The sequence below is a fragment of the Leptodactylus fuscus genome, chromosome 3 (assembly GCF_031893055.1).
Source record: "Leptodactylus fuscus isolate aLepFus1 chromosome 3, aLepFus1.hap2, whole genome shotgun sequence".
Classification (NCBI taxonomy): domain Eukaryota; kingdom Metazoa; phylum Chordata; class Amphibia; order Anura; family Leptodactylidae; genus Leptodactylus; species Leptodactylus fuscus.
In genome coordinates, this window is record NC_134267.1 from 238,803,599 (window position 1) to 238,874,886 (window position 71,288).

General features: G+C 43.6%; 7 protein-coding genes across 7 annotated transcripts; all 7 read left to right on the forward strand.

The window, feature by feature from the left end:
* The first annotated feature begins 8,073 nt into the window (after positions 1-8,073).
* Positions 8,074-9,003, forward strand: LOC142198636 (olfactory receptor 2B6-like). The gene has a single exon (XM_075269664.1). It carries the CDS (start codon positions 8,074-8,076, stop codon positions 9,001-9,003), a length of 930 nt encoding a protein of 309 aa, XP_075125765.1.
* A 4,782-nt stretch (positions 9,004-13,785) lies between these two features.
* Positions 13,786-21,729, forward strand: LOC142198637 (olfactory receptor 2F1-like). Its single transcript, XM_075269665.1, has 5 exons — positions 13,786-13,849; positions 18,708-18,780; positions 20,793-20,983; positions 21,044-21,158; positions 21,291-21,729. The coding sequence occupies exons 1-5, from the start codon at positions 13,786-13,788 to the stop codon at positions 21,727-21,729; spliced, it is 882 nt and encodes a 293-aa protein (XP_075125766.1).
* Positions 21,730-27,228: 5,499 nt separating this feature from the next.
* LOC142198638 (olfactory receptor 5AR1-like) lies at positions 27,229-32,568 on the forward strand. The gene is made up of 7 exons (XM_075269667.1): positions 27,229-27,381; positions 27,469-27,593; positions 27,860-28,804; positions 28,964-29,003; positions 30,904-31,042; positions 31,689-31,786; positions 32,554-32,568. Exons 1-7 carry the CDS (start codon positions 27,229-27,231, stop codon positions 32,566-32,568), a joined length of 1,515 nt encoding a protein of 504 aa, XP_075125768.1.
* Positions 32,569-38,465: 5,897 nt separating this feature from the next.
* LOC142198639 (olfactory receptor 5AR1-like) lies at positions 38,466-39,389 on the forward strand. Its single transcript, XM_075269668.1, has one exon. It carries the CDS (start codon positions 38,466-38,468, stop codon positions 39,387-39,389), a length of 924 nt encoding a protein of 307 aa, XP_075125769.1.
* A 7,395-nt stretch (positions 39,390-46,784) lies between these two features.
* LOC142198640 (putative olfactory receptor 2W6) lies at positions 46,785-47,711 on the forward strand. Its single transcript, XM_075269669.1, has one exon. The coding sequence runs from the start codon at positions 46,785-46,787 to the stop codon at positions 47,709-47,711; it is 927 nt and encodes a 308-aa protein (XP_075125770.1).
* Positions 47,712-52,148: 4,437 nt separating this feature from the next.
* LOC142198641 (olfactory receptor 8U9-like) lies at positions 52,149-53,078 on the forward strand. Its single transcript, XM_075269670.1, has one exon. It carries the CDS (start codon positions 52,149-52,151, stop codon positions 53,076-53,078), a length of 930 nt encoding a protein of 309 aa, XP_075125771.1.
* An 11,471-nt stretch (positions 53,079-64,549) lies between these two features.
* Positions 64,550-65,485, forward strand: LOC142198642 (putative olfactory receptor 13C6). The gene is made up of 3 exons (XM_075269671.1): positions 64,550-64,728; positions 64,777-64,967; positions 65,349-65,485. Exons 1-3 carry the CDS (start codon positions 64,550-64,552, stop codon positions 65,483-65,485), a joined length of 507 nt encoding a protein of 168 aa, XP_075125772.1.
* Positions 65,486-71,288: the final 5,803 nt, after the last annotated feature.

A 71,288-nucleotide genomic window follows, 5' to 3' on the forward strand; every position in this document is an offset into this window, starting at 1 on the left:
GCTAGACATCTGATCATTGTGCTAATGGTTCGGGACTTACAGATTGAACCACCACTAAAGCAAAACTAAAGGCTTGGATAGACATTCAATATTTTAGAGAAGAATCCCTTTAATTAGGTCCTTATATTATGTCATCAATCCCACCTCTTCAACAAAATTTTATGTCACCGCCATTTTCTGTTTTTTTTTTCCTTATGTTACACGGGAATTGGCGCACTGACAATGGTGCATTGACAATTTTGTCTCCTTCATAAAATATAAAATTAACAGTTTCACATTAATTTGCATAAAGAACATTCCAGTTATATAATCTAGGACACAGTTTTTCCCTTTAAAAAGCTTAATGTTTAGAAAAGTCCCATAGACCAAACTGAAACGTCGCACTGATGAGTCAATAAAAAAGAGTTCCCTTTGTTATGTCTTTATGAAGATCTGCAATTGGTTATTTCATTTACTTTAGATGAAGTCCTTTTCTGGTACTTGTTATAGTATGGCCCATCAGAGTATCAGAGGATTGGGCTCAGCCCCTTACACAATGATGGTCCAGTAGAAGACACCAAATTCTTAGAGGGATCCTATCATTGGATACCCTTTTTTCTAACACGTAGGAATAGCCTTAAGAAAGGCTCCGACTTTTAGAAGTCTTATCTGCACCGCCACTCAGTACAAATCCTGCGAGATAGCTCATTTGCATACCAAAGAAAACCAGGATTTCTACTGAATGGTGGTGCGAATAAGACTTCTAAAGGTAGGAGAAGAATAGCCTTTCTTAAGGCTATTCCTACGTGTTAGTCAGAAAAAAGGGTATCCAATGATAGGATCCCTTTAAGGGTACTATGATGTAATTTTCTCTAGGGATATTAGAGGGTAGACTCCCGAAACTGGTGTAGAGGACGGCCCCTTTTCACTGTCACTGGTCTGAAGGTAGAGGATTTCCCCTTGCCACTGTCACCGGCCTGGTTGAAATGTTTGAAGTTCAAAGTTCAATTCGAGTAGCCACTCAATACTTGACTGTTCGATCGAACATCGAACCTCATTATAGTCTATGGGGAATAATTACTCGTTTAGGGGGAAACCACTATTTGACTCAGCAGGGTCACCATGTCTACTATGACACCTCAGGAAATGATGCCAACACCCTGGAACTAGGACAGCAGGGGAAGCATGTCTGGGGGCATCTAACAAGCCCAAGTCACTGTATTACACCACTATCTCGTCGGGATCCCTGTCAGCTTGTGATATGCGGGAGCTGACTTTTTCCCATAGGAATGCATTGACCAGCGTTGATTGGCCAAATGCCGTACAGAGTACAGCATTTGGGCCAATCAACGCTGGTTCTGCCGGAGGCTCGTCTGTGAGAATGGCTGATTTTCTGACCTTAGAAAGTTTCTGCATTGGCGGTCGTATCCATGGCAACCGATCAAGACAACAGACTGTCACCACTAAGAAAGTTAGAGAAAATCTTTAAAACTCTGCAGAATTTTTAATTACTTACATTAGCAAAAATGTTTAACTTTCAATCATCTACAAATTAAAAAATAATTATGTAGATGGGAATACCCCTTTAATTTTTTTTTTTTCCCACTTATTTTTTGCGGGCACACACCCTCCCTGGCACCTGATGGCAGGGGACAGTGAGACTTTATTGCAGATTTACGCCTCCTGCTTCTGCCTTGAGGCGGCGTTGCCCTTGGCAACAGGTCAGTGGAGTAATTTTGAGACCTAGGTACTGGCAGAGTCTTAGTAGTATTTATAGCAAAGATCTCTGCAGACTGAGGCGGTAAGCCCTCCTGTTTTGAAGGCCTCAGTGGAGGGACGGCAGGTCATATAGCCTCCATACACCTGCCCTTGCACTCAGGACTCCACTTATTAATCTCCCCTTGCCTACAGTCTATGACTGGTGAGTGCCGGCGTAACCATGGGAGACCTAACAATACTGCATCAGTTAAGCCCTCCAAGATTTGGAAAGAGAGCTTCTCTGTACGCAGTGTTCCACTCTGCAGAAGCAACGGTGGCATCTCAAATCGGGTCTGCGGCCGAATCTGAGACCCATCAACCACTGTAATGTTAATGAGGGTCTTAAGAGCTCTCATGGGCACACCATTCTGCTGGGCGAATTTGGCTGACATGAAATTCCCCATGGCCCCAGAGTCTATCATTGCCCTAGAATTAACCCAAACGTTACCCTGTTTAAGAGCTACTGGAAAATGGACACGATTATGGGACTTTTGTGTATCAAGCAACCCACCCCCGATGGACACTTGGCTAGCCTTCTTTTCCAGTGGGGTCGAGCATTGAGGAGCAATATGCCCTGGCCTGTTGCAACGGTAACAAATTACCCTCCCCCCCCCCCCCGATTTTCCTACTCCTGCTGCCACCACGGGAAGTGTCCATATGTTCCATGGACTCCTCAACAGGCGAGGTAGATTTTATGACCCCCTCTGTGACATGAGGTTACGCTCGAGCCCCCACTCCACTCTCCTATCAGACAACTGTGTATCCACACGAGTACCTGAATTTATTAGGGCAGAGAGGGAGGTAGAAGGCTCTCGACCTGCTAGTTCGTCCTTTATATTTGAGGATAAACCTTCCCAAAAGATTGCCACCAGTACCTTGTCTGGCCAATCCAGCTCGGATGCCAAGGTTCGAAACTCGATAGAAAAGTCCGCTACCGAGCTCTGGCCTTGCTTTAAATGTAAGAGCTGCGAGGCAAAGGTAGACTGGGGCACTGGGCCATGAAACACCAGGCGTAGTGCTTCACACAGCGAGGCTAGTGTAGCCAAGTCCGCTGCTGTGTTCTTTTAACGGGGTGACCCAGGCCAAGGCTCTCCCAGTAAGCAAGGAAACCACAAAGGCTACTTTAGATTTCTCATCTGGGAAGAGACTGGGACAGGCTTCAATGTATGTTTTACACTGGTGTATGAATCCCGACATCCCTGCGGCACACCCGCATACCGCTCCGGAGGCAGGAGCGGACACAGTGACGCTGCAGGGGTCGGCAGACTACCAACCAACTGAGCCATAGCCTGAACTAACCTTTGAGATAGGTCAGAAAAATTAATTGGGGCAGCTAGTGGAGATTGCTGCAAGTGTTGCTCCACCGCGCCCAGGCGTGTATTCAGGCTCTCAACAAGACTCACTAAATGTGTTTTTGAAGTCATTTTGCGGCGGGGCTCTGGCTCTAAGATACTGTTATGGTCAGCAGGATTTATTAAAAAAAAAAAAAACTAAACCCTACGGAGCCCTCTGGGCTACTGACTGCTAACACCTAAGTGTGAATACTGTCTGACAGTTGAAGTCACTGCCAGCTAAATTAATCAGCAGGTGTACTCTGTTACCATTCACAGAGCCCTGTGCAGTCAGAGCAGCTGCCTCAAATAAACACTGGCTAGCCAGCACTCCTGGACTAGCCAGAGACCAACAAACCCTGTGTGCTTCTAGTTCCACCCAACTCCCCAAAGCAACTACAGCCAGCAACCTGTCAGTGTGAATACTGACTGACACAGCAAAGGCCTAATGAGCTTTCACACAACTCACACACACACGGCAGCATGCTGCCCAACTACCAATGGCATTGCTGTCTCTGGGGAATTTACTAACTAGGGCCACTAAATATTTTACAGGCTGGAACCCAAGCACCACACACACACCCTTATATAGGCAAGGGGCGGTCACCAGCAAATAGCCCAGCTTCCCAATCCGAGCATCCATTGGTCGACACACCAGTCCATCAAAGACTCGACCACAACCGGCTGTTGCAAGGCAGGTTAACTCCTGCAACCCTGGACTGTACAGAAGAACAGGCAGCAATGCCCATCTCATGGCCGCAGCTTCTGCACAAACCTAACAATAACTAGGTACCATACTGCTCTAGGACCTTCCCATACAGACTTCTTTTAGGTGCAAGTCATCCAGCTGTTACCTAAAGAATTGCTCTGATGACTCTGCAATAGTAGGCCTCATCGCAGACGGAGATAACAGGGATTGGGATTTTGTGGAATGGTGTCAGTGGAACCAGCTCAGGATTAATGCTGGGAAGACTATGGTGGTGGACTTTATTAAATGGAGAATCCTAGTGGACATCCAGGGAATGGGGATTGAGGTAGTTGAGACCTATAAGTACCTGCGTGTGCTCCTCAATAATAAGATGGACTAGGCTGATTGGGGGAGTAGCATACCAGCCAGGGACAGAAATAGATTTGACAGGCTGGTTAGAAGGGACAGCTCTGTCCTGTGGACCCCCCTGGACCCAGTACTGGTGGTGGGTGACAGAAGGATACTGTCTGTGGTGAGCTCCATGCAGGAGAATAAAGCCCACCCCACGTATGAGACAGTTACAGCACTGGGTAGTACTGCCAGTGACCGACTGCTTCACCCCAAGTGAGAGAAGGAGGTCTATTGGAGATCCTTCCTCCCAACTGTTGTCAGGCTATATAATCAACATCAGGCTAAGTGAAGTGTAGTCAGCACAGAGAACTAAATGATCCTGAAGTCTTTCTTTTCTTCTTAGTTGTTATGACTCCTGGTATCTTTTCTATCTGCTATGAGCTTGTATGTGTCTTTCTTGTAATATATTACTGTATTATCCATGCTGCTGTAACACACTGAATTTCCCTACATTACTTATTGTATATGAAAAGCTGCTCATCTCATGACATACGTATCTGACCATGTCCAGCCTACAAGAAATATCAGGTATCCATGTCCAACCTGAACCAGCGCTCAGGAATACTCCACCAATATATATTTTAGTCCTTTGTGTTTTACAATTCCCTAGGCCTATATCATGAATTGATGAATTTCCCAGGACGCGGCTCATTGGGTTGTAGAATAATTAATCTCAGGAGTTCACCCGCAGGTAATATGTCCTTATAAAACCTCATATATCCTGAGCTGCGGATCAGCCGAGTCCTCACGAGCCTGTGATTTTTCTGTGTTCTTATTGTTTGATCTTGTTTTTATTCTGCCTTTACTTGTTATTTTATTTCCCATATAAGTGACTGTATCCTGTACAGTTTCCATTATATACAGGGGCACATTTTTGTCTTTATTCTGCTGGAGTCATTGATAATATTTGATGCAGAGTCTAAGTTCTGTTGGTTGACCCTGATATGTCCATCTCCTCGTATACATGATTTAGCCTATCCACTGAGCTCTGACATCCCATAATTCTGGTTTTCACATAGAGCGGTCTCGAAATCAATCTCCAGTAAGTGAAGCATTGACTTAAACATTTTATTTAGAATTTTTGCAATTCTGTTTTTTTTGTCACTGATACCCAAATGTACAATTCCCTGTAACATGGACTTACTACGGGCTGACGTGATCGATGTGTGTGGACAGGGGATGGAAAAAAGGGAGCGTGTGAGAAGGAGAAAGTTGAATAAGCAATAGCAAGAGACAGAGAAAAAAGAAGAAAGCAAAGAGACTGTGAGGAACCAACAAGACTTCCTGTGATGTGAAGGAGTCTTATGACTAGTAAGATCACTTATATCTTGTTCAAGGTCACCACTGGCTATTATTTACTATTCCATCTATATGTTCCGAGAAGATGAGAAGATGGATTGTGTGTGTTTATCCCGTCAGATCTCCTTTCATTATGGAATGTGGGCGTAAAGCATTTGTTGCAATTTTAGGGTTCTATCATCTACTCAACAACCAGTCAACCTCATAATGAATATTAGATAAGACTAACTGAGATGTTCTTCTGGTCATTGTCTTATCTTACTAGGCAAAATGTAATCCTACATGCTGAATGTATAGAAGTTTTTGGGCTCAGTCGACCTTTCTCCTGAGCCCCTGGATGAAAACAATGGTGTGTACCCGGATCACCTTGGGAACTGCTGTCTGATCGATGGGGAGGATTGGTGGATTGACATCAATATATCGAATCGATTGTCTCGGTCTATTATTATCAGTGATGGAGAACTGTGAGTATTACATTATTACTCGGCTATTTTGTGTCTAGTAGCGGGAAACAAAGGACATCTCAAGGTTCTACAAATCCAAACTCAGTCTATAGTGTTCTACAGTCATGACACAGTCCATCGTATTTAATATCTATGGTTTTCATTGCCAGAACATAATAAAAATTGGCCGATCCTTAGAAGGTCTTAAAATTTGATATTCACCGTGTCATTACTCCTGTAACAAATGGAGCCAAAAAGCCAAAGTTCCCCCCATAAATCAATACCTTTTGCAGCAATAACTTGAAAACTAGTTCTCTGGATGATTTTCAATCTCTTACATTGTTCTGGAGGAATTTTGGTCCAGTATTCTTTGTGGTTTAGGATGTTCACTCTTTTAAGGTCCTCCAACAGCATTTCTATTGGGTTGAGGTCTAGACATTGACTTGTCCAATATGACACCTTCACTCTTTTCTTTTTCAGCCATTCTGTTGTAGATTTGCTGCTGTGCTTAGGATAAATTGTCCTGTTGCATGACCAGTTTTGGCCAAGTTTCAGGTGTTGGGTAGATGCCCTCACATCTGAATCTTGAGTTCATGATTGACAATGGCTGGAATGTGTCCAGGTCCTATGACTGCAAATCAGTCCCAGCTCATCACCGCTATGTACTTGACAGGCAGTATGGGTCACATGTGCTGTACTGTGTTTGGTGATTTTTCAGACATGGCGCTGCACATTCTGACCAAACATCTCCACTCTGATCTTGTCTGTCAAAGAGGCATTGTTCTAGAAACCTTATAACTAGATTAGATGTAACTTTGCAAACTTAAGTAATTCTATTGTGTAGGGTTGAGCTGATCTTGAGATCTCAAGTTCAATTTTAAAATCCGATTTCCGATCATTTTCCAGCCGATCCTGATCGTGAAACTTGCTCGATCGCTGATTGGAATCCGATCTTTTCCAATCCTGATTGCTCAACCCTGGTTATTGCTTCTCTATGGGAAAAGTCACTTTTAGGGACTCAACCTCGATCCAGCTGGAAAAGATCGGTTTCAGAATTCCGTTTTCTTTGGCATGCTAATGAGCTTTCTCGCAGCATTGGGGGCAGCGCGGACAAGACTTTTAACGCTAGGAGAATAATAGCCTTTCTTAAGGCTATTCCTATTAGAGATGAGTGAGTAGTTAAATACTCGATATTCATTTCGAGTAGCCCCTCAATATTCGACTACTCGAATCGAATATTGAATCCTATTATACTCTATGGGGAAAAATGCTCGTTTCAGGGGTAGGCAACGTTCGATCAAACTGAACTTACCAAGTCCACGAATGAGGGTCGGGCTGGATTCTCCCAGAAGTCTTCTCTGCGCAGCTTCCCCGCGTCGTCATCCGGCAATGAATTCACTCTGCTAGGCATCGGACCTGGGCATAGACGACTGCGCATGCCCGCACTACAAGAAAATGGCCGCTTACAGTCAAAGCGGTCATTTTCTTGGATCGCGGGCATGCACAGTAGGCTTTGCCCAGGCCCGATGCCTGGCAGAGTGAATTCAGAGCTGGAAGACGCTGCTGGGATGCAGCAAGGAGAAGAGAAGTGTTGATTGGCCGACTGTATAGCATTCAGCCAATCAACGCTGGTTCTGCATCAAATTTTTCCATTCGAATAGTGAGTGGTACTCGATCGAGTACGAGTATTTCGAATACTGTAGTATTCGATTGAATACCTACTCGATCAAATACTATTCACTCATCTCTAATTCCTATGTGTTAGGGAGAAAAAAATCCATTTTAATGATTGAATCCCTTTAATTTATTAATTAGCAGTAATTGGCTTCTACCTACCTTCTTAATTCCTTAATTTTTAACACACTACTTAACGTTGTACTTACCTAATTTTAAGAACAATGTGTTTTGTTTTCTTATCTTCTGATGCATAAACTATAGAATACAAATAGTGTGGACTTTGTTTTGCTCATGGCCGTAAATTTGGTTCAGTCAATGTAGATGCTATGACTATAATAATAAATGAACTACAATGTGGCCACCTTATTGTCATCTTCAAGATACCTTACACTAATAAGATGAAAGTAAATAAAAATTGTTCTTTGTTCCTCCAGAAATCTCTCTAGAAACTATTATTGCTACCATTTAAGTTGAAGCACTTCGCAAGATGGAGGCCAAGAACCAAACCATCATCACAGAATTTATTCTAATAGGATTTACTACCAATCCGAAGATAAACATTGTGCTTTTTGTCTTATTTTTGGCCATCTACGTGGTGACCACTGTTGGAAACAGCCTTATCATCCTTATGGTCATCAGCAACCCCAAGTTGCACAAACCCATGTACTTTTTCCTTTGTATGTTATCCATACTTGACCTGTTTTATTCGTCCACTGTTTTGCCAAAGTTATTAATAGATCTCTTCTCTACGGAGAGGACAATCCCAGTGGCTGCTTGTGTTATACAAATGTACATCATCCTCTTGGTAGAAGGATCAGAGTGCCAGCTCCTTGCCGTCATGGCTTATGACCGATACATCGCCATATGCCGCCCGCTCCACTACTCTATCCTCATGCGATGGAGCATTTGTTACAGACTGGTTACATTAGTGTTTATCTCAAGTTTTATGCTTTGCATTTTCCCATCCATTTTCTCACCACTTACCATATGCTACAACCAGATCAACCATTTCATGTGCGAGATGTTGGCCTTCATGAAACTCGCATGTGAGAACATTGCATCTAATGAACTTCAGGTGTTTTCCATCAGTTTTATCACTCTCCTCCTTCCTCTTCTGCTCATCTTACTATCTTATGCTGCTATTATATCTTCCGTCCTAAAGATTCGCTCTGCAGGAAGGTCTAAGGCTTTTTACACCTGTACGTCCCATCTCGCGGTGGTGGCTTTGTACTTCGGGACAGTCATGTTGATGTATTTTGGCCCCTCATCCATGTACTCTACAGACCAGGAGAAATATAGCTCCATATTTTATGTTATTGTATCCCCAATGTTGAATCCTCTCATCTACAGTCTGAATAACAGGGAGGTTAAAGAATCATTCAAGACATTTCTCACCAACTTCACACAAAGGTGCTAATGCTGGAAAAGAGACTTAATAGAAATCTAAGAAATGAGGGAGATGCCTAACCTTCAGAGAAAAGGAAACCATTGGAGGTGTAACATGAAGGTCCATGCCAAAGTGATGAACAATATCGCTCTCACCTTGTTGCGTTTTGCTAATCCCATAACAACTTCACTGGCATTGTATGTGAATCTTTAGATCCACCGCGACAACCTGCTTTGCCGGCCCTCAGGTTTGTTAAATAGAGTTGTGCAAATTGTGGCCAAGTGTGGTTCTGTGTATATATATATATATATATATATATATATATATATATATATATATATAAGAACTACAGAACCTCTAGTCTGTAGATCACTACAGCGAGGTCCACAGGCCCAATGGTGGGCGGCTGTATGTCTGAACTCAATGTGAACTACTGCAAGACACTGCAGCATGAACTCAATGTGAACAGTGTGTACTGTGTGACACTCTATGTGACCAAGGTGCAACTACAAACCTGCCAGTTTAGCTCACTGGCCAGGTGCGCCAGTACAAGTGAAACACACATGGCTGCCAAGGGTTAACACCCCAGGCCAGCAAACACATACACTTACCCCTGAGACAGCTAGGGGCCACCACGGAAGATTAGAACATTCTCCTGCACACAGCTTGGAGTTACCAGGGGAGTTTGCATGCTCCTGCACACAGCTTGGAGCCATCAAACACCCATGCTCCCGCACACAGCTAGGAGCCATACATGAAGTCAGACAGTACACATAGGCTATCTCAGAGACCATACCTGCCGCAGCTCCACAAGCTGGAATGGCGTCTACCGCTCCTAGCCCTGGTGTAGAGCTGACAGTTCAGGGCTTACAGGTCCTAACTAACAGCACCAAGGAGAAGCAGAGAAACCCCACACAGAGGCCTAGTCTAACAACCTGCCTGAATACTGGAGCCTATCCCTGACTACTGTCATTCACTCCGTGGACTTTGAGGAAATTGTAGTCAAAGTGTGAGCACCCGGTGAGCGTTGGCTCACACTATTTAAAGGGAAGTCCCCGCCCAATAGGGGCGGTGGCCATGACCTCACCGCTCATGCTCAGTAGGGGAGAAATGGCACTTAGCTTATGAGCAGCTCCAATACGTCTGAGCATGCTCAATAAGGTGAAAGCTGGATGGTTAGATTGACCCGCAGGTGGTGCTGTGCGCTATGGTAGCAACCTATGGGACCCAATCCTAACACCAAGCTACATCAATTTACACCAATTCCTTCAGTCAATAAAAAGATGTCAATTGTTTCACAATTTACAATCACGAAGAAAAGAAATGACATTGTGAAGGAACTTTGGTCAAAAAATGTGATGGGAAGAACCATTACCAACCTTTAACACTGTGCCAGTCCAAGTGTTCCTCCCTCTTACTTCCCCATTGCTATTGGTTTGAGAAACCCAGGCTTTGCTCAGGAGTGCCCTGTACAGAAGCCTCCCTTAAACTTAAGGAGTCTCCCCTTAGGTCTTAGCAGCAAGGACTTGGAAGAAGCACTTGTTGTAGATAGCCACAAGAAAACTTGGAAGATATGAGGTCCATGAGTAGGCAGATCAAGAAAGGTCACATTACGCAATCAGTCTGTAGTCTGAAAGTTGGGCTCGGACTGTTGGTGTGAGGGTCCCAGTGGAAGGTTTGGAAGATGTGTTGTTAAGGTAAAAATTGGGCTTTTGTGAACCAGAGAAGAATGGAGTCAGAGTGACATAAAAAGTGCAAAATATGAGTCAAAAGACACTGGATTAGAGTCTACATTCCAAGTTTGTTGTCTTCACTGGGGAGGTGTATACCCTTCCAAGAAGAGCAGGAAGGAGGATCAGGTATATTACCTACATCTTTCTTCCAGTGTTCAAGTGGAGGAATGTTAAGCCATGTCACTGAGGTTGCCCCAGGGTGAAAATGAATAAGAAATGGAAGAAGGAGCCATAACACATTATGTTATAACTGGTGAAAGATAGGGTTGAGCATTCAGGATCGGATCCTAATCAGCAATTGAGCAACCTTCACGATCGCAATCGGCTGGAAAGTGATCGGAAATCAGATTTTGAAATCTCAAGATCGGCTCATCCCTAAAAGTGACTTTTCCCATAGAGAAGCATTGACTAGGGTTGAGCGATGGGGATCGGGAAAGATCGGATCCCAATCGGCGATCGAGCAAATTTCACGATCGGGATCAGCAGGAAAATGATCGGAAATCGGATTTTACAATCTCGAAATCTCAAGATCGGCTCAAACCTAGTGAAAGAGTAAATAAGGTGAACGCTATACTCTGTATTTTGTAGAACATTGGCTGCAGTTGTATTAGTTGTCTAAGACTTATTCGTTGTCTAAGAGACTGATCAATGGTTTATTGTGTTCACCTTCTCCATATGTACACTTATGAATGTATATATTTCAACTATTGTATATTGTCTTTATACCATGGTTCTACAGATAAAAGTGGGTCACTGCTGTATGTCCTGCTCTGTGACCATAGCAAACTACTCTTTCTGGGTACAAAAATGATTGTCTTTTTGGCTGTTGGGGCAGACAAGTAGTGGATAACGTCTAGGATGAGTATGGTTATGATAGGAGATGAGTATGACATTATATGGTGACATATGGGGGTAGAAGCAGTGAGAGGCAGACAATAAAGGACATTTGCTATTGACCTATATAGGGCCCCATTCAGTCCTGGAGGGTTGTTATATGCTGGGGTTGGGGTAGACTTTGACATTGGGATTACACCTACAGGAGCTTTTATGAAAGAAGCCCATTCTAAATCCATATGTTGCTCCACCATTCATTCTTCCACTTTTTCTGGAACGTTTTAAATAATATTTTAGAAGTGTCTGTGGGATTTTTTTCCGTTTCATCCAGATGAGAATTTCTGAGGCCAGACCTTGATTTTGGAGTACTGACTCACCATCTCCTTTCTAGTTAATTTAGAAGTGTTGGATGGGGTCAAGTTCAGGGCTCTATGTAGAAAGTCAAGTTCTTCAATACCAAACTCTGCCAGCCATGTTTTTATGGACCAGACGCAACAAGGAACCCTTCCCCAATATATTTTGCAACATATACTCAGACCTAAGAGTCGTCGCCAGTGGACGCTGCCCATTGTACTTGGTTAATATTCTTCTTTTGCGCCCTACCCGCCGCAACAAGAGCTTGACTTGAATTGGAATTTCCTGAAGTTCTAAGGTCTCCTAATAAGCGCGGCCATACTTGTTCAATTGCTTTATAGGACTACATCTGATTAAGGAAATCTGCAAAAACCTGACGGATACCTATCGGATCCCTTTATATTCTATGGAGTCCACTGATGTCTGTGGGTAACTACTGTTTCAGTGGAGAGACCAACACTAATTTACCCAGAGGTAACCTACTGTATGTAGCCTCTGTTGTCTCTAGGTCACGTTGAGAAAATGAAAGGAGGTGGAATTTGATAAATGGTCATGATCAAATGGTTTAAGTAATAGTCCTAGGTACTGTCTTGGCCTCCAAATTTCACAAATTACCTTTAGGAGGTTTTGTGAAGTCCATGTCTCAAGAGGACAAGCTGCTTGGACAGCATGAGAGGAATCTTCACAGTATTAGGGAAGTTATGTTTTCATTATAGATGGCCGAACCTCGTGAGATTCATTTCACATATAGCTGTGAGGTTCGTCCACTTGTTACATTTCCGAAATTGAAGGTGTTATTAGTATACTTATACCCAAGAGTATAATAACTGGTGGGTCAGGAGAGGTGTGTAAGCATAAAAAGCACTTAGGATGCTTTCACACTACCAAGGATTAGAGATGAGCGAGCAGTATTCGATCGAGTAGGTATTCGATCGAATACTACGGTATTCGAAATACTCGTACTTGATCGAATACTACTCGCTATTCGAATGGAAAAATTTGATGCAGAACCAGCATTGATTGGCCGAATGCTATACAGTCGGCCAATCAACGCTGGTTCTTCTCCTACCTTTAGAAGTCTTCTCCTCGCTGCGTCCCCGTGGTGTCTTCCGGCTCTGAATTCACTCTGCCAGGCATCGGGCATGGGCAGAGCCGACTGCGCATGCCCGCGCTACAAGAAAATGCCCGCTTTGACTGTAAGAGTGCCTGGCAGAGTGAATTCAGAGCCGGAAGATGCCGTGGGGACACTGCGCAGAGAAGACTTCACGGAGAATCCAGCCTGACCCTCACTCATGGACTTGGTAAGTTCTATTTGATCGAATGTTGCCTACCCCTGAAACGAGCATTTTTCCCCCATAGAGTATAATAGGATTCAATATTCGATTTGAATATTGAGGGACTACTCAAAACGAATATTGAATATCGAGTATTTAACTACTCACTCATCTCTACCAAGGATCGGACTTGAGACTTGGTCCATATACGTACCATATTTACCAGCCTGTATATTATGTTGGGAGAAGGTCTCCTAGCATTATAGTTATATGTTACTCGGAGTCCCTGCCCCCCAGCGGCATACTCTTCCATAGTAATTAGTATGTAGATGGAAGGCAAGGACTCCTACTAACATACATAACTATAATGCTAGAACTCCTTTTCCTGATGGAATCTAGCTTTCACATGGACCCTCTTGTGTGACACTTGATAGTATGAACGTACCTTAGACTTACCTTCATTCACCTCTCTTGGGCAATTTCACTTCATCCAGCCCCCTCTCTGAGTCCTATATGATCATTTTCCGGCCTCCTGGATTATGTCAGGGGACCTCTGAAGCCCAATAACAGGTCTTAGAGGTCTACAGGGGTGGAACCATTGCCCAAGAGGCTGAAAAATGACCAACAAGGACCCTGAGGAAGTCCGGATGCCGCAAAGGAGCCCAAAAAAGGTAAGGAAAGGTGAGTATTGGCATTTCTAATGTTCATACACCTCCCCTGGGCCTCTCCTTATTATACTCTCAGGCCAGAAGAGACCCCAGAGTGTAGTAGTGATTTGTGGGTGCCAAACCCCAAAATACTTGAGTTGAATCTTGTTTGTTTCTTGTTATTTTGCTCACCTCTAGTTTTAATGTTATGGCTGCTCGATGTCTATAAATATATTATTTTGTTTATACGGTTTCAGTAATTCCCAGGACTTGGCTCATTTGCTTTGCAGGATGATTAATCTCTAGAGTTCACACTCGTAAATACGTCCTTATAAGAACCCCATATAATCTATGTATCCGAGACCTCGGGGGTCGCTATGTTCTATGTTCACGTCGCTCGATGCTGACTCACAGCTTCACTGGATCTCACAATGACATGTAAGTGAATGTATTGAATGTGTCTGATACATCTGTATTTGCAGGGTCACAGACTTTACAGTTTCATTCCGGTTTCATGAATTCTGCAATAGAAGGTTACATGGCTTCTACTTTCTGTTAGCTTCTCCTGAAATCTCAATCTCCTCTCAGACAAGTAACCCGTCACATTGGTTTTATGCCATAGTGCAATGATCTTCCGTTAAAATAAAATACATTGAAAAAACTAATTTTGTCTATTTTTGGAGCTGGAAATCAGGATCCGATCAATGACAAGTGGCTCAAGTGTTTCTGTCCGTTCCGGCAGTTCAGTTTTGTACATAGTTCTGCAGTTCACCTCCTACTCTATGGTAACATGGAATTTCTATAGGCAGAGTTTATATATTGCTCTGCTCACAAGAGCTTACAATCTAGGAGGGAAGAGGGGGATGCAGGAGTAGTGAAGGCCCTGACCATAGAGTAGACACAATAGGAGTGTGGGCCTGGACACAAGAGCTTATAATCTATCAAGAGATACAGTCCTATGAAAAAGTTTGGGCACCCCTATTAATCTTAATCATTTTTAGTTCTAAATATTTTGGTGTTTGCAGCAGCCATTTCAGGATTGAAATGAGGTTTATTGTACTAACAGAAAATGTGCAATATGCATTAAACCAAAATTTGACCGGTGCAAAAATATGGGCACCTCAACAGAAAAGTGACATTAATATTTAGTAGATCCTCCTTTTGCAAAGATAACAGCCTCTAGTCGCTTCCTGTAGCTTTTAATCAGTTCCTGGATCCTGGATGAAGGTATTTTGGACCATTTCTTTCTACAAAACAATTCAAGTTCAGTTAAGTTTGATGGTCGCCGAGCATGGACAGCCCGCTCTCAAATGATCTGAAAACAAAGATTGTTCAACATAGTTGTTCAGGGGAAGGATACAAAACGTTGTCTCAGAGATTTAACCTGTCAGTTTCCACTGTGAGGAACATAGTAAGGAGATGGAAGACCACAGGGACAGTTCTTGTTAAGCCCAGAAGTGGCAGGCCAAGAAAAATATCAGAAAGGCAGAGAAGAAGAATGGTGAGAAGAGTCAAGGACAATCCACAGACCACCTCCAAAGAGCTGCAGCATCATCTTGCTGCAGATGGTGTCACTGTGCATCGGTAACAATACAGCGCACTTTGCACAAATAGAAGCTGTATGGGAGAGTGATGAGAAAGAAGCCGTTTCTGCACGTACGCCACAAATAGAGTTGCCTGAGGTATGAAAAAGCACATTTGGACAAGGCAGCTTCATTTTGGAAACAAAAATTGAGTTGTTTGGTTATAAAAAAAGGCGTTATGCATGGCGTCCAAAAAGAAACAGCATTCCAAGAAAAACACTTGCTACCCACTGTAAAATTTGGTGGAGGTTCCATCATGCTTTGGGGCTGTGTGGCCAATGCCGGCATTGGGAATCTTGTTAAAGTTGAGGGTCGCATGGATTCCACTCAGTATCAGCAGATTCTTGAGAATAATGTTCAAGAATCAGTGACGAAGTTTAAGTTACGCTGGGGATGGATATTTCAGCAAGACAATGATCCAAAACACCGCTCCAAATCCTCAGGCATTCATGCAGAGGAACAATTACAATGTTCTGGAATGGCCATCCCAGTCCCCAGACCTGAATATCATTGAACATCTGTGGGATGATTTGAAGCGGGCTGTCCATGCTCGGCCACCATCTAACTTAACTGAACTTGAATTGTTTGTCCAAAATACCTTTATCCAGGATCCAGGAACTGATTAAAAGCTACAGGAAGCGACTAGAGGCTGTTATCTTTGCAAAAGGAGGATCTACTAAATATTAATGTCACTTTTCTGTTGAGGTGCCCATACTTTTGCACCGGTCAAATTTTGGTTTAATGCATATTGCACATTTTCTGTTAGTACAATAAACCTCATTTCAATCCTGAAATATTACTGTGTCCATCAGTTATTAGATATATCAAACTGAAATGGCTGCTGCAAACACCAAAATATTTAGAACTAAAAATGATTAAGATTAATAGGGGTGCCCAAACTTTTTCATAGGACTGTAGAAGGATGCAAGCGTAGTGAAGGCCCTGACCACAAGAGCTTACAATCTATGAGGTGATAGAGGAGACCCAAGAGGAGTGAGGTGCCTAATAACAAGAGCTTGCAATCTAGGAGAACCTAAGGAGACACAAGAGGAGTGAGGGCCCCACTGACAGGAGTGTAGAACCCATGAGAAGATAAGGGGACACAAGAGGAGTCAGGGCCCTGAACACAAGAGCTTACAATCTATGAGGACATAAGAGGAGTCAGGGCCCTGACCACAAGAGCTTACAATCTATGAGGACATAAGAAGAGTGAGGCCCTGACCACAAGAGCTTACAATCTATGAGGACATAAGAGGAGTCAGGGCCCTGACCACAAGAGCTTACAATCTATGAGGACATACAAGGAGTCAGGGCCCTGACCACAAGAGCTTACAATCTATGAGGACATAAGAGGAGTCAGGGCCCTGACCACAAGAGCTTACAATCTATGAGGACATGAGAGGAGTCAGGGCCCTGACCACAAGAGCTTACAATCTATGAGGACATGAGAGGAGTCAGGGCCCTGACCACAAAAGCTTACAATCTATGAAGAAAAAGGAGGACACAAGTTGTTCAGTATCCACAGCTTAAAATATGAAAGACTGATTGATTTTATATAACATAGAAAAGAAAGAACAAGAAACAGAAAAGAGAGATAGAAAAAGAGAAAAGCGAATGAGAGAAGAGTGAGAAGAGAGATAGAGTAGAACGAGAGAAAAAGAGAGACGGAAGAATGGAAGATCCTCCTCTGGTTGTCTCTTATCTTGTATCCAATGTCCCAGATCTTGTGTTATTTTTGGAAATAGACAGTAAACTGCGACAGACGTTCTTAAAGTGTATCATAATACAAAGGCAGATACTGATGATGAATCCAGTTCCTCATTGTCCACAAATGCCAACAAATTTCAAAATCTGTTTCTCTAAATTCATCTAATCTCTGACAATTGTTTTTGGTTCCAGAATTGTGAATTTCAGATTAACAAACAGGTAAGCAAACGTTGTCCATAGTCACATTCTAGTCTATAAAAAGGAAAATATTCAGAATGTTGGACAAAGTGAACAAAAAATGTGTCGGAACTTTGAATTGCCAAAATTTTGGTATAAGGCCATGAAAGTGATATCCTTAACTTAGTAAACACAGGCCACTGTATTTTACCCTGCCTAATAATAAGTATAGTTCATATCATGTGGTTAGGTTGGGCCGACCTCTGTTGATGGATTGTGTTGTAGTCTTAGCTAGGGTTGAGCGATCGGGATCAGAAAAGATCGGATTCCGATCGGCGATTGAGCAAGTTTCACGATCGCGATAGGGATCGGTTGGAAAATAATCAGAAATCGGATTTTAAAATCGATCCTGAAATCTCAAGATCGGCTCAACCCTAGTCGTAACCTCACTATGTCAAAGGGCCTCCAGTTAAATCCTGATGAAGGAGTCCACAAGGGTCTTTCTCTTCTGACAGGAGTCAACTTGGAAAGATAAGGATGAAGCTGAGCCACCAAGGGTGAGAATGTGAGATATTTTGGGCCTGACTGGTAAAACAAATAGTAATGTCCCCTAAGATAATAAATTATAGAAGAAAATACAAATGTAGGATATACAAAATTGTACAAACAAGCCTTATGAAAATAGGGCAGATCCATGAGAACTCCCAGATATACCATGGTTACTCTCAAAACAGCATTACAGAATCGCAATAGGTCAAATATGGCGTGACGGGGAGGTAAAGCACAAAAAAATCAGAAAATAATAACCGAAATATCATTTCTGTGGGATGGTTAAGGTTAATAATGATGTAATATTCGTATTGGAAGACACAACCAAAAAAGATGAGGGAAAGGACTTATGTATACCCTCACATAAGATGTCAGTAGCACAAGAGAGATATCCCCTTATAATGAGGCAAATATCAGCATGAACGGTAAAATGATGAATAGTAGGCTCGGAGCCCACTGGGGGATTCACCAATTCCCCGGTGGGCCAGTCTGACCCTGCCTTGTAATGAGGCAAATATCGGCATGAACTGTGAAATGATGAATAGTAGACTGTCAACATGCAGCAAATAACCAAAATATAGCAGGTAAGTATCAGCATGAATCGTGGGTAATGAATGATCAGTTATCAGTCAAAGTACAACAGTATTGAGATTACAGCAATTATAGTAGAGCAGAGGGATAGACCGCCTATATAATATATATTCTGTATTACCCAACCAGTTTATGAGATATACACAAAAGTCTTAGTGTGGGTGGAATGGCATGCATACATAACCATAGTATGGCAATATCAGACACAAGATAATGCATACTCGTTATCCGGGCAGATACTATGCTCGTTGTCCAGGGACTCACCTCCGTGTTGTTTCCATACAGGGTCCACTGAGGAATATGCAATAACTGGAATCAGTATGGTAATAATGGCAGACGCAGCTCATGTGAGGCAACGGTAAGCACGCCGGAGGAAAAAAGCGAATGTCTGCCTTTGCCGGCATCAATGTTTAAAAAGGCCGTTCAGCCAATCGGAGTGTGGCTGCGGCACATGCGTAGAACGCAGCACAGGTGTGTGGCCGAGTGTGTGCTGGGACGCATGCCCAGTCTGGGTTCAATCCTAGTGAGTATAACAGTGGGGGGGAGGGACCGCCCAGTGTGTGCAGACGCACATATCTAATCTTTAGCCATGTGGTACTTTGTGCAGATATGCGTATCTAATCCTCTGGCGTGTGACACTGTGTGCTGACCTGTGTATGTAATCCTAGCGTGTGGTACTGTGTGGAGACGTGCGTATCTAATCCTTTGGGTTGTTGAAGTATGTGCAGACATGCATATCTAATCCTCTGGCATATGATACTGTGCGCTGACCTGTGTATCTAATCCTTCAGCGGGCGTTACTTTGGGCAGACGTGCATATCTAATCCTCTGGTGTGTGTATCTCAGTTTGTATATCAGTGTTGGATCATACATGTGGAGTGACTGTGTGTATTGCAGTTGGAATATGAGTGAAAGACTTGCAGGTTTGTTTTGGCTAATGGGGGTCAGGGTGTTGGGAAAGCTGTATCTAAGGAACTGTATGTCTGAGTGAGTTGGATTATCGTCTTAAACCTTAAGTATATGTGTGCCAAATTTGGTGAAGATCGGTCCAGCCGTTTGGTCGCGCATAGAGAACAGACAGACAGACGGACAGACAAGAATTATTTTTTATAATATAGAGAGATTAAAAGGGATATTCTGAAAGGATGAACTTTTAAGGCAGGATGGGAGGGGTTAAGATGATGATGAAGTGTTAGGATTGGGTCCCGCAGGTTGCTCTCATAGCGCACAGCGCCACCTGCGGGTCAGTCTAACCATCCAGCTTTCACCTTACTGAGCATGCTCAGACCTATTGGAGCTGCTCACAAGCTAAGTGCCATTTCTCCCCTACTGAGCATGAGCGGTGAGGTCATGGTCACCGCCCCTATTGGGCAGGGACTTCCCTTTAAATAGTGTGAGCCGACGCCCGCCAGGGGCTCACACTTTGACTAAAATCTCCTCTAATTCCACAGAGTGAATGACAGTAGTCAGGGATAGGCTCCAGTACTGAGGCAGGTTTTAGACTAGGCCTCTGTGTGGGGTTCCTCTGCTTCTCCTGGGTGCTGTTAGATTGGACCTGTAAACCCTGAACTGTCAGCTCTACACCAGGACTAGGAGCGGTAGACGTCGTTCCAGCTTGTAGATCTGCAGCCGGTATGGTCTCTGAGATAGCCTATGTGTACTGTCTGACTTCATGTATGGCTCCTAGCTGTGTGCGGGAGCATGGGTGTTTGATGGCTCCAAGCTGTGTGCAGGACCATGCAAACTCCCCTGGTAACTCCAAGCTGTGTGCAGGAGAATGTTCTAAAACTTCCGTGGTGGTCCTTAGCTGTTGCAGGAGTAAGTGTGTGTGTTTGCTGGCCTGGGGTGAGTGTTAACCCTTGGCAGCTGTGTGTGTTTCACTTGCACTGGTGCACTGGCCAGTGAGCTAAACTGGCAGGATTTTAGTTGCACTTTGTTCACATGGAGTGTCGCACAGTACACACTGTTCACATTGAGTTCAGGCTGCAGTGGCTTTGCAGCTGTTCACATTAAGTACCGCGCTGCAGTGTCTTTGCAGTAGTTCACATTGAGTTCAGACATATAGCCGTCCACCATTGGGCCTGTGGACCTCGCTGTAGTGTCTTGCAGCTAAGAGGTTCTGTAGTTTAAAAAATTATTATTTATATATATATACACAGAACTGTAACATGAAGTTAAATGACAACACGGCTCTATCTTTAATTCAGTAGGTCCAGGAATTGTGGCCAAAATATGGATAGGATGAGGCCGCTCTATCACCACCTTTACCAGGACTCTCACCTATTATAAAGCAAAAAATGACATCAAATTGCTCCTTGTTCCTCTAGAAATTTCTCCAGAATCTATTATTTTTAGCTATACTCTTCACAGGATGGAGTCCAAGAACCAAACCATCATTACAGAATTTATTCTGCTAGGATTTACCACAAATCCGAAGATAAACATTGTGCTTTTTGTCTTATTTTTGGCCATCTATGTGGTGACCACCGTTGGAAACAGCCTTATAATCCTTATGGTCATCACCAACCCCAAGTTGCACAAACCCATGTACTTTTTCCTTTGTATGTTATCCATACTTGACCTTTGTTATTCGTCCACTGTTTTGCCAAAATTATTGACAGATCTCTTCTCTACTGAGAGGACCATCTCTAGGATGGCTTGTGCCTTTCAAATCTACATAATTCTCTTAGTAGAAGGATCGGAGTGTCAACTCCTTGCAGTCATGGCTTATGACCGGTACATCGCCATATGCCGCCCGCTCCACTACTCTATCCTCATGCGTTGGAGTATTTGTTACAGACTGGTTACATTAGTGTTCATCTTAAGTTTTATGCTATGTATTTTTCCATCCATGTTCTCTCCACTTAGTCTTTGCTACAACCGGATCAACCATTTCATGTGCGAGATGTTGGCTATCATCAAACTGGCATGTGAGGACATCTCTTCTAATGAACTCACGGTATTTTCCATCAGTTTCCTCACTCTCCTCCTTCCTCTTCTGCTCATCTTACTATCTTATGCTGCTATTATATCTTCTGTACTGAAGATTCGCTCTGCGGGAAGGTCTAAGGCTTTTTCCACTTGTACGTCCCATTTAGGGGTGGTGGCTTTGTACTTTGGGACAGTCATGTTGATGTATTTCGGCCCCTCATCCATGTACTCTACAGACCAGGAGAAATATAGCTCCATATTTTATGTGATTGTATCTCCAATGCTGAATCCTCTCATCTACAGTCTCAATAACAGGGAGGTTAAGGAATCATTCAAAAAGTTCCTCATGCAATTTACTCAAAGGATCTCAGTCTAGGAGACCTTCTGAGAAGTCTAGAAACATGAGGGAGAAGCCTAACCTTTGAAGTATATATGCAAGATATACTATTACCTGCTTTGGCACAGTTTTGACTCAATATGGTCAAGAAAAGGAACAGCAGACCCAGGCACCCAAACAGCACCCGTTAACCCGAAAAGATAGCTGGAAATGAATTCTGGCCGTAAAGAACATCCTCCCATGGCAATCTTATTGTCCAGAGCAATTTGAAAGGTCTACCTCAATTTGCAACACCAGACCACTGTCACCGCACTGCCTGATGATACCTCGACAGTGTTCTCAGCACCATCTGATTGACAGGTGTCATCTCTACTGGAGATCACTGGTGTATCTCTCACCTACAGGAAACACTTGAGAGCGGGAAACAACCGGGTTCGAGAACGATCAGTTGACCAAAGTTATCTGGGTCATGAAAGCAGAGGACTGAACCACACCTTTAACAAGACCTGAGGGTTCAGGATTATTCAGGGAAACAAGATGGGCTACCTAGTGTTTGTTCACCAAAGTACTGTCAAGAGACTGAACTAAGTACACTGGTGGCGTAGCCTTTACGTTAGTGAGTTTTTCGATTCTGATAAGCTGCTGAAACCAAAGACCTTCTGTGCATCAAATGTCTCTCATATACATAAGGAACTTTGACTTGAGACCTGGTGGGACACCTTGTACTTATCATCTGGGCAGACCTATAAATGCACGTCAATGTCCAAGATCTTAAGTTTGACCAATATCCCCAACAGGGGTAACCTGAGCATCACTATTGTTTAACACTGTCCTGGCCACTGAAGTCTACTGTGGGCAGTACTTGGATTCTCAAAGTGCTGCTGCCATGGTCTTCACTGTTTTCCCAGTGACCATAACCTGCAGCCATCACTGTAGCCCCACCATCATAGTCACCTGTGGGGCACGTCCAGTATGTTTTTCCAACCCTGGAAACCACCAGTAGCAGTTCTGCAAAGACTTGAACCAGTCACTGCCAAACTTTAAAAAAATTTTTTAAAAAATGAATCTTCTATTGGGCTATCAAGAGCCCTAAAGACTGTATTCAGCACCTTTGTTGGGCTGAGGAACGTTAATCCCTTAGTTGGAGTTTCCTTTTGTATTGGGCCACCACACCCAGGACTATGCAGCATTTGGACTCAAGAACTCAAGAACTTTTCCACTTTGATAATGAGAAAAAAAAACAAAAACGTTTACTTGTTGTTGATGTAAGATGTTATATTTGTAATTTGCACTTCTTTAGATTATGTTCTAGGCCTTAGTAGCACGGCTCCCCACTGCAATTTGAAGATTTAACTGGATGCAGAACCTTCTATTCTAGGTTGTTGTCTACCCCAGAAGATGCCAAGACAAGGATAGGTTTTTTGAAAGAAGGGGTCGTATAGTCCCACCAGGACACTCCTTGTTGCCAACATGTTACCGTATATACTCGAGTATAAGCCAAAATTTTCAGCACAGTTTTTGTGTGTGTGTGTGTGTGGGGTCTATGACCATCCGCAATATATTTTCCAGCAGCCGCTGCACCCCCCCCCCCCCAGGCTTATACTCGAGTCAATAAGTTTTCCCAGTTTTTTGTGGTAAAGTTAGGGGCCTCTGCTTATATTCGGGTCGGCTTATACTCGAGTATATAACATTTTATACATGTTATACTGTCTTATAATAGATGTTGCACTTTTCCAGTTTTATTCTATCCCCTGAAGACCCTCCTGAGTCAGTCCTACCAATACTGCTGAGTAAACGGGATAGGCTTTTGTTCAGTGGTTTGTAGAAGTTGGGGGAAGTTAGCTGTTATTAAGAAACCCCCAGTATCCGGAATCTGCCTCAAAATCTGCCTGCAGAAATGTCTCCCATTCATTTCAATGGGAGTCTCTCGCTTTTTGTCAGCTAGCGAGAAAAACAAGCAACATGCCCTATCTTCCTATGGATTCCACAGCTGAATCAGCCGCAGCGTTAATGGCTCGAGACTCACTCCTGATGAGACGCATTAATTCGGGCTTCATCAGGAGCGGGGAGCCACTACACTGCGTTGCATCGGCATCCCGGTGCGGCTAGCCGCATGGGAAAGTCGCATAGTGGAAAAGGTTTTCGCTGTGTGAACATACAGTAAACTTATAGTAGTTCTATAATGATGAACTGTGAGACCAGACAAGCCACTGTCACACACACCATGTTTCCAAATAGGGATATGTTGCCAATAAGATTGATTAAAAAAAATAAAATTATCCATAAACTTACTAAAAAAAACCACAAAATCGGTTTGAAAATTGACCAGTGGGGAATTTTATGACCATTTCCATATAAACAAAAGAAACAGGAAACATTACTGATTCCCCGCCTTCCAAACCCACTCTTTTTTTTTTTTGTTGTATTTTTCCATTCACAGAACCATATGAGGGTGGATTTTTTTGGTCCAGAATTTGAGGTGTAGGCCGGATCCAGTCGCGGCACTCCATTCCGGATTAGGCCCAAATGAATGGGCCCTGTCAGGAGGGAGTGTCTTCAGGTGGACATCTGAGGCTGAACTGGCTGCGGCATCTGCCTGAAGAATGAGCGTGGCGCTTCTTTTTTCCGGGAGCCGGACAAGCCGCTTGCAGAAAAAAGAAATGACCGGCTCGCTCCCATGATGTAATTAGCCATATGGAGTGACAATATCCCCTCAACCCTGTCTAAGCCTCTCAGCTCTGCCAGGTCAGTCCTCTCTGCGCCAAGCTGATGAGATGCAAGAACATTGTAACGACTGTGCTTGGCTGAGAGACTGTACCTGGTATAATCCCAGCATCATTGCAAACAAAGGCCTCTGAGAAGGTCGGCATAATGTTAAAGGCAGCGCCCTCTATTGGATTGCTTGACTGAGACTCTGTCTTCCTAATTACATCATGGAAGATAGACTTGCACATTCTCAGTCAGCACCCTCTATTGGTGTGCATACTTGAGGTACTGGTGACTCCTAGCTGCCTGGAGTCACTGGTCAGGTCCCGTGCTGCAGAAGACCCATATGGGCAGCCCCCAATCTCGCAAGGGAAAGGGGGGTGGCCAGGGGGGACATTTAACATGGTAGAATTCCTTTGGATGCTATGAAATGTAAAGTTTGAGAGTCCTCAGTAATTTGATACCTTTTTAATGGCTAACAAAAAAATGATGACATATTGCGAGCTTTCAGTACTGCTATAAGGTCTTTTCATCAGGCTGGTATAACACTAACGGGGTGTTAGCTGTCAGATACAGCTAACACCCGCTCCAGATACCACCCGCAGGACGGCTGGCAGCTAATATCAGGGAAAGTTAGTTCAAGTGATATGGCAACTAAAGGATTGGGACCTGATCCTATCAGATCCTGATTACGTCTCCATGAACACCAGCGGCTATTTGCACTGTGTCCACAGAGTTTCCGACCCTTGGGGAGACCTGATCTCCAATTTAGTAGGGTCAGTATATAAATGTCGACACTACACAAAATTCCCCCAACCATCAAACTCGAACATCGACCCTTAGCAGCCACAAGATATACATTGTCATTGAGTCCCCGATGTTAGGCAGGTAGTTTTAATGTTCTGGCTGATCGGTGTCTATCGTAGTCACATCTACTAATCGGTATCATTATTTTTATTACCCTTCTCTTGTGTGATCATTATTTTTGTTTTGTATTATTGGAGAAATAATTGATCCCCGGAGTTTACACAGGAGAACGGTGACTGTGTGAAATCCTATATAAAGTACAGTACAGATTCTGCGGGGAGGTCGATCTGACGGAGATCTGACGTTCTGTTTTTATTTCATTTATTAATCTAGTGTTTTATGTTTTTATAGGGATTTGCAACTTTTATAACAATCTTAGTGAAAAAGTAAGTTTGTATCTGTGCTTATATACATCAAGCGATGGCCGTATACATCCAGAGCCAATCATAAGGATCAGAGACCTGAAATCTATCGACTCTCCCCATCCTGTGACTACACAATGCTATGACTGTGCCATGTGTATGTTCTCATCTTTTCTAAAGGGTTTTTTCCTGATTTTATTAAAACATTTTTGTAATGGACTATACCTCTTTACTAGGGTTGAGCGATCGTGTTCGGAAAAGATCGGATTCCGAACGGCGATCGAGAAAATTTCACGATCGCGGTCGGAATCCCAAACACGATCTTTTTAGGTGGGATCAAGATCGGTACTATTTCCCACAATGTTTTGCTTAGCCTTCACACTGAGTATATAGTGTATACTCGGTGTTAAGGCTCTGCTGCGGTTCCATACGAATAAATGGAAGCAGCCGGCACACAACCTTAACCCCCCTGCGTGCCAGCTGCCTCCATTCATTCTAATGGGAGACTAAAGTAACATCTCTAGTAGCTACTTACCTCCAGAGATGGCTGCTCTGGTCCCAGTGTTCTTCTTCGCCTCACTGCCGCTCCACGCTGCTCTTTTCGCCTCGCTGCCCCGCCTCCAAGGTTAGTGTTTAAAGAGCTAGGAAGGCGGGGCTTGTGGCTTAGGAGAGTGTGGGCGGGTACAGGGTGGGGAGACGTGACGTGGTTTATTGTTGTGTACGGCCACGATTATGCTGTAAAGCAGATCACTAAATGCTGTTAATGGAGCAGAATAGAAGCTTAGGCAAGATGGCCATTAGAGATGGGTGGAACTCTCAAGATTTGTTTCAGGTTCGGGAGATTTGTTTTGGATCGAACAAGTTCGTATGAAAACGCAGCTTTTTTTCTTGTAGATTTTGTTGCAATTTTTAGAACCAAAGCCAATGGTTACAAAACGAATGAAAAATATACAGGAAATATTTATACATCTCCCTGGTGCTTAGTCCACTCCTGGCTTTGGCTCAAAAAAACAGCAGCAAATTCTGCAACAAAAAATGCTGCCTTTCCTTAATGTGAGCCTCAGCCAGTACAGAATCAGAGATATTTCGCCTTGCAGAGTCAATAACAGACTGATACCCCCTGGCAGTCGTATCTAGAGTGTAAGTATATTACAAAAATGAAGGAACTAGATTGACGTTCAAAAGAACTTTAGAAATTTTTGAATGTGGATATTGGCCATAGATGGTGACGATCACTGTGTGTATGATTCTGTAAATATATTTTGATTCTATTTAAAGTTCAATTTAAATTTTTATTGTTGCTAGAAGAAACAATTCGATAAAACAATCGGGATCGGAATTCCGATCGCGATCGTGAAATTTACTCGATCGCCGATTGGAATCCGATCTTTTCCGATCCAGATCGCTCAAACCTATTCGCTACATGTTGCCTGAATTAAATAAAACAATCTGATTCATTTTATAATGCAAAGTTCTTCAGTTTTGTCCATCTGGAGTCGGCGCACCAATGTTTTTTCATTCTCTTCTTTTCTGTATTTGTTACAAATCTTGTTAGGTTTACACCTGCTGCAAGTATACAAGAACAAACAAGAAAGACAAGGACAGTGAGCCCCAATACTAGACCCAGCCAAATGTCTCTACCTGCTTGCCTCAGCCACCCTGAATGGTAGAGGACAACTTGGTGACAGTCCCTTCCTATGAAACAAGTGCAAACACAAATACAGACAAGGAACGGGCAGGGAAGAAGCCAAGTATTAGAATCAGTGGGGCAGCAAAGAACAAAATAAGAGCAAGAAGAAAAGACAGGTCTGCAAAGGTATCAGAGATACAGGAGAAAATGCTAGCGCGCTCTGGAGAGACTATCAGTAAGCACTCAGTTGTGGTTTAGAAAACTTTATCTTAGATATCAGGAATCCGCCCAGGCTTCATTGGACTGGACTCACCAATCGCACCAATCACAGAAGAAACAGGAGACGTGAGAGTAGAAAGGAAGGATGTCAATCACAAAAACCAAACTGATGAGCCGAGGTGAGAAGATAGAGCTGAGTTCTCACACAGTACTACAACTAAACCTAAAAACATAAAATCACAGCCGGACACACCTCCTGCGCTGTACCATATGGCCGAAAGATAGCGCTGAAGTTTGAACCGGTGCAGAGGTTACAGTATTACTGATTTGTGTTTCACCTTTTTGGATACATTTTTGGTTTCTCATCATTGAATCTCAAAAGATATCGACAGTATCAGATTTGTTTTTTAGTAGATTTTTTTTTATTACTTTCATTCTTTCAGAGTCCAGACGTTGTAATTGCTAAAAGAATGAGTCCAAGGAACCAAACAATCATCACAGAAGTTATTCTTCTTGGATTCACGATGGATCCAAAAATCAATGCTGCACTTTTTGTCTTATTCTTCCTCATCTACCTGGTAACATTTGCCGGGAACAGCCTCATCATAATTCTCATCATGACCAATACCCAGTTGCATAAGCCCATGTACTTTTTTCTTTGCATTTTATCTCTCCTTGACTTATGTTACTCCACAACGGCTTTGCCAAAATTGTTATTAGATCTTTTGTCTACTGAACGGATCATCTCAAGCTTTTCTTGTGCCGTCCAGATCTATGTCATCCTTATGGTGGAAGGTTCCGAGTGCCAGCTTCTTGCCGTGATGGCTTATGATCGATATATCGCCATATGTCACCCTCTCCACTACCCGATCATCATGCGTTGGGGTAATTGTTACAAGTTGGTGGCTCTAGTATTCACCTTAAGCTTTATGCTTTGTGCTTTCCCCTCATTTTTGTCTCCGATTACCGTATGCTCCAACCAGATCAACCATTTCATGTGCGAGATGTTGGCCGTCCTAAAGTTATCATGTGATGACATCTCTTCCAGTGAACTTCAGATATTTTCCATCAGTTTCCTCACTCTCCTTGTTCCTCTTCTGCTCATCTTACTATCTTATGCACGTATCCTATACTCTGTACTGAAGATTCAATCTGCGGGAAGGTCTAAGGCTTTCTCCACCTGTACGTCCCATCTCGCGGTGGTGGCTTTGTACTTCGGGACAGTCATGCTGATGTATTTTGGCCCTGCCTCCATGTACTCGACAGACCAGGAGAAATATAGCTCCATATTTTATGTGATTGTATCTCCAATGCTGAATCCTCTCATCTACAGTCTCAATAACCGGGAGGTTAAAGACACGGTCAAGAAGGTTCTAGTGAAAATCACTAAGTAAAGGAGTTTGTTCTTAATTTCAGGATTTTGAAATTTCCTTTCAGGTTCATAAGTTAGACTGAAACCCAAGGTATTAAATACGTTGCCATAAAACGTTTTTTCCTCCTTTTTTATTTCTTATGATTTTTCATAATTTTTCACATTTGATCATTTTAGATCGTCAAATAAATGTAATCTCCAGAGTAAACCAGAAAGCGTAAGGAAACAGATTCAGTTTGTTCTTGCAGCCAATAGCAGTAGTGGATTATAAAAGGTGAGGACTAGAGATGAACAAACCAATTCATAACAAGTCAGGTTTGTTACAAATTTTTAAAAAATTTCAGATTCAGCTAAACTCCAAATTTTTAGACTTCAACCACAGATTTTAATAAGTGGAGGTCCAGGGGAGGTGTGGACAAACTAAAAACACTAATGCTCGCTTTTTCTTACTTCTAATAGCCATTTGGTTTGCTTTTCCAGCATCATGTATTCACCTGTGGGCTCTTGCGGCCACTTCAACGCGTGCTACTATGTGCTGAGCCGCATAGCTAATCCTCCGATGCATGATACTGTGTGCTGAGCCGTGTACCTAATCCTCCAACGTGTGATATTCTGTGCTGAGCAATGCTCCGACATGTGATACTATGTGCTGAGCCATACATCTAATCCTCCAACATGTGATACTGTGTGCTGAGCCATGAATTTAATCCTCCATTACATAATACTGTGTGCTGAGCCTTGTATCTAATCCTTCAATGTGTGATACTTTGGCTGAGCCACATATCTAATCCTCCAACGTGTGATACTTTGTGCTGAGCCACGTATCTAATCCACCAATGTGTGATAGTGTGTGCTGAGCTGTGTATCTAATCCTCTGATTATTGGATATCAGTGTTGGATACACCTAGAGTAATACATGTGAAGTGACTGTGTGTATGGTACTGCAGGGTCAGCAGGGGAGGATTAATGCACTAAAGATGCTGAACACCGTCTTGAAGTCATAGTGTCACTATCATTATCCTGCAGTGACTGAAATAAGTAAACTATATACTCCACAATCTCTTAGGCTTTCTGCACAGTGGGACTGAGGAGTTGATAGGTCAAACCATCAACTCCTTTTCCACTGACCAACTCTGACTCTGATTCCTTATGCTGCAAAAACTCACAGAAAAATAAAGTGGTACTTCTAGTGTAGTGTATAACATCACTGGGATTCTTTGATATTTGCCAAGGAACAAGGCCAAATTTTGCTAAACCCCATTAGTGCAATAAAATGCAATATAAAAAATGAAGAACAATAAAGAACCATAGGCGTAATTTCAGGGGTGGCTGTGGTAGCAACTGCAACTCCCAGAATCTAAGAAGTCTAAAAGTCACCCTCTGCACTCTAGGACTGAATACATTTTTTTATCTTCTTTCCAGCTTCCTTTGATGGTTGGCAGTTTATGCATCATACATTTATTAGCCAGTTCTCTCTGGTGCACTGGAGTGGAGAGATCTATGATTTTTTTTTCTTCCACTGTCAGAAAGGAGAAAGTGAACTATTTTATGGAAAAAAATAGCCGTTGGATAACTGTATATAGTCAAGGACTTCTGTGGGAAAGGCTATGACACAAAATTCCTATGAGGGAGTATCAACAAGGTGATCAAAACTTGTGTACACAGACAAATCTTCATAGAAGTCTGAGCCCAGACAGAGAGGGAACCATATTACTACATCTGTAGTGAAGACTTGGAACAGACCCCCAGGGTCAAAAGGTATCCAGCAAGTGGAGAAGAGCTGAGTAACAGGCCAACAGTGCAGTGTGTGAAACAAACCTGCGCCTACTGTATAAGGGTGCCAGCCATGATGCCTATACAACAGCGCTCCCAAAACGAATTGTGCACCTTCTCAAGCATAACATACTGCATGGGATTATCCCAAAAAATCACAAAATCGAACTTAAAATAACGAGACACCCAAATGTTTTTCTAGATGTTACTGGGCAGATCAAGGGCAGAGGCTAATATGTTCTGTAAATGGGATTTAATTGTTGGAAAGTTTCTACCCATATACAACCTACCCATTGATATTTGACATGGACTCAACTGAAAGCTTTAATCTAATCTGTGTGAAGTCTACTAATATGGGTCTACTTGGCCAGTACTGCTCAAGAGTCTGGTCAAGCAATACAGAGTGTCATTACAATGCCGGTAGAGTGAAGGTGGCTCGTATGCTTCGTAACAGTGAGATCACAGACATTCACAGACATTATGGTGTGAGGTTTTTGTTTTGTTTTTGGCTCTCCTGAGTCCTATCTTTGGATGCCACCATGTATTGTTGTAGTTCTGTGGTATCTTCAATAAAATGGCCTTTCAATGCAGATAGGGCACATTTCTTATACTACGTGTGCAGGTTTTTTTTTTGTAAATTGTGCCTTTTTGAGGTCTTTTTCTGCCATCAAGTTCATTTATGAAACATTTGCACCTTTTTTCTGAATGTTATGTTGCCCTCACCACGTTCAACTTTTGTCGAGAAAAGGGTGTGTGCTTTGTCAAAGCCTTGTACTGTCAAAGGGGGCCTTCCTTATCACCGAGCAATGACACTGAGCAGTAAGGCCCATCCTTTTGGCGCTGAAGGGACATCAGTACTGAAACTAACAGCACAATATCTCTGGCACCTGGGCATATACCGTCAGAGCTGACAGTGCCCTGAAATTAGCTTTATATGTAAATGGACCACAGCAATCAGGAATGAACACAAGGACTTACACTGTTCTTATTTCTCTTCCTTTGTCTGTTGCTATTTAACCTCACATTGTTTTAAATAAACTGTGTCAGTGCACATCTGAGAGGGGAACTAATACCAACATTGTGAGTGGTGTCACTTCCTTACTGTCTGGCACTCCGCCTTATTTATTAGGACGACGACAGTTAATCAGGATTACTGGTCATTTGGTCATCAACACGGCCTCGGACCTTATCAAATACACCAACATGGACATGAGAACACAGGGCCAGGTGAGATGTCAGCATCGCTCCCTGGCCCTATCACTCAAAGGAAAGAAGGGGAAAAGATGGCGTATCCGAGCAGTGCGGTGTATAGTTTTATTAGTTTGGTGCAACTGCGTGTTGACAAATTATGAGATAAAATGAATATCTCAGGAAGGGAATCATGAATTTTACAATGTTATCCTGGGAAACCTTGGGTCATGTTAGTGTGACAAATATCACCCTCTTAACCCCTTAAGGACCGTGCCAATTTTCATTTTTCGTTTCTGATTTGTCGTCCCTATCATTCCAAGAGCCATAATTTGTACATTTTCTAGTTTACACAGTCACATGATGGCTTATTGTTTGCGGGACTGATTGTACTTTGCAATGGCGCCATTCAATAGCCTGTGCAATGTAATGAAAAGCTGGAAAACAATTCAGAATGAGGTGAAAATGGAAAAAAATGCATTTGAGCCAATTTCTAATGGGTCTAATTTTTACAGCATTCACTATGTGGTAATAATGACATGTTACCTGTATTCTGCGGGTCAGTAGGATCATTACGATACCAAATTTATAGCGTGTTTGATACCTATTAAAAAATGAAAAGATTCACAAAATCAAAAAAAATACTTTGTGTCGCCATGTTTTGACACCTGTAACTTTTTCATATTTATGTGTATGGGGCTGGGTATAGCGTCTTTTTATACGGGACAAGATGTAGTTTTTATTGTTGCCATTTTGGGGAAGGTCTGGTGGCTATAACTCTTTTTGTTAATTTTTTTTTTTTTTAGGAGGCAAAGTGTTGAAAAAGCAGCCATTTGTTCATTTTGATTTTTTTTTCCTTGCTTCGGTATTCACCATATGGGACAAATATTTTTATATTAATAGTTCAGCCATTTCTGAGCATCGGAGACCTAAAGTGTTTATGTTTATTCTTGTTTATTTGTATATGTTATCTAAGGAAAGAGGGATTATTTGAATTTTTATATTTTTTGTGTTATTTTATACTTCAATTTTTTTTTTTCGACCCCCTTGAGCCCTAGTGGTTCTTATTGCTCATACAATGTATAGTATGCCTATGAACCATAGTAATGACATAGTAATGACAAGCTTGGGAGCCTTCAATAGCCTTCCCAGCTGTCATGGAAATCAATCACCAGCATCCAATGACATTCCAGAAGATAGTGATTGGTAACAATAGTGGAACCCATGGCGACTGTGCACTTTAGATGCCGTGCCCATGTTTTGCCATGGTATCTAAAGTCTTAACTGGTGTGATCAGTGGGGGTAATTGTCCCAGTTGTTAGCGGCGGGTGTTGGCTGTCCTTAGCCCCTCTCTCTCTCTCTCTCTCTCTCTCTCTCTCTCTCTCTATATATATATATATATATAGTGTATGTGAGCCATCGGTTGGGTGCGGTTTCTCTGGCCAGCACTCGTCGGTCTCTATTAGAGATGAGCGAGTAGTATTCGATCGAGTAGGTATACGGTATTCAAAATACTCGTACTCAATCGAGTACCACTCGCTGTTCGAATGTAAAAGTTCGATGCAGAACCAAACGGAAGACGCTGCGGGGACGCTGCACGGAGAAGACTTCTAAAGGTAGGAGAAGAACCAGCGTTGATTGGCCAACTGTATAGCATTCGGCCAATCAATGCTGGTTCTTCTCCTACCTTTAGAAGTCTTCTCCTTGCAGCGTCCCCGCGGCATCTTCCGGCTCTGAATTCACTCTGCCAGGCGTCGGGCCTGGGCAGAGCTGACTGCGCATGTCCGCTTGTAGTGCAGGCATGCGCAGTCGGCTCTGCCCAGGCCCGATGCCTGGCAGAGTGAATTCAGAGCTGGAAGACGCCGCGGGGACGCTGCAAGGAGAAGACTGCTCGGAGGATCCAGCCCGACACTCACTCGTGGACTTGGTAAGTATAATTTGATCGAATGTTGCCTTCCCCTGAAACAAGCATTTTCCCCCCATAGACTATAATAGGGTTCGATATTCGATTCGAGTAGTCAAATATTGAGGGGCTACTCGAAACGAATAACGAACCTCGAACATTTTACTGTTCGCTCATCTCTAGTTTCTATCTCCCACTTTTGGGGGTCTGCCAACTCAGGTCACTTTCTGACAATCACCGTTCACTTCCACTTCGTAATCACATAGGCCACTGTTGATTTTGGGTAATTCCCTTTACTTGCTATGTCCCTTAAGGATCGACCATTTCTGTGGTCCCCACAATTACCCCCTTCCTGAAAGCGGACAGCTCTGCACTTCGTGGCATCTTGCATGTGACTAAGGCCAGTGCACTAATGCCAATGCTGTTTCCTATAGTAGAAGGCATGACGTACATCACCACCGCAGATACTGTATCTTCATTTGCATGGGTTTCCATATACTTATTGGTAGACAGTGTAGACCCTGTAAGCAGGCGAATGATAAAATTGTGGATAACAGGTATCTGCCACTGAGGTTACCTGTCTCAATGAAGTAAATGACTGGAGTATGGGTCCAGGACTTGGGAGTTACTGGAGGTCCATTATCTGCTGACCTGATAATCCACGTGTGTGTGTAAGTGTTTGAGTTTGTTCTCGTTCTCTATCCGATCAACCATATTGGATGTTCTGGAAAAAACAAGTCTCACCCATGAAAATCCATACAGGACAACTTCACCAATGTGGCCTCCATGGACACTCTTAATAAATCCCATCCCATTTGTGGCCCTTTTTGATATGCGGCAGGCATTTTTCGTAATATGACACACAATGATCTGGTCATGTCCCATTATTTTGTGATGTGAACAGCACATACAATATTAAGCAGGTAGTCTTAATGTTCTGGCTGATCGGTGTCTATCGTAGTCACATCTACTAATAGGTATCATTATATTTATTAACCTTCTCTTCGGTGATTATTATTTTTGTCACTACTATTGGAGAAATAATTGATCTCCAGGGTTTACTCACTGCATGAAATCCTATATAAAGTACAGTACAGATTCTGCGTCGAGGCCGATCTGAAGGGGATCTGACGTTCTTAATGTTCTGTATATATATTTTTTTAATATATTTTTATATCTTTATTCTGATTTGCAACTTTTTAATAATCTTGATAAGAAAGTAAGTCTGTATCTGTGCTTATATACATCAAGTGATCGCCGTATAGATCCAGACCCTGTTCAGACCTGAAATCTATTGACCCTCACCATCGTGTGACTACACAATGCTATCACTGCGCCATTCTACAGTATTTTCTCATTGTTTCTAAAGATTTTTTTTACTATTTTTCAAAGAACATTTCTTGAAGTTAGTCTTCGCTTCCCCTCTTCACAGCATGAGGTTTACTTTACAGCATCTGCTGAGTGCTATTGAGTCAATCCTGCTCTCATAATCCGTGTTGTTTCAGGTATCTGCTTATTATGATCGTAATTGTAAATGCTGCTTAAACTGTGAATTTTAAGGTGACTTACTAAATTGATACCTAAGATTTGGTATCCTGTAAGAATAGCCTAAGAGAACTATCTTTAAGCCAACTGAAGGTCCATAATGCACAGCAGTTTCTTACCATTCACCCTACACAGATCATGAGTTGGTTTGTTAACGCTTTAGGGTTCTTCATGTTAAGTCTGCTACATGAAGGTAGGTGTTAGGATTGGGTCCCGCAGGTTGCTATCATAGCGCACGGCGCCACCTGCGGGTCAGTCTAACCATCCAGCTTTCACCCTGCTGAGCATGCTCAGACTTTTGGAGCTGCTCACAAGCTAAGTGCCATTTCTCCCCTATTGAGCAAGAGCGGAGAGGTCATCACCGCCGCCCCTATTGGGCGGGGTCTTCTCTTTAAATAGTGTGAGCCAAGGCCCGCTGGGGGCTCACACTTTGTCTAAAATTTCCTGAAAGTCCACGGAGTGAATGACAGTAGTCAGGGATAGGCTCCAGTATTCAGGCAGGTTGTCAGACTAGGCCTGTGTGGGGTTCCTCTGCTTCAATCTGGGTGCTGTTAGTTAGGACCTGGAAGCCCTGAACTGTCAGCTCTACACCAGGGCTAGGAGTGGTAGACGCCGTTCCAACTTGTAGATCTGCAGCAGGCTTGGTCTCTGAGATAGCCTATGTGTTACTGTCTGACTTCATGTATGGCTCCAAGCTGGTTGTGAAGTGTGGGTGTGTGTTGTCTCCAAGCTGTGTGCCGGACCATGCAAACTCCCCTGGTAACTCCAAGCTGTGTGCAGGAGAATGTTCTAAACTTCCGTGGTTGCCCCTAGCTGTCGCAGGGGTAAGTGTGTGTGTTTGCTGGCCTGGGGTGAGTGTTAACCCTTGGCAGTCATTTGTGTTTCACTTGTACTGGAGCACCTGGCCAGTGAGCTAAACTGGCAGGGTTTTAGTTGCACCTTGTTCACATGGAGTGTCGCACAGTACACACTGTTCACATTGAGTTCAGGCTGCAGTGTTCTGCAGTAGTTCACATTTAGTCCAGGCTGCAGTGTCTTGTAGTAGTTCACATTGAGTTAGGCTGCAGTGTCTTGCAGTAGTTCACATTGAGTCCAGGCTGCAGTGTCTTGCAGTAGTTCACATTGAGTCCAGGCTGCAGTGTCTTTGCAGTAGTTCACATTGATTTTCACGCTGCAGAGTCTTCGCAGTAGTTCACATTGAGTTCAGACATACAGCCGCCCACAATTGGGCCTGTGGACCTCGCTATAGTGTTCTACAGCTAAGAGGTTCTGTAGTTTAAAAAAAAAAATATTTATATATATACACAGAACCGTAACATTAGGTTTCTATTACTTCCTACATTCATCAGAGACCTAGAACCTACTGACCCTCACTATTATCCGATTACATCTAAACAAAGACAACAAGACACCGGCTAATAATAGAATTCTTCATGGCCTTCATGAGTTCCGTTCTTTTTCTGTTACACCATCTTGATGGTTTCAATTGTCTTTCAATTTAAGGACTTGGAGACCTTTTGAGCTTTCTGGTAATTATGTAACAACAAAATTGCCAGGGAATCTAAAACAAGTGTTAAAAAAATAGGGATAATTGAACGTTGATGTGGCAAGCTGTGTTCATTGCGAATTGTCCAAAAATTTGGGGGTTGTTCCGAACATGAGGATTTTTTGAGTTTGCCCCCAATGTATCATTATTATTTCACAAGGAGGGAGGAGAGGTGAGCAAAAATAACCTCACTGGGGCTACGCTGTGGCATCTGTCTTCTGGCCTCCTGGGTGATATCGCTAACCACCATGGCCTTTAATTGGGCCAAATTCTCTCCATAAATAGCCATAATTTGGTTAAGGACTCCAATTAGGAAACTAATTCATGGTGTAGGGCCATGATATTTTGTTGTACATAGTTACATAGTTGATGAGGTTGGGGGAAGGCAAAAATCCCCATGAGGCTCATGCCAATTGCCCTATTTCAGGGGACAAAAATTCCTTCCCAACTCCAAATCTGACAGTCAGTATAAAACCCTGGATCAGCGTGTCCTTAAAATCTAAAGTCCATAACCTGTTATATTTTTCTCTTCAAGAAAGGCATCCAGGCCCACTTTGTACTTGTTTAATGAATCCACCATCACCACATCCTGGGGCAGAGAGTTCCAGAGCCTCGCTGTTCTTTCTGTGAAGAATCCCCTTCTATGTTTCTGGTGAAACCTTCTCTCCTCCAGACGTAGAGGATGTCCTCTTGTCACTGTCACCGGTCTAGGAGTAAAAATATCCTTAGAAAGTTCTTTGTATTGTCCCTTCATGTATTTGTACATTGTTATTAGATCTCCCCGTAGATGTCTTTTCTCTAAACTGAATAACCCCAAGTTTGTTAACCTCTCGTTGTCCTCCAGTCCACCCATTCCCCTAATCATTTCCGTTGCCCGTCTTGGCACTTTTTCAAGTTCACTTATGTCTTTCTTGTATATCGGGGCCCAAAATTGTGCACAATATTCTAAGTGTAGCCGTACCAGTGATTTGTATAGAGGCATAACTATGTCCTTGTCATGAGAATCTAGACCTCTTTTGATGCATCCCATAATTTTATTTGCCTTGGCAGTAGCTGCCTGGCACTGGTCATTAAAGGTAAGCTTGTGTCCACCAAAATCCCTAAGTCTTTTTCATTGGCAGTCTTATCTGCACATGATCTGTGCAGGTCCTTGTCCATAGTCCAGCTTCACCTCAAACACAGTTATATTCAGGTTTGGTTATCTTACTACCTCAAGAAATGGGAACCCACTTCTTCTGCAACTTCATGGCTCTCTGACTTACGGTAGCAATACCCAGTCCCCAATTTGTAAAGGTAGTTCTGTCAACTTTCAGTAATTCATGTATTTTAAAGTCAATTTGGGTAAGTTATTTGACATTGGTTCATGATCATCTCATTGCATTTCCGAAGGTGAAGGAGCAAGACCAAAGTTCAACATAACTTTCAAAATTTTTGAATGAAGGTGTTGGTAATAGATCGTCATGATCACTATCTATGAATCACACTGTCTATGACTCAAAGATCTTTGATTTTAGCCAATTGGAGTGGGCGTGCCAATCTTCTTTTTCGGCTTTACTATATTACTTATTTCAGTTTTACCTTCTTTGGATACATTTTTGCTTTTTTTAGGCCAACTTTTCATTCTTGAATCTCAAAAGATATCGGCAGTATCATGATTGTTTTTTTTTTGTTTTTTTTTATTACTTTCATTCTTTAAGAGTCCAGACTTTGTAACTACTTGAAGAATGAAGCCAAGGAACCAAACAATCATCACAGAAGTTAGTCTTATTGGATTCACGATGGATCCAAAAATCAATGCTGCACTTTTTGTCTTATTCTTCCTCATCTACCTGGTAACATTTGCCGGGAACAGCCTCATCATAATTCTCATCATGACCAATACCCAGTTACATAAGCCCATGTACTTTTTTCTTTGCATTTTATCTCTCCTTGACTTATGTTATTGCACAACAGTTTTGCCAAAATTGTTAGCAGATCTTTTGTCTACTGAACGGATCATGTCAAGTTTTTCTTGTGCCGTCCAGATCTATGTCATTCTTCTGGTGGAAGGTTCTGAGTGCCAGCTTCTTGTTGTGATGGCTATTGATCGATATATCGCCATATGTCACCCTCTCCACTACCCGATGATCATGCGTTGGGGTAATTGTTACAAGTTGGTGGCTCTAGTATTCACCTTAAGCTTTATGCTTTGCACTGTCCCCTCACTTATGTCTCCGATTACTGTATGCTCCAACCAGATCAACCATTTCATGTGCGAGATGTTGGCCGTCCTAAAGTTATCATGTGATGACATCTCTTTCAGTGAACTTCAGATATTTTCCGTCAGTTTTATCACTCTTCTTGTTCCTCTTCTGCTCATCTTACTATCTTATGCTCGTATCATATCTTCTGTTCTGAAGATTCGCTCTGCAGGAAGGTCTAAGGCTTTTTCCACCTGTACGTCTCATCTCGCAGTGGTGGCTTTGTACTTTGGGACGGCCATGTTAATGTATTTTGGCCCCGCATCCATGTACTCTACAGACCAGGAGAAATATAGCTCCATATTCTATGTGATTGTATCTCCAATGCTGAATCCTCTCATCTACAGTCTCAATAATAGGGAGGTTAAAGACACGTTCAAGAAGGTTCTAGTAAAAATCAAAAAGTAAATAATGTGTACATTTTAAGGTTTTTGAATTCAAGATTTTTAAATTTGTGTTCAGGTTTATAAGTCATACTGAAACCCAAGGTTTTAAATATATTGCCATACAAAGTTTCTTCCTCCTTCCTTATTTTTTGTTATCTTTAAATAAACGTAATAACTAGAGATAAGCGAGTAGTGAAATACTCGATATTCGATATTCGTTTCGAGTAGCCCCTCAATATTCGACTATTTGAATCGAATAACGAATCCTATTATACTCTATGGGGGAAAAATGCTCGTTTCAGGGGTAGGCAACATTTGATCAAATTGGACTTACCAAGTCCATGAGTGAGGGTCGGGCTGGATCCTCCAAGAAGTCTTCTCCGCGCAGCGTCCCCGCGTCATCATCAGGCAAGGAATTCGCTCTGCCAGTCATCGGGCCTGGGCAGAGCCAACTGTGCATGCCCGCACTACAAGAAAATGGCCGCTTACAGTCAAAGTGGCCATTTTCTTGTAGCGTGGGCATGCGCAGTTGGCTCTGCCCAGGCCCGATGCCTGGCAGAGTGAATTCAGAGCCGGAAGACGCCACGGGGACGCGGAGAAGACTTCTAAAGGTAGGAGAAGAACCAGCGTTGATTGGCCGATTGTATAGCATTTGTCCAATCAACGTTGGTTCTGCATCTGCAAGTCTGTTCTGGTAGTCAAACGATATAGTGAGTATGACATGCACATGACAGGCTTCACTCTTAGAACAGCTGTACACTTCAGTTAGTGCTGTACTCTGTATGGCATTCGGCCAATCAACGCTGGTCAATGCATTCCTATGGGAAAAAGTCAGCTCCCGCTTATCACCAGGTGACAGGGATCCCAACGAGATAGTGACGTAATAAAGGTACTTGGGCATGTTAGATGCCCCCAGACATGCTTCCCCTGCTGTCTTAGTTGCATTCCAGGGTGTTGGCATCATTTCCTGGGGTGTCATAGTGGACTCTGCTGAGTCGAAGTGTGGCTTCCCCTGAAACGAAGCATTTTTCCCTATAGACTATAATGGGGTTTGATATTCGTTCGAATAGGTGAATATTGAGGGGCTATTCGAAACAAATATCGAATCTCGAATATTTCACTGTTCGCTCATCTCTAGTCATAACAAATAAGAAAGAAAATAAAAGACTTCAGGATCATTTAGTTCTCTGTGCAGAGAACTCTGATGTCAATTATACAGTCTGACCATGGTTGGAAGGAAGGACTTCCGATAGCTCCTTCTCACACTTGGGGTGAGGCAGTCGGTCACTGACAGTGCTGCCAAACACTGTTGTGATCTTATACATGGGATAGGAGTTGTTCTCCAGCATGGAGCTCACCACAGACAGTGTCCTTCTGTCACCCACCACCTGTACTGGGTCCAGGGGGCTCCCCAGGACAGAGCTGGCCCTTCTGATCAGCCTGTCAAGTTTATTTCTGTCCCTGGCTGGTATGAAACACCCCCAGAAGGCCACTCCGAAGAAGATGGCTGATGCTACTACTGAGTTGAAAAAGGCCCTAAGAAGTGCCCCCTGGACTCCAAAGCCCCTCAGCCTCCTGAGCAGGTAGAGCCTGCTGTGACCCTTTCTGTGCAGCACACCCAGGTGATCAGCCCAGTCCAGCTTATTATTGAGGAGCACGCCCAGGTACTTATAGGTCTTGACTATCTCAATGCCTGGATGTCCACCGGGTTCAGAACACTTATTTAAGTCCACCACCATCTCCTTGGTCTTCCCAGCATTAATCCTGTGGTGGTTCCTCTGGCACCATTCCCACAAAATTCTGGTTTATAGCAGAGTCATCGGAGTACTTCTGTAAGTAACAGCTAGATGTGTTGCACCTAAAGTCAGCAGTGTACAGTGTGAAGAGGAATGGGGCAAGAACTGTAATTTGTGGTGCCCCCATACTACAGATTACACTGTCAGATACACAGTCCCGCATACTGAGGTTGGTTTGTGAGGTAGTCTAGATCCAGTTGGACAGGTGATGGTCCACTCCAACAAGAGCTCTCAGTAGCCCTGGCTGAATGGTGTTAAAATTACTGAAGAAACCAAAGAACATTATTCTCACACTGTTCCCAGGTTTCTTCAGGTGAGAGAGAGCTCTGTGAAGAAGATGGATCGTGACATTATCCACGCTAATGCCTGGCAAAATAGAGGGGGTCCATGGCAGGGCTCACCAGAGGCTGGAGATGTCAGATCCAGTCTCTCTAGGGCTTTCATCAAGTGGGATGTCAATGCTACAGGTCTGTAGCCATTGAGGTCCGTTGGATGAGCTGTATTTGGAACTGGTACCAAAACAAGATATTATCCACAGTTGTGGTACCACTCCCAGCTTCAGGCTCATATTGTGTGTAATAACACCACACAGCTGGTCCCTGCACATTTTAAGAACTCTTATTCTTATCCCATCAGGTCCTCCAGCCTTGTCAGCCTTAATCCTTCTGATTTCCCAACACACTTGAGACTCTGTGAAGATCAGGTCGTAGCCAGATGGCAGTTGAGTGGGTACTGTGTTGCCTACACAGAACTTGATTTAGTCCATTTTGCAGTGTGTATTCCTACTGGATAATCCAATAAGGGTCTCAGGTTAGTCCTTTCCGACTCTCAGAAGGGATAGCTTCATAACCTCTCTTTCATTCATACACGTTTATACATAACAAACCACTGACTCATGAAATATACAGAATAACTGTGAAGGATCTTGTCCAGATTCAGAGTAGATTTTCCATCACATCACTCTTTGCCCAAATGGCAACTATACGCCCATCTCCCAAAACCTTGAGATGAAAATTAATTCCATCTCATCCATATACGAAGTGGCTTCAAATGGATAGCTGGACAGACTGGGTAGAGTTAGTTCTCTTATAACAAGCACTCATACCAGTGAAGATAAAACGCATTGAAAAGGAAAGGAAAGAAAAAAAGTTCTCACGCTATTAGGAGGGAACTGGGGTTTGGCAAAGATCAGATCCCAATCAACAATCGAGCAAATTTCACAATCGCGATCGGCTAGAAAATGATTGGAAATCGAATTTTGAAATCTCAAGATCGGCTCAACCCGAAAAGTGACTTTTACCATAGAGAAGTATTGATTAGGGTTGAGCGATCGAGTTCGGAAAAAATCGGCTCCCAATCGGCGATCGAGCAAATTTCTTGGCTGGAAATTGATCGGAAATAGGATTTTAAAGTTGATCCTGAAATCTCAAGATCGGCTCAATCCGAGAGGGGACCCTATGTTCTTCTAAGATTCCCACCTCAAATGTCTGAAGGGAGGAAATATGGATGGGAGTGGATATGGATAGGAGAATCTCTGTGTGAATTCCAAGTAATGTCAAAGTGGAACTACAATAGTCCCTTGACATCTGGTTGTCCTACCTGGATGCCTTGTTTTACAGCTGGCTAGGAGCAAAGAAATGACCACGCAAAGCACTCAGGATAGTAAAACAACGCTATAACCTTTATTAAGGAACTACACATTTTGTAGATATATCTAACAGTATATGAGATTACGTCAACATGGCCACTGTTCTCGTGTGTATGAACTTTTCTTTACCACACATCAGTATTGAAAAAAAAAAAAGAAAACCTGCAATGGTCCAAACAAGAGAGAAGAGAAGATCGTGGAGTAAGAGGGAAAATAACTTTGATGTTAAAATTTGGGATTTCATAAATGTGAATAAAGATAAATGTACTGAAAACAAAGAAACACAAAGACAATTACAAAAATACGAGAAATAAAAAAAACGTGAGACTAAGGACATCCTGAGATCTTTTATAGATCCGATCACATCTCATGTGAGACCTCAGCTTATGAAGGTTTTCTAACAAAGGCTTTATCGCTTGAGATTAATTATCTTTTTTTACATGAATGAGACAAATCGCTGCGAGACTACGATTAAAGTAAATTAGATTTTAAGACATTTGTGAATAACAAGCAATTTTTTTATTTATTTATTTATTTATTTTTACAAAAGCTTACCATTAGGGTTGAGCGATCATGTTCGGAAAAGATCGGATTCCGATGAGCGATCGAGAGAATTTCACGATCACGATCGGAATTCTGAACAAAATCTTTTTAGGTGGGATCGAGATCGGTGATCTCCCATGGTTACGTCGGCACTCACCAGTCATAGACTGGAGGCAAGGGGAGATTAGTAAGTGGAGTCCGGAGTGCAAGGGAAGGTGTATGGAGGCTATACCATCTGCCGTCCCTCCAGTGAGGCCTTCAAAGCAGGAGGGCTTACTCCCTCAGCTTGGAGGTCTTTACTATAAACACTGTTGAGTCTCTGCTAAAACACAGGCCTGGGGTATACTCCACTAACCTGTCGCCAAGGGCAAAGCCACTTCCAGGCAGAAGCAGGAGGTTAAAATCTGCAAGAAAGTCTTTTTGTCCCCTGCCATCAGGTGCCAGGGAGGGTTTTTGCAAGCAAAGGAAAGCTAAGGAAAAACCTAACACTAAGCAGAGTGTTGGCACAGTTTCTGGGCAGGATATGAGGACTGGACTTCCTTACTCCCCTGACTTGCCAAGTCCTGTGGTAGAGTTACCAAATAATAAAGCTCCTCGGCTTATACATTCGGCCATGAGCCAGGCCGAGGGCAGGAGGAGAGCAACAACTGATCTCAGACATAGGTCAGGGACTGTCAGGAACGCCCTTCTGTCTGTAAAGAGCTACAGTACCGGCACCAATAGCTCTTCACCCGGGGCGCAGATCGGGGAAGCCGACAGTGCGCTGAATTCAGTCAGCTTTTCAGCAGTATATAGAACTGCCTGTGGCCCAAATCGGTGAAAGGTCCTCTTTGAGGTAGATGAACAATTCAAAATTGACATGGCGTCTAACATCCTGGACGCCTACTAATCAGCTGATTGAAATAAGCAGTGCTTTCATTGTTATGGGAGGAAGGGACAAAATTTAACCATTTGTGCATTTCGATTTTTTTATTCCATTGGGGCATTTACTGCGCAGATACTTTTCAACCGTATCTTTAGTTTGGACATTTACAGCATCACTTATCTAACATTATTCTTATTTATTTAGTTTTATTTATCAAACGGAGAAAAAGGTGATATGAGTTTTCATTAATTTCTTATATTTTTAAAACTTCTTTAACGGCTATTTTTTTACGGTTGGCTGATGGCTCATAGGCAGCAGTGCAACATTTACCTATTGCAGTATGTTCTCTATACTTAGATTTCCACTCGTATCACTTTCCATGTAATTCGATGTCTGTTTGTTTGACGGTTACTTTTTTACGGCCATCAAAAAACTGACAACTGCATTTAGAGCCGTGTGACTAGATCTATAATGTCCATCGCTTGGTCATTATTCTGACATCGCTTTTTTGATAATTTCAAGAGCTGTGCAAGGGTTAAGGATTAGAGATGGTCGAACACTAAAAAGTCCGAGGTTCGAAATCCGATTCGAACAGCCGCACGCTGTTCGAACGGATTTCGTACCCCATTATAGTCTATGGGGGGAAATGCTCATTTCAGGGGTACGCAAAATTATACTTACCAAGTCCACGAGTGATGGTCGGGCTGGATTCCCCTTGAAGTCTTCTCCCGGCACAGCGCCCCCGCGGCGTCTTCCAGCTGGAATTCACTCTGCCTAGGCATCGGGGCCTAGGCAGAGCCGACTGCACAGGCCCCGGTCATGTGACATCAGGGAGAGTCACAGAAGTAGGCCTGAACCTGCCTGGAGAGGTAAGCAATAGAGATGAGTGAACAGTAAAATGTTTGAGGTTCGATATTCGTTTCGAGTAGCCCCTCAATGTTCGACTACTCAAATCGAATATCGAACCCTATTATAGTCTATGGGGGGAAAATGCTCGTTTCAGGGGTAGGCAATGTTCGATCAAATTATACTTACCAAGTCCACGAGTGAGGGACGGGCTGGATCCTCTGAGCAGTCTTCTCCTTGCAGCGTCCCCGCGGCGTCTTCTGGCTCTGAATTCACTCTGCCAGGCATCGGGCCTGGGCAGAGCCGACTGCGCATGCCCGCACTACAAGTGTACATGCGCAGCCGGCTCTGCCCAGGCCCAATGCCTGGCAGAGTGAATTCAGAGCCGGAAGATGCCGCGAGGACGCTGCAAGGAGAAGACTTCTAAAGGTAGGAGAGGAACCAGCGTTGATTGGCCGACTGTATAGCATTTGGCGAATCAATGCTAGTTCTGCAACAAACTTTTACATTCAAACATCGAATGGTACTCGATCAAGTACGAGTATTTTGAATACCGTAGTATTTGATTGATTACCTACTTGATCGAGTACTACTCGCTCATCTCTAGTAAGCAACAGTGTTTGTTATGTTACCTTACCTCCCCTGGACCTCCGATCATTATACTCGGGGTCGGAAAAGACCCCTGAGTGTAATAATGATGTTTGTGAGGCCCGTAACTCCAACCGGTAACTGCCTATTAAGAAAAAAGAAAGGCAGCAGTAGCGGCTGTTGCCAGGCCCCTAATGTCCCGGGCCCTGTGGCAGCCGCTACCCCTGCTACCCCGGTAGTTACACCACTGGACACAGGGCAGGGCAGCGAATCCCCAGTGTATGGTAGAACTCTGGGAACTGAGCAGGGATGGGGTTCAAAAAGGCTTATAGGTTTTCTGCAAGTATAAAAATGGGGCTTCTGTAAATGGGGAGGACCATGTGGTGACTATTAAATGGGCAAGTGAGAAGGCTTTGCAGTGATTTCTAGGATGGGAGAGGTGATGATATTATTAGTGAGGAAAGAGTTAGACGTTTCTGTTCCCAAATCCTGGAGACAACATTGTGGTTCCTTTTTGAGGTGCAAAAGAGCCAAAATTTTACTGTTGGGAGGTATTCGTGGGTTGCCCCACTTGGCCTTGTCTATGGAAAGTGTAGGGGAGTGAAATTAGTCACGTCTCTTCTTTCACCCAACAATTGAAGACCAATGACAGCCGACTCGTCGATATGACAGAAGGTTCCTGGAAAGAAAAAACAATATCGCTTGTTATTTACAATTGTCTTGAAATAAATTCCAATTTAATTGGATCTAATTAGAATGTCTCGCAACGATTTGGCTCATTTCTGGAAAACAAAATAATTGATCTCCAGTGGTAAAGGCTTTCTGGTAAAACCTTTATAAGCCGAGGCCTCACATGAGATATGACCGGATCTGTACAAGATCTAAGAACCCTCCTAATTTCAACTTTTTCAAAAATGTTACTGATTATCTCAAATATCTTTTTGTATCAGAATATTCGCCTTTATTAACACATATTAGTACATCATAGAAACACCACAGCATGTTGTGTTTTCCTACTTCTTCTTCTAAATGTACAAAACGATGGTGGATTGTCTCCAGTTTAGGTCGGAAAGCCCAACCACTGTCTTCCTTTCACATTAGACCTTGGACTTGGTTATTATTCTTCCTATGATGGAGACCAAGAACACGACCACCATCTTTGTAGAATTTATTCTACTTGGGTTTACTACGGACCCCGAGATAAATGCCGCGCTCTTTGTCTTATTCTTTATCATCTACCTGGTCACTTTTGTTGGGAACAGCCTCATAATATATATAATCATCATCAACCCCAAGTTGCATAAACCCATGTACTTCTTTCTTTGTGTGTTATCTACTCTTGACTTGTCTTATTGTACGTTGGTTTTGCCCCGATTATTATCCGATCTCTTCTCTACTGATAGGACCATCTCATATATGGCTTGCTACTTTCAGCTAAATGTCATCCTACTGGTGGAAGAGTCGGAGTGCCAGCTTCTCGTTGTGATGGCTATTGATCGATATATCGCCATATGTCATCCTCTTCGCTACCCCGTCCTCATGCGATGGAGAAATTGTTACAAGCTGGTGATTCTAATATTTGTCCTTACCTTTATGTTTTGTACCGTCCCTTCGCTTCTATCTTCCACTACCATATGTCATAACAAGATCAACCATTTCATGTGTGAGATGTTGGCTTTTACTAAACTGTTATGTGAGGACATCTCTTCTAATGAGCTTCTGATATTTTCCATCAGTTTCCTCACTCTCCTTGTTCCTCTTCTGCTCATCTTACTATCTTATGTACGTATCATATACTGCGTTCTAATGATTCGCTCCGCAAGAAGGTCTAAGGCTTTTTCCACCTGTACGTCCCATCTCGCGGTGGTGGCTTTGTACTTCGGGACGGTCATGTTGATGTATTTTGGTCCAGCATCCATGTACTCTACAGACCAGGAGAAATTTGTCTCCATATTCTATGTTATTATAACTCCAATGCTGAATCCTCTCATCTACAGTTTCAATAACAAGGAGGTTAAGGATGCCATTACGAAAGTTCTAACCAAAGCCTGTCAGTAACCGAGTTCTAACATTACGAGGGGCTTTACTAATTTTACTTGATTTTTTTATTAGTTTATTTTAAGGTTCTTTACCTATTCTATAATCCATACTATTAAATACAGTATAGTAGGAACTTTTTGTCTCCTTTCTAATTTCTTATACGTTGGCTTCTCCATGATATGAGGAGCAATAACGTTGTCTTGGGTCTAACATCAACCATTCTGGATGGAGTTATTCAGTGAAAGTGAAGACTAGGGTTGAGCCGATCTTGACTTTTCAGGATCGATTTTGAAATCTGATTTCCGATCATTTTTCATTCGAACCCGATCTCGATCCCAATTCAGATCCCAATGCACGTCAATGTTTTTTTTTTTTTACTAATCGGAGATCAGATTTTAAAAACAATCCTATTCACTATACAGCATGGAATCTAACAATTGAACGCTTTAATTGTTAGAATACATGCTGTGTAGTGATTTTTTTTAATCCTCTGGATACTTAGCCCCCCCTGGTGTCCACTTACCTGCAGAGATGGCTGGTCCGGTGCCCGATGTTCTCATTCTTCTTCGCCTCGCTGCCCACATTCTCCTAAGCCACAAGCCCCACCTTCTTCCTAGCTCTTTAAACACTAACCTGGGAGGTGGGGGCAGCGAGGTGAAGAAGGACGAGAACACTGGGCACCGGACCAGCCATCTCTGCAGATAAGTAGCTACTAGAGATATTAGCTAGTCTCCCATTAGAATGAATGGACGCAGCCGACGCGCAGGGGGTTAAGGCTGTGTGCCGGCTGCTTACATTCATTCCTATGGAACCGCAGCGGAGCCTTCACACTGAGTATACACTCCGCTCAGAATGAGCGGAGCGTATACTCAGTGTAAAGGCTAACATTGTTAGCTTTTCCCACAATGCTTGGCCAGCAGCAAAGCATTGTGGGAAATAATCACCGATCTCGATCCCACCTACAAAGATTGTGTTCGGAATTCCAATGGCGATCGTGAAATTTTCTCGATTGCCGATCGGAATCCGATCTTTTCCGAACACGATCGCTCAACCCTAGTGGAGACCAAGTTTTTACATGTAGAAAGAGAAGGAAAGAAAAGCGAAATGAACCAAAGATAAGAGAAGATGGCGAAATATAATTCCACCATTTAATGAGAATAAAGTTAAATGTACCGGCTAAAGCCAAAACATAAAGACAATTACAAAATTAAGTAAAATTAATAATTGTGAAATTAGAAGCATTCTCAAATGAATCGCAAATCAGGTGTCACGTCCATTGGTGATCTGGTACAGCAGTCGTTTAGTCCCTTTTAAGAGTCTGGGGCTAAGATACTATACCAAGCACATGTGATATGTACGGCACTATGCTTAATATTCAGTGAAGTGTCCGCAGATTCTTCAACCATCTAAATGTGTCAGACCTCCACCAGTCTTCATCATGTAATTCCCAAAAAGCCTCTTTAAGGCCAGGCTTATGGACCGGAAACACCATGATCTTTCCCACGGCGTTTTACAGTAACTGTAAAGTGGATGGGCTTCATATGAATCCCATGCCCACTTTGCGGTATAAACCACAGCATGGTGTTAGGATTGGGTCCCGTAGGTTGCTATCATAGCACACAGCGCCACCTGCGGATCAGTCTAACCATCCAGCTTTCACCTTACTGAGCATGCTCAGACGTATTGGAGCTGCTCATAAGCAAAGTGCCATTTCCCCCCTACTGAGCATGAGCGGTGAGGTCATGGCCACCGCCCCCCATTGGGCGGGGACTTCCCTTTAAATAGTGTGAGCTGACGCCCGCTGGGGGCTCACACTTTGACTAAAATCTCCTCAAAGTCCACGGAGTGAATAACAGTAGTTTGCAGGGATAGGCTCCAGTACTCAGGCAGGTTTCAGACTAGGCCTCTGTGTAGGGTTCCTCTGCTTCTCCTGGGTGCTGTTAGGTAGGACCTGTAAACCCTGAACTGTTAGAGCTACCCCAGGGCTAGGAGCAGTAGATGCTGTTCCAGCTTGTAGATCTGCGGCAGGTATGGTCTCTGAGATAGCCTATGTGAACTGTCTGACTTCATGTATGGCTCCTAGCTGTGTGCGGGAGCATGGGTGTGTGATGTCTCCAAGCTGTGTGCAGGACCATGCAAACTCCCCTGGGGACTCCAAGCTGTGCACAGGAGAATGTTCTAAAACTTCCGTGGTGGCCCCTAGCTGTCGCAGGGGTAAGTGTGTGTGTTTGCTGGCCTGGGGTAAGTGTTAACCCTTGGCAGCCGTGTGTGTTTCACTTGTACTGGTGCACTTGGCCAGTGAGCTAAACTGGCGGGGTTTTAGTTGCACCTTGTTCACATGGAGTGTCGCACAGTACACACTGTTCACATTGAGTTCAGGCTGCAGTGTCTTTGCAACTGTTCACATTAATTACCGCGCTGCAGTGTCTTTGCAGTAGTTCACATTTAGTTCAGACATACAGCCGTCCATATGGGCCTATGGACCTCGCTGTAGTGTTCTACAGCTAAGAGGTTCTGTAGTTTAAATTATATATATATATATAGAACCGTAACACATGGACACGCTACGATTTCCAAAACCAGTGCATTCTTGGAAATTACAGTATGTCAATTATATCTACAGAAATGGCGGTGGCTTACCCGTAGATATAATGGTAAAAGTAAGTCCGCGGAGGAAAACTCTGCAAACGTTCTGTTTAAAGTGCTGTGGGAAGAACCGTGATGTGTTCCTGCCACTGTATTTCCAGCAGCACTTCATACCTGCGCATCATCCCATGGAGCCTTCTCCTAAGGCTAAGGCCCCACATTGCAGAAAAACAGATGTTTTGTTGCAGATTTTTTGAGCCAAAGCCAGGAGTGGACTCAGCAAAAGGTAGAAATATAAGACCTAAGGAACCCATTGAAGTCAATGGGAGGATTTTTTTTTTTTCAGCACTGAAATTCCAAACCAAATTCTTCTCCATTTTCCTAAAACAAAAATCAAACTATGCCCCTCTGTGGAATGGGGTTGACCATACTTTTTAGGCCAGTTGCAGACAACCCCGCTGTGGGTCAGTGTGTTGTCCGTGTATTTCCTGGATAGCACTGTTGGGGAATTGCTAAGACAATTCCCCAGTAGCTGCTGGAAACCCTGGGGTGGGACACAAGACAGAGTGAGCCCTAAGCTGAAGACCCCCACTGTCCCTTCCTATTGCCAGACCCTATCCTACGTAATAGGCAGCAACTTGAAGACAATCCCTTCCTGTATATGTGATACACAAAACGCAGACAAGACGAACAACAACAAAGGGGTAAAAGTCGAGCAATACAGTGCCAAATCAAAGTCCAAAAGAATAGTCAGTAGGGAAAGCCAAAGGTCAAGGATTAGAATACAAGTAATAACAGCAAGAGAATAAGCCAGCACGCACAAGGCAATAGCAAGCACCAATGTGAATGTGAGCCAAGACTAAATAAGGAGGAAGAACCCGCCAAGGAGTTGATGGGTGGATAGGCTGTCAACCATAGGGCAAGACTGAAATTAACTATTAGAGGAGCAGAGGGAAATGAAGGTGAAGGAGACGGGTGTGGTGGAAAATCAATTACCAAGGTGAAAGAATGGGACAAAGTGTTCAAACAATGCAAGAAGAACCCAAGGTTCTTCCCAAAGCCAAGGCCAGATGATGACGCCGAAGCCCGGATGGGCAAAGATTTCACAAGCACACTGACTTATTCTTTTCTATGGGTCTGTACATACGAGTGTGATTTTCACGGTCCCGTGTGAGGGCCGACAGTCAATGGGAGCTGGTTTTTACGCACTCATACTGAACGACTTTTACGTTCAGAATGAGCGGAACGTACACTCCGTGTGAAGGCTCCCTTACCAAAGTAATATAGCCAGAATTTAAAGGGAAAACAGATTTTTATGAACAAGACACGATGCCTTGTCTATTGCAGGATTAGGGGAGTGAACTGTGGACATGGTGCAAAGCTTATAACGAAAGAAAACAACTATTTCTTATTATTTACCTTGAAATAATAAAATAAAATAATTTCAATGTAATTTCTGTCTCGCTGCGATTTGTCTCAATTATGGAAAAAAAATAATTGGTCTCAAGCGGTGAAAGCTTCCTTAGAAAACCTTTATAAGCCGAGGTCTCACATGAGATTTGGCCGGATCGTTAGAAGATCATAGAATTCTCCTAATTTCAGTGTTTTTATTTTACTAATTATATTACATGTATTTTATTATTATTATTTGTATTGATATTTTCATCTTTATTCATTCTTAAGCAATCCTATATTTTAATATCAAAATAGAGTCTCCTTCTATTCCACGATCTTCTTGTATCTATGGTTCATACCATTCCATGTTGTCTTCTCCTCCTTTTTCTAAATGTAAGAACCAAAGGTGGATTGTCTTCAGTTTCGGTCAATTATATTAATTTCAGGTTAGACTATATTATTATTCATCGTATGATGGAGACCAAGAACAGGACGCCCATCATTACAGAATTTATTCTACTTGGATTTACTACGGACCCCAAGATAAATGCCGCGCTCTTTGTCTTATTCTTTATCATCTACCTGGTGACATTTATTGGGAACAGTCTCATAATATATATAATCATCACCAACCCCAAGTTACATAAACCCATGTACTTCTTTCTCTGCGTATTATCCATTCTTGACTTGTGCAATTCTTCATTGGCTGTTCCCCGATTATTATGTGATCTCTTCTCTACTGAAAGGACCATCCCATACATGGCTTGCCGTCTTCAAACCCATGCCATCCTTGTGGTGGAAGGTTCTGAGTGCCAGCTTCTCGTTGTGATGGCTATTGATCGATATATCGCCATATGTCACCCTCTTCGCTACCCGGTCCTCATGCGTTGGGGTAATTGTTATAAGTTGGTGGCTCTAGTATTCATTGTTACGTTTATGCTTTGTTCTTTCCCTACGATTGTCTCTCCGTTCACTATTTGCTATAACCAGATTAACCATTTCATGTGCGAGACGTTAGCTTTTATTAAGTTGTTATGTGAGAACACATCTGAAATTGAGCTTCAGATATTCGCTGTCAGTTTCCTCACTCTCCTTGTTCCTCTTCTGCTCATCTTACTATCTTATGCTTGTATCATATACTCTGTAATGAAGATTCGCTCTGCGGGAAGGTCTAAGGCTTTCTCCACCTGTACGTCCCATCTCGCGGTGGTGGCTTTGTACTTCGGGACAGTCATGTTGCTGTATCTTGGCCCTGCCTCCATGTACTCGACAGACCAGGAGAAATATAGCTCCATATTCTATGTCATTATAACCCCAATGCTGAATCCTCTCATCTACAGTCTCAATAACCGGGAGGTTAAAGACGCCATTAAGAAGGAGATTCTCGCTAAATTCACCAAGTAACTTACATTAACCCTTAAGTACTATCATGGTGTCCATTAGAGATGAGCGAGTAGTATTCGATCGAGTAGGTATTCGATCGAATACTACGGTATTCGAAATACTCGTACAAGTTCGATGCAAAACCAGCATTGATTGGCCAAATGCTAAACAGTCGGCCAATCAACACTGGTTCTTCTCCTACCTTTAGAAGTCTTCTCCATGCAGAATCCTTGCGGCGTCTTCCGGCTCTGAATTCACTCTGCCCAGACCCGATGCCTGGCAGAGTGAATTCAGAGTCAGAAGACGCCGCGGGGACGCTGCACGGAGAAGACTTCTCGGAGGATCCAGCCCGACCCTCACTCGTGGACTTGGTAAGCGTAATTTGATCGAACGTTGCCTACCCCTGAAACGAGCATTCCCCCCCCCCCATAGACTATAATAGGGTTCGATTTGAGTAGTCGAATATTGAGGGGCTACTCGAAACGAATATCGAATATCGAACATTTTACTGTTCGCTCATCTCTAGTGTCCATCATACACCAATACCATACACATATCATTATGACAGACACCATGATGGTACTTAAGGGTTAAGAGGGCTCTAACTGAGTTTAGGAATTGCTTTACACATTTTTTATTTTCCATTTAAATTCATCAATAATTATTGTAAATCCTCCTCTATTAACCCTTTAAGGACAAGGTAAGAAATTTCCTTAAGGACACCGCCTTAATTCCAATTAATTGTGTCATGTTGTAATAACTTGCAAGTGATATTGATAATGCATATTTCATGGTGGTCATTTATTTTGTCCCAGATAGTCATATTTCAGAGTTTCTAGATAGGACAACCCATTGTATTTTTCAATTGGATTCCATTCTCCAGAACTTATCTTTGTGATTGCTAAAACCATTATTTTTGATATTTAAAGGTAATTTCCAGGTTTATTTTTTTTTCTTACTGAGGACTGTTCCTTACTAGAGATGAGCGAGTAGTATTCGATCGGATACCTCCCCTGCATAGTCATTGGTGTACTCGGTCGAATACCACATGGTAAACGTAGTAAAAATTCGATTCCCCTCCCACCTTCCCTGGCATTGTTTTTACACCAATACCTATGCAGGAGAGGTATTTGATCGAATATACTCGCTCATCTCTATTCCTTACTAGAGATGAGCGAACAGTAAAATGTTCGAAGTTCGATATTCGTTTCGAGTAGCCCCTCAATATTCAACTACTCGAATTGAATATCGAACCCTATTATAGTCTATGGGGGGAAAATGCTCATTTCAGGGGTAGGCAACGTTCGATCAAATTATACTTACCAAGTCCACGAGTGAGGGTCAGCCTGGATCCTCCGAGCAGTCTTCTCCGTGCAGCGTCCCCGCGGCATCTTCCAGCTCTGAATTCACTCTGCCAAGCATCGGGCCTGGGCAGAGCCAACTGCGCATGCCCGCACTACAAGCCTGGCAGAGTGAATGAAGAGTCGGAAGACGCCGCGGGGAAGCTGCACGGAGAAGTCTTCTAAAGGTAGGAGAAGAACCAGCGTTGATTGGAAGACTGTATAGCATTCGGCCAATCAATGCTGGTTCTGCATCGAACTTTTACATTCGAATAGTGAGTAGTACTCGATCGAGTACTTCATGCAACTTTGATTTAAATTGAATGTTTTATAAAAAAAAAATAAAAAAATGCAAATAAATGTATATTAGTGGTCAAACGTGTAAACCAAACAAAAACTTATATGCACCAAACCTCCTAAAAATAAGAATTCAACATATGCAGAGTTCATTGATATCACTATGGCCTGCACCGGCATGCACGTGTCTTCAGAAAATCACAAGAACTGGAAGGAACAAAAAAATCTGCTTTGAAGCTGCAAATGTTAAAAAAGTATCATCCTATAAATGTAGGGATTACACACCATGAGAAGTAAGTGAACCCCTAAACCCTATATATTTTTTGAAAGTAGAAAAACTGAAGATTACAAATGTCTCAATGGGTTATCGATAGCCACATCCACCTGCATGCAACTTTCTGACAAACACAAATCATTTTTTGAAAAAATCCACTAAAACACATATTTGCACCTAAAACTCATGTTTAATGTTTCATATACACAACCACCTGCATGCAACTTTGCAGCAAACAGAGATTACAAGCAAAAATTGCGCAAAAATTCAAAGTAGTTTTCAAAAAACTGCAATATGTGAGGAGTTCATACATACCGCACATGTATATCTTTACAGGGGCGGATGTTAAAGAAACGCAGATATCGCAGAAATGCGCCAACCCATTTTGTGCATGCAGATTAATTAGGACTTTACATATAAATGTTATGTTCCATCCTCCTATAAATTTTTTTTGCAATTTCTATGCAAAGAAGATCTCTCCAAGAAGCGCGGTATCTTGTGATACTTTGCAAAGTAGTTAAGAAAATTTGTAAAAAATTGTGGACTCCAAGAAATTATACAGACATTTTGAAGATTCAAGAACCCTTGTAAACCATAATAAAATGAGAAGCCTTGGCACAATGGTAAATCTTTTGAGAAGAGTCTGTACATCTAAGGGTAAGTACACATGAGGTTTTTTGAACTGGAACCTGAGGCGAAGGCCGTCTCAGGTTCTGGTCCAAAATATGAGTCGCTGCGACTGGATGCCGATGCAGTGCACCAGCATCCAGTTGCGCACTCCGCTCTGGATTAGGTCCAAATGAATGGGCCTAGTCGGGAGGGAGTGTCTTCAGGCGGATGTTGCCTGAAAGAATGAGCATGTGGCTTCTTTTTCCAGAATCCGGAACAAACGGCTGATTTCAATAGGAGCCGTCTTTTTGGTCAGGATTTTGAGGCGGATACGGTTTCAAAATCCTGACCAAAAAACCCCATGTGAATTTACCCTAAATCTTTTCCAAGAGGACCTTAGTAAGTAAGGAACCCACAAATTAATCTATAGTAGAGATGAGCGATATTCGATATTCGTTTTGAGAAACCTCTCAATATTCGACTACTCAAATCGAATATCGAATCCTATTATAGTCTATGGGGGGAAAATGCTCGTTTCAGGGGTAGGCAACGTTCGATCAAACTGAACTTACCAAGTCCATGAGTGAGGGTCGGGACTGGATTCTCCGAGAAGTCTTCTCTGTGCAGCGCCCCCGCATCGTCATCCGGCAATGAATTCACTCTGCCAGGCATCGGGCCTGAGCAGAGCCGACTGCGCATGCCCGCACTACAAGAAAATGGCCACTTACAGTCAAAGCAGGCATTTTCTTGTAGCACGGGCATGCACAGTTGGCTCTGCCCAGGCCCGATGTCTATCAGAGTGAATTAAGAGCCGGAAAACGCCGCGGGGACGCTGCGCGGAGAAGACTTCTAAAGGTAGGAGAAGAACCAGCGTTGATTGGCCGACTGTATAGCATTCGGCCAATCAACGCTAGTTCTGCATCAAATTTTTCCATTCGACTAGCGAGTGGTACGCGATCGAGTATGAGTATTTCGAATACCGTAGTATACGATCGAATACCTACTCGATCGAATACTACATGCTCATCTCTAATCTATAGGCTTTATTTAAATAGGATTAAATTGTATCTATGGGATTAATGCAATGACATTTTCCAAAAATTACCCTTATTAGAGATGAGCGAACAGTGTTCTATCGAACACATGTTCGATCGGATATCAGGGTGTTCGCCATGTTCGAATCGAATCGAACACCGCGTGGTAAAGTGCGCCAAAATTCGATTCCCCTCCCACCTTCCCTGGCGCCTTTTTTGCACCAATAACAGCGCAGGGGAGGTGGGACAGGAACTACGACACCGGGGGCATTGAAAAAAATTGGAAAAAGTCATTGGCTGCCGAAATCAGGTGACCTCCATTTTAGACGAATAGTGGATTTCAAATCCGGGTCATATGAGAATGTGAACTTTGTGACTATGAGACAGGGATAGCTGTACAGGCAGGGATAGCTAGGGATAACCTTTATTTAGGGGGGAATGTTATTAAAAATAACTTTTTGGGGCTCTATCGGGTGTGTAATTGTGATTTTTGTGAGATAAACTTTTTCCCATAGAGATGCATTGGCCAGCGCTGATTGGCCGAATTCCGTACTCTGGCCAATCAGTGCTGGCCAATGCATTCTATTAGCTTGATGAAGCAGAGTGTGCACAAGGGTTCAAGCGCACCCTCGGCTCTGATGTAGCAGAGCTGAGGCTGCACAAGGGTTCAAGCGCACCCTCGGCTCTGATGTAGGAGAGCCGAGGGTGCACTTGAACCCTTGTGCACCCTCGGCTCTGCTACATCAGAGCCGAGGGTGCGCTTGAACCCTTGTGCACACTCTGCTTCATCAAGCTAATAGAATGCATTGGCCAGCGCTGATTGGCCAGAGTACGGAATTCGGCCAATCAGCGCTGGCTCTGCTGGAGGAGGCGGAGTCTAAGATCGCTCCACACCAGTCTCCATTCAGGTCCGACCTTAGACTCCGCCTCCTCCAGCAGAGCCAGCGCTGATTGGCCGAATTCCGTACTCTGGCCAATCAGCACTGGCTAATGCATTGCATTGGCGTGATGAAGCAGTGCTGAATGTGTGTGCTTAGCACACACATTCAGCTCTACTTCATCGGGCTAATAGAATGCATTGGCCAATCAGCGCTGGCCAATGCATTCTATTAGCGTGAACTGAGTTTGCACAGGGGTTCTAGTGCACCCTCGGCTCTGCTACATCAGATTGCTACATCTGATGTAGCAGTGCCGAGTGTGCATCAGATGTGTAGTTGAGCAAAACTGACTCAGCACTGCTAAGTCTCTGCATTCGCATAGGAATGCATTGGCCAGCCTTCGGCCAATCAGCGCTGGCTCTGCCGGAGGAGGCGGAGTCTAAGGTCGGACCTGAATGGAGACTGGTGTGGAGCGATCTTAGACTCCGCCTCCTCCAGCAGAGCCAGCGCTGATTGGTCGAGTTCCGTACTCTGGCCAATCAGCACTGGCCAATGCATTTCTATGGGGAAAAGTTAGCTTGCGAAAATCGCAAACTGACAGGGATTTCCATGAAATAAAGTGACTTTTATGCCCCCAGACATGCTTCCCCTGCTGTCCCAGTGTCATTCCAGGGTGTTGGTATCATTTCCTGGGGTGTCATAGTGGACTTGGTGACCCTCCAGACACGAATTTGGGTTTCCCCCTTAACGAGTTTATGTTCCCCATAGACTATAATGGGGTTCGAAACCCATTCGAACACTCGAACAGTGAGCGGCTGTTCGAATCGAATTTCGAACCTCGAACATTTTAGTGTTCGCTCATCTCTAACCCTTATGACTCTCAAGACTCTTAGCATTATGTTTGGCAGACTGCTGAGTTGAAACAAACATACTTATATTGCTGGATGTGTTGATGTTTTTATTGGAACCTTACAGGGTACATAAAACTTTTTGTTCACTTATTGTTCAATTTTGTACTTTGGGACGGCCATGTTGCTATATCTTGGCCCCGCATCCATGTACTCTACAGACCAGGAGAGATATTGCTCCATGTGTTATGTTATTATCACCCCAATGCTGAATCCTCTCATCTACAGTCTCAATAACAGGGAGGATAAAGATATAATTAAGACATCTCTAAGAACAATCTCGCAATGGCTCAGTCTGTACATTAAAGGGGGTTTACTGACTTTATCATTTGCTCTGTACATTTTTAGGTTTTTGTAATTATTTTATAATCCAAAGTATAAAATAAAGTGACATTGAACAAGGTTTTGCCTCCTTTGTGTGTGATGTATATCTAGAAATTGCGCATATATAGAAATAGTTCATCTGTGCCCATGGGTTAGGCATCTTCCGGCAATCACTGCTGAGTATCTGGCATAAACCCACCAAACTGGTCCTGTACGTAGAGTGAAAAATCCTGATAATACTGGTGTGTTCATATATTACCTCGGAAGGTCAATGGTTATACTTTACCCTTCAGATGGGACAATCTAGCTGGAAAGGCAATAACTAGGTTCCAAGAAAAATTATGTTTAAGGGAGGGAATGATGAGATAGTTCAGAGTGCATTGACAATAAAAAATTAAAAAATTTATTTTACCATGCTGACCATTGTCTAATTTTATACCCCCACCCCTACATTGCATATAATGTTTTCCGTCCGTCAAAGTTCTTTTGTCTGGGGAAGGGTATTCCACACATAAGCTCAAACTGAAATACAGTTTGAACCTACCGTACAAGGATAAGGCTCAGCCCCTGAGCACCCTTCATTTCCCCCTCCTGACCATGAAAAGTACTGTGCAGAAGCAGTCTCCATTGCAGTCCGATCTTAGACTCTGCCTCCTCACAGACGAGCCTCCGGCAGAACCAGTGTTGATTGGCCGAATGCTGTACACTGGCCAATCAATGCTGGTCAATGCATTCCTATGAGAAAAAAGTAAGCTCCCTCGTAACAGCAAGCTGCCAGCTCTCCCGACTAGCAAGGACGAGCCTGCTGCAGAACCAACGTTGATTTGCCGCAGGCTAGTCTTTGCTAGTCAGGAGAGCTGGCAGCTTGTGGCTATGAGGGAGCTGACTTTTTATCAGCGCAACTGCAAGCGCTGTGCGGTTAAAGCGCACGGACCCCATAGACTATAATGGGGTCCATGCACTTTAAATGCACAGTGCTCCTCCTAAACACTCTCCTCCTGCTACTCGTGGACTTGGTGACTCTGCTTTAGTCGAATAGTGGTTTACCCTGAAATTAGCATTTTTTCCCATAGACTATAATGGGATGTGACATTTGATCGAGTAGTCGAATATTGAGGCTCTACTCGAAACGAATATCAAATCTCGAATATTTCACTGTTCGCTCTAGTAAAGGACAATCTGTTAAATTTTCTCCCTCACTAATAAACATGAGCAGGGTTATAAAGGACATGATGTGGAATTGCTCCTCTTAATGTATATGAATACAACACAGATACAATGTAAACTCCTTATTTATCTCCAGCAGCTTCTGTGTTTTTTTTTTATCTTCCTCACACATTTTCTGCTCACTCCTCCACCCTTCCCTCTCCATAGACTTCTACTGTGAACCACAGTCTGACACCTCTGTGAACATCTGTCTGGATATCAGCCCAGATTTCAAAGCAAAGGCCCGCTAGTAAGTGGCAGTGCAGACACGCTGATAGTAAGTTTCATATTTTTCTTCAAGTTTTTTGATTGCCACTCATTGGAGCTGCCTCACTCAGTTGGCATAATAACAAGAAAATAAAACAAACGACCCCACCATTGCTTCTCCCAACACAAACACATTGTGTCATTCTGCTCCCATAAAGATGTAACACTTGGCTCAAAGCCACAGCTTTGCCTTCCAATTAAAATTGAGCTTTTAGCATTTACAAGTCATCAAAACTAGATTTTTTTTTTTTTAACAAACCAATGTTTTTTGCAAAATAACCTCATGTGTTAAACTGCCAGGCACACAGCATTTCTCAAAAAAAGGGTAATATTGGAGTGTTTTAAATGTTAAAAAGCATTAAAGCAAGTGTCACACAGTGTATGGTTAGATCTGGAGTTTGTATCCATCTGCTTACGATCAGTTTTTTTTTATAGACATACATGTCACCTTCACTTTGACTTAACTTCAGAAATCTAGAATTTGGGTAGACATATTCCTAAAAGTCCCAAGAGTATTCTACACTATGTTTTATAGATAGGTTCCTAGGAGCCCTGACAGTATTATACACTATGTTTTATAGATAGGTTCCTAGGAGCCCTGACAGTATTATACACTATGTTTTATAGATAGGTTCCTAGGAGCCCTGACAGTATTCTACACTATGTTTTATAGATAGATTCCTAGGAGTCCTAAGAGTATTCTACACTATATTTTATAGATAGGTTCCTAGGAGCCCTGACAGTATTCTACACTATATTTTATAGATAGGTTCCTAGGAACCCTAAGAGTATTCTACACTATGTTTTATAGATAGGTTCCTAGGAGTCCTAAGAGTGTTCTACACTATGTTTTATAGATAGGTTCCTAGGAGTCCTAAGAGTATTCTACACTATGTTTTATAGATAGGTTCCTAGGAGTCCTAAGAGTATTCTACACTATGTATTATATATAGGTTCCTAGGAGTCCTAAGAGTATTCTACACTATGTTTTAAGATAGATTCCTAGGAGTCCTGACAGTATTATACACTATGTTTTATAGATAGGTTCCTAGGAGTCCTAAGAGTATTCTATACTATGTTTTATAGATAGGTTCCTAGGAGTCCTGACAGTATTCTACACTATGTTTTATAGATAGGTTCCTAGGAGCCCTGACAGTGTTGTACACTATGTATTATAGATAGTTTCCTAGGAGTCCTGACAGTGTTATACACTATGTTTTATGGATAGGTTCCTAGGAGTCCTGACAGTGTTATACACTATGTTTTATGGATAGGTTCCTAGGAGCCCTGACAGTGTTATACACTATGTTTTATAGATAGGTTCCTAGAAGCCCTAAGAGTATTCTACACTATGTTTTATAGATAGGTTCCTAGGAGCCCTAAGAGTATTCTACACTATGTTTTATAGATAGGTTCCTAGGAGCCCTAGAAACTTATGTCATAAGTTAATTTAAGCTATGGTTCATACCAAACTTGTTTGACCAAAAATCAATCTGAAACCTGAGTCACCTGAACATGGAACAGATCCTCCTGCAACAGCTGACCTGGGGTGAGTTAACCCTTGGCAGCCTTGTTGCTTTCAGCAGTACTGGTGCACCTTGGCAGTGAGCTTAACTGACAGGGTTTAGTTGCACCCTGTTCACATTGAGTACCGCACCGCACCTCGGCCAGTGTTTGTTGGACCCTGTTCACATTGAGTTCAGACATACAGCCGCCCATCTGGGCCTGTGGACCTCGCTGCACTGTCTTGCAGACTATCGGTTCCACAGTTAAAAAAAAATATTTTTATATATTTATACAGAACCGTAACACTTAGGAGAGTGTGGGCGGGTACTGGGAGGGGAAACGTCACATCTCCCCAACCTGTACCCACCCACAATCTCCTAACCTGGGAGGCAGGGGCAGGTAGGCAAAGAAGAACGAGAAAACTGGGCACCGGACCAGCCATCTCTGCAGGTAACTGGACACCAGGGGGGACTAAGTAGCCAGAGGATTAAAAAAAAAAATCCTCTGGCTACTTAGTGATTAGTATAGAAAATCCCATTGACTTGCATTGGGATCGGAATTGGGATCGAGATCTGGTTCGAATGAAAAATGATCGGAAATTGGATTTTAAAATCGATCCTGAAACAACAAGATCGGCTCAACCCTAATCTTGAGAGGTTCTCCAATCTGTAATCTGCAAAATAAACAATAGCCTTCTACTTCCAGAGCTTTATATGTTGTCATTTATTGCTGGATATGTCATTGTCTTTATAGGAACTAGCATACAGACTAGAGATGAGCGAGTACTGTTTGGATCAGCCGTTCCGAACAGCACGCTCCCATAGAAATGAATGGAAGCAGCTGGCACGTACACTTTGCCGGTGGCCGGTCGCTTAACCCCCCACATGCCAGCTACGTCCATTCATTTCTATGGGAGCGTGCTGTTCGGAATGGCTGTTCCGAACAGTGTTCGCTCATCTCTAATACAGACACTTTTTTAGTCACTTTTTATTTTTTGTTAAGGCAAAGTGACCCAAAAAAGAACAACTTGCACATTTTTCATTTAGATTTTTGTTTGCAAAACCAAAATAAAATAAATACTTTAATTTGAATAGTTTATTATTTTATGCAGCTGCTGCCTATCTAATGTATGTTTTATGTGTGAAATGAGAATTAGAATTTTAGTTATTTTAATATTTTTTTAAAACTTTTTTAACCTTTAATTTATAGTCCTCCTAAGCTGTTTGATCCCTGGAATGGAGTTGACTGTGTAGTAATTCTTCTGTATTGCCAGACTTCTATTAGACCTTACCTACTTGAGCTGCTCACACACAACATATACAGTAAGTCCTTGTCCTGACATTACAACATTCAGTCCCGTGAATAAGTTTTAACAATATTTACGTTGATTGATGGTCGTTTTCAGTGTTGTAGTTTGTATATATCTGTAATTGTAAGTTGCTACAGATTTGGCAGAGCTTCCATAATGTATCCCTTAGCAAGCAGACCGAAACCTGCTGATCTGATTGTCTCCCTCCCTATATATCAGCAGGGCTATATAGGACATGCCAGGGAGTTGCTCAATTGCCTTCCCCTGGATCAACACTGTAGGGGAGTGTAGGGTTATAGGTTGGACTTGATGGACTCTTCCATTGTGTCATTCACCCTCATCTACTATGTAACTATGAATTGCTACAAGTAGGGGTAGGGGGATATCATCACTCCTTGGGGAGAGACCATCATTTAGGTGTGTGGAGACTTATTAAGCCTTTAGCACTCCACTGTGCAAGGGACCATGGGAAGAATATGCAAATCTGTCTTCCATGATGTAATTAGGAAGTCAGGTGCCTCAGTGTTGCAAACCAATTACATCATGGAAGACAGATTTACATATTCTTCCCATGGTCCCTTGTACAGTGGAGTGCTAAAGGCTTAATAAGTCTCCACTCCCCAAGGAGTGACGATATCCCCCTAACCCTGTCTAAGCCTCTCACCTCTACCAGGTTAGTCTTCTCTACACTGGGCTGACGAGAGGCAATAACATTGAAACAGCCGTCCTTGGTTGAGAGACTATACCTGGTAATAATCCCAGCATCATTGCAAAACAAAGGCCTCTTGGAAGGTCGAGCATGATGTTAAAGGGAGCAGCCTTTATTGGGCTATATCACTGAGATTCTGTCTTCCTAATTACATCAGGGAAGACAGGCTTGCACATTCCAGTGAGTGCCCTCTATTGGTTTGCAACACTAAGGCACCTGACTTCCTAATTACATCATGGAAGACAGATTTGCATATTCTTACTATAAGTAGGATGAGATAGAAAGTCCTTTTTATCTCCAGTACCCTCTGTCTGTATCTTGCCCCCCTCAATCACTATATTATATCGATATATTGCTCATTATAATCATTAATATTGTTTTGAAGTAAATTTCAGTTTAATTTCTGTCTCGTTGCGATTTGTCTCATTTATGGAAAACAAAATAATTGATCTCCAGTGGTGAAGGCTTCCTTGTAAAACCTTTATAAGCTGAGGTCTCACATGAGATGTGGCCGGATCTATACGAGATCTGAGAATCCTCTTAATTTTTTTTATTTTTTTTTATTTTTTAAAATGTATTATTTAAATATCTTTCTGTAGTTGATGTATCGGTATATTGATTGCTAGTCACATATTTTAACATCAAAATATATATTTTTAATTACACAATCTTCTCATATCTATGGTTCGGACCATTGCATGTTGTCTTTTTCAACTTCTCTCTCTAAATGTAAAAATATTTAAGTTGGATTGTCTCCAGTTTCGGTCAATTACTCCGAAAACTATCTAAATTCCATGTTAGACCTTAGGCTTTGTTATTACTCATCATATGATGGAGACCAAGAATGGGACGCCCATCATCACAGAATTTATTCTACTTGGATTTACGACGGACCCCAAGATAAATGCCGCGCTCTTTGTCTTATTCTTTATCATCTACCTGGTCACATTTATTGGGAAAAGTCTCATAATATATATAATCATCACCAACCCCAAGTTACATAAACCCATGTACTTCTTTCTCTGTATATTATCCATTCTTGACTTGTCTTATTCCAGCACGGCATTGCCCCGATTATTGGCCGATCTCTTCTCTACTGAAAGGACCATCCCGTACATGGCTTGCCGTCTTCAGATCCATGCCATCCTTCTGGTGGAAGGTTCCGAGTGCCAACTTCTTGTTGTGATGGCTATTGATCGATATATCGCCATTTGTCACCCTCTCCACTACCCGGTCCTCATGCGTTGGGGTAATTGTTATAGGCTGGTGGCTCTTGTGTTCATCGTTACCTTTTTGCTTTGCTCTCTCCCTACAATGGTCACTCCGATCACTGTGTGTTATAACCAGATTAACCATTTCATGTGTGAGGTACTGGCTTTCATTAAACTATTATGTGGTAACACCTCTACTATTGAGCTTGATGTATTTTCCGTCAGTTTCCTCACTCTCCTTGTTCCTCTTCTGCTCATCTTACTATCTTATGCTCATATACTATACTCTGTAATGAAGATATAATCTGCGGGAAGGTCTAAGGCTTTTTCCACCTGTACGTCCCATCTCGCGGTGGTGGCTTTGTACTTCGGGACAGTCATGTTGCTGTATCTTGGCCCCGCATCCATGTACTCTACAGACCAGGAGAAATATAGCTCCATATTCTATGTCATTATCACCCCAATGCTGAATCCTCTCATCTACAGTCTCAATAACCGGGAGGTTAAAGATGCCATTAAGAAGGAACTTCTAAGAAAAATCACTTTAGTAACTTAAGAAGGTATTTACTGTATTTATGAATTGTAATCCCAAGTATTAAATCCTTAAAGACAAGATCAAGTCATCTTACGCACACTGGTTCTTTTCTTGTTGTAATATCTTTTGATTGTTCAACTCATCTAAGGGATGGCCATTGAGTTTATCCCAAAACATTGCTAGTGATAAACTTCAATAGCTTTTGCATTTATTAAAAATAATAAATGTGAAATCCTCTGTTTTAGACACAGATAGTCGCACCACCCAAATGTGTTATTAATAGAGATGAGCGAACAGTGTTCTATCGAACTCATGTTCGATCGGATATTAGGCTGTTCGGCATGTTCGAATCGAATCGAACACCGCGTGGTAAAGTGCGCCATTACTCGATTCCCCTCCCACCTTCCCTGGCGCCTTTTTTGCTCCAATAACAGCGCAGGGTAGGTGGGACAGGAACTACGACACCGGTGACGTTGAGAAAAGTAGGCAAAACCCATTGGCTGCCGAAAACATGTGACCTCTAATTTAAAAGAACAGCGCCGCCCAGGTTCGCGTCATTCTGAGCTTGCAATTCACCGAGGACGGAGGTTTCCGTCCAGCTAGCTAGGGCTTAGATTCTGGGTAGGCAGGGACAGGCTAGGATAGGAAGGAGAAGACAACCACAACAGCTCTTATAAGAGCTAAATTCCAGGGAGAAGCTTGTCAGTGTAACGTGGCACTGACGGGCTCAATCGCCGCAACCCAGCTTTCCCAGGATCCTGAATGGAATACACTGTCAGTGTATTCCCGTATACCCGATATATACCCCGATACCCGTTCCAACGGTGTGCCCCCCCACCTTCACCCCAGAAATACCCTGCAAGTCCCCTAGCAATAGAATTGGGGCTATATACACCCACAATTTTTACTACTGGTATACAGTGCCATTGTCTGACTGGGAATTCAAAGAATATATTGGGAATACAAATACCCTCAATTCTTGCTACTGCCATATAGTGCCAGTTTCTGACTGGTAATTCAAAGAATATATTGGGGTTACGTGCACCCACAATTTTTACTACTGGTATACAGTGCCATTGTCTGACTGGGAATTCAAAGAATATATTGGGAATACAAATACCCTCATTTCTTGCTACTGCCATATAGTGCCAGTGTCTGACTGGGAATTCAAAGAATATATTGGGGTTACGTGCACCCACAATTTTTACTACTGGTATACAGTGCCATTGTCTGACTGGGAATTCAAAGAATATATTGGGAATACAAATACCCTCATTTCTTGCTACTGCCATATAGTGCCAGTTTCTGACTGGTAATTCAAAGAATATATTGGGGTTACGTGCACCCACAATTTTTACTACTGGTATACAGTGCCAATTTCTAACTAGGAATTCAAAATGCGCAAGGCTCCCGGAAAGGGACGTGGATGAGGCCGTGGGCGAGGTCGGGGGAATGGTTCTGGGGAGCAAGGTAGCAGTGAAGCCACAGGGCGTCCCGTGCCTACTCCTGTGGGGCAGCAAGCATTGCGCCACTCCACAGTGCCAGGGTTGCTTGCCACATTAACTAAACTGCAGGGTACAAACCTTAGTAGGCCCGAGAACCAGGAACAGGTCTTGCAATGGCTGTCAGAGAACGCTTACAGCACATTGTCCAGCAGCCAGTCAGACTCTGCCTCCTCTCCTCCTATTACCCAACAGTCTTGTCTTCCTTCCTCCCAAAATTCCGAAGCTTTACAGAACAATAACCCAAACTGTCCCTGCTCCCCAGAGCTGTTCTCCGCTCCTTTCATTGTCCCTCAACCTGCCTCTCCACGTCACGATTCCACGAACCTAACAGAGGAGCATCTGTGTCCAGATGCTCAAACACTAGAGTCCCCTCCATCTCCGTTCGATTTGGTGGTGGATGACCAGCAACCCACCCTCATCGACGATGATGTGACGCAGTTGCCGTCAGGGCATCCAGTTGACCGGCGCATTGTGCGGGAGGAGGAGATGAGACAGGAGTTGGAAGAGGAAGTGGTGGATGATGAGGACACTGACCCGACCTGGACAGGGGGGATGTCAAGCGGGGAAAGTAGTGTGGATGTTGAGGCAGGTGCAGCACCAAAAAGGGTAGCTAGAGGCAGAGGCAGAGGTCAGCAGCTTAGGCGAAGCCAGGCCACACCCGGAATCTCCCAAGATGTTCCAGTTCGTACCCAGCCCCGAAAAACTCCCACCTCGAGGGCACGTTTCTCGAAGGTGTGGAGTTTTTTCAAGGAATGCGCCGAGGACAGATATAGTGTTGTCTGCACAATTTGCCTCTCGAAATTGATTAGGGGCTCTGAGAAGAGCAACCTGTCCACCACTTCAATGCGCCGTCATTTGGAATCCAAGCACTGGAATCAGTGGCAGGCAGCAACGGCAGGACAAAGGCCGCCTGCCGTTCACGCCACTGCCAGAGCCTCTGCCACTGCCTCTGCCTCTGCCACTGCTGACTGTGCTGGCGATGCACTCCAGAGGACGAGCCAGGACACCACTTCATCTGCCTCCGCCACTTTGTTGACTTCTACCTCATCCTCCCCTGGTCCTGTCTTATCTCCTTCTCCTGCACCATCAAAGGCACCATCAGGCGCTTCTTTACAACAACCCACCATCTCTCAGACATTGGAGCGGCGGCAGAAATACACTGCTAACCACCCACACGCGCAAGCCTTGAACGCCAACATCGCTAAACTGCTGGCCCAGGAGATGTTGGCGTTCCGGCTTGTTGAAACTCCCGCCTTCCTGGACCTGATGGCAACTGCGGCACCTCGCTATGCCATCCCTAGCCGTCACTACTTCTCCCGGTGTGCCGTCCCCGCCTTGCACCAGCACGTGTCACTCAACATCAGGCGGGCCCTTAGTTCCGCGCTTTGCACAAAGGTCCACTTGACCACCGACGCGTGGACAAGTGCATGCGGACAGGGACGCTACATTTCACTGACGGCACACTGGGTGAATGTAGTTGAGGCTGGGACTGCTTCCCAAACTGGCCCGGTGTACCTCGTCTCCCCGCCTAACATTCCTGGCAGGGACACGAGAAGAACACCCCCCTCCTCCTCCTCCTCTACCGCCTCCTCCTCCGCCACCGCCTCCTCCTCCGCCACCGCCTCCTCCTCCGCTGTTAGATTGACCCCAGCTACGAGTTGGAAACGTTGCAGCACTGGCGTTGGTAGACGTCAGCAGGCTGTGCTGAAGCTGATCAGCTTGGGGGACAGACAGCACACTGCCTCCGAGGTGAGGGATGCCCTCCTCGATGAGACGGCAATATGGTTTGAGCCGCTGCACCTGGGCCCAGGCATGGTCGTTTGTGATAACGGCCGGAACCTGGTAGCAGCTCTGGAGCTTGCCGGACTCCAACATGTTCCATGTCTGGCCCACGTCTTCAACCTAGTGGTGCAACGTTTCCTAAAGAGCTACCCCAATGTTCCAGAGCTACTGGTGAAAGTGCGGCGCATGTGCGCCCACTTTCGCAAGTCGACAGTAGCCGCTGCTAGCTTAAAATCTCTCCAGCAACGCCTGCATGTGCCACAACACCGGCTTTTGTGCGACGTCCCCACACGCTGGAACTCAACGTTTCAGATGTTGAATAGAGTGGTTGAGCAGCAGAGACCTTTGATGGAATACCAGCTACAAAACCCTAGGGTGCCACAAAGTCAGCTGCCTCAGTTTCACATCCATGAGTGGCCATGGATGAGAGACCTTTGTGACATCCTACGGGTCTTTGAGGAGTCCACAAGGAGGGTGAGCTCTGAGGATGCGATGGTGAGCCTTACAATCCCGCTCTTGTGTGTTCTGAGAGAATCCCTGATTGACATCAGGGATAACTCAGATCACACAGAGGAGTTAGGGATAGCATCCGATCCGTCACAGCTGGAGAGTAGGTCCACACATCTGTCCGCTTCACTGCGTTTAATGGAGGAGGAGGAGGAGGAGGAGGAGGAGGAAGAAGAGTTGTCCGATGATGTGATGGTGATACAGGAGGCTTCCGGGCAACTTCGAATCGTCCCATTGTTGCAGCGCGGATGGGTAGACATGGAGGATGAGGAGGAAATGGAGATTGAACTTTCCGGTGGGGCCAGAGGAGTCATGCCAACTAACACTGTGACAGACATGGCTGAGTTCATGTTGGGGTGCTTTACAACCGACAAGCGTATTGTCAAAATCATGGAGGACAACCAGTACTGGATCTTTGCTATCCTTGACCCCCGGTATAAAAACAACATCTCGTCTTTTATTCCGGTAGAGGGGAGGGCCAATCGCATCAATGCTTGCCACAGGCAATTGGTGCAGAATATGATGGAGATGTTTCCAGCATGTGACGTTGGCGGCAGGGAGGGCAGTTCCTCCAGTAGGCAACCAAGTTCTCACCGGTCCACACAAACGAGGGGCACACTGTCTAAGGTCTGGGACACCTTGATGGCACCCCCTCGCCAAAGTGCCGCCACGGAGGGTCCTAGTGTCACCAGGCGTGAGAAGTATAGGCGCATGTTGCGGGAATACCTTTCCGACCACAGCCCTGTCCTCTCCGACCCCTCTGCGCCCTACACGTATTGGGTGTCGAAGTTGGACCTGTGGCTTGAACTTGCCCTATATGCCTTGGAGGTGCTGTCCTGTCCTGCCGCCAGCGTCCTATCTGAGAGGGTGTTCAGTGCAGCCGGTGGCATCATCACTGACAAGCGCACCCGTCTGTCAGCTGAGAGTGCCGACCGGCTCACTTTGATAAAAATGAACCACCACTAGGTAGAGCCGTCATTTTTGTGCCCACCTGTGTAAAGCACCCCAACATGAAACTCCATGTCTGTACTCAACCTCTCCAATTCCTCCGCATCCTCATACTCATCCACCATAAGCGTTGCACAATTCTGCTAATACTAGGCTCCCTCCACCCTGATTTCCCCCAGCTCTGCTGGTTAGAGGCTCCCTCCACCCTGATTTCCACCAACTCTGCTGGTTAGAGGCTCCCTCCACCTTGAATTGGTCCAAACTGGGCTGTTTAGCGGCTCCCTCCACCATGAATTGGTCCAAACTGGGGTTTTTAGAGGCTCCCTCCACCATGAATTGGTCCAAACTGGGGTTTTTAGAGGCTCCCTCCACCATGAATTTGCCCAAACTGGGCTGTTTAGAGGCTCCCTCCACCATGAATTGGTCCAAACTGGGCTGTTTAGAGGCTCCCTCCACCATGAATTTGCCCAAACTGGGCTGTTTAGAGGCTCCCTCCACCATGAATTGGTCCAAACTGGGCTGTTTAGAGGCTCCCTCCACCATTAATTGGTCCAAACTGGGGTTTTTAGAGGCTCCCTCCACCATGAATTGGTCCAAACTTGGCTGTTTAGATGCTCCCTCCACCATGAATTGGTCCAAACTGGGCTGTTTAGAGGCTCCCTCCACCATTAATTGGTCCAAACTGGGGTTTTTAGAGGCTCCCTCCACCATGAATTGGTCCAAACTTGGCTGTTTAGATGCTCCCTCCACCATGAATTGGTCCAAACTGGGGTGGTTAGAGGCTCCCTCCACCATTAATTGGTCCAAACTGGGCTGGTTAGAGGCTCCCTCCACCATTAATTGGTCCAAACTGGGGTTTTTAGAGGCTCCCTCCACCATGAATTGGTCCAAACTGGGCTGGTTAGAGGCTCCCTCCACCATGAATTGGTCCAAACTGGGTTTTTTAGAGGCTCCCTCCACCATGAATTTGCCCAAACTGGGCTGTTTAGAGGCTCCCTCCACCATGAATTGGTCCAAACTGGGCTGTTTAGAGGCTCCCTCCACCATGAATTTGCCCAAACTGGGCTGTTTAGAGGCTCCCT

Coding starts and splice junctions, on each gene's coding strand:
- LOC142198639 (XM_075269668.1), top strand. CDS start 38,466: ATGAAGCCAAGGAACCAAACAATCATCACAGAAGTTAGTCTTATTGGA.
- LOC142198637 (XM_075269665.1), top strand. CDS start 13,786: ATGACCAACAAGGACCCTGAGGAAGTCCGGATGCCGCAAAGGAGCCCA. Junction 18,781..20,792: donor GCAGCTCATGTGAGGCAACG/GTAAGCACGCCG, acceptor TACTCTTCACAG/GATGGAGTCCAAGAACCAAA. Junction 21,159..21,290: donor GCAGTCATGGCTTATGACCG/GTACATCGCCAT, acceptor CTCTCCACTTAG/TCTTTGCTACAACCGGATCA.
- LOC142198640 (XM_075269669.1), top strand. CDS start 46,785: ATGGAGACCAAGAACACGACCACCATCTTTGTAGAATTTATTCTACTT.
- LOC142198636 (XM_075269664.1), top strand. CDS start 8,074: ATGGAGGCCAAGAACCAAACCATCATCACAGAATTTATTCTAATAGGA.
- LOC142198638 (XM_075269667.1), top strand. CDS start 27,229: ATGGTAGAGGACAACTTGGTGACAGTCCCTTCCTATGAAACAAGTGCA. Junction 27,594..27,859: donor AACCAAACTGATGAGCCGAG/GTGAGAAGATAG, acceptor ATTCTTTCAGAG/TCCAGACGTTGTAATTGCTA. Junction 31,043..31,688: donor AGACATTCACAGACATTATG/GTGTGAGGTTTT, acceptor CTTATTTATTAG/GACGACGACAGTTAATCAGG.
- LOC142198641 (XM_075269670.1), top strand. CDS start 52,149: ATGGAGACCAAGAACAGGACGCCCATCATTACAGAATTTATTCTACTT.
- LOC142198642 (XM_075269671.1), top strand. CDS start 64,550: ATGGAGACCAAGAATGGGACGCCCATCATCACAGAATTTATTCTACTT. Junction 64,729..64,776: donor CCCAAGTTACATAAACCCAT/GTACTTCTTTCT, acceptor GTCTTATTCCAG/CACGGCATTGCCCCGATTAT. Junction 64,968..65,348: donor CCCGGTCCTCATGCGTTGGG/GTAATTGTTATA, acceptor TGTACTCTACAG/ACCAGGAGAAATATAGCTCC.